Raw genomic sequence first — 57,969 nt, 5'->3', positions numbered from 1 at the left:
TTTCTTTTATTTACAAACAAAAAATACATACAGCTAAATTAAAAAGAAATGTTAGAGTTGCATTGTGATAAATTAGTTTTTGTGCTAGATTTTACCGTTTTACAATATTGTCTTGCACTGGATACGGTATTAATCATGTATATTTATATATGATATAAAGTAAATACATCTAGAATTGTCAAGGACATTTATTTTCAGGACTGAAACACATTAGCTGATTTACTAAGTGTTTATTGTTTTAACTTTCATTGTTTGTATTTTTTAGGAAGAAGAGCTTTGATTTAAAACACCATCCCATCCATCTTCATTAAGACTGTGAATCCTTACAATGATTGTGTGATCATAAACCAAGCTAAAATGACATCACATCGTCATTGCTACTTGCATCGAGCCCTTCTTCCTTCACGCTGGATATCAGATGGGGCACTGAGTGGTATAGCAGAAATAACTTCCTTTCTATACCTTGGCCGTGGTAGTGTGGCTTCAAATAGGACTCTTTTACTGGCCAAAGGTGTAACTTGCATAGTAAATGCTACAATTGAAATTCCAAATTTTAACTGGCCCCATTTTGAATATGTGAAGGTACCCCTGTCTGACATGCCACATGCACCAATATCTTTATATTTTGATAGCGTGGCGGATAAAATCCACAGCGTAGCTAGGAAGCATGGTGCCACTTTGGTGCATTGTGCTGCAGGAGTGAGCCGATCCGCATCACTGTGCATTGCTTACCTAATGAAATACCACAAAGTGTCCCTTCTAGAGGCTTACAACTGGGTCAAAACAAGACGCCCTGTGATACGGCCCAACGTTGGCTTCTGGAAGCAATTGATCGAGTATGAACGGAAACTGTTTGGGAAATGCACGGTGAAGTTGCTGCCGACACCGTGTGGTGTGATTCCAGATGTATATGCAAAAGAAAGGCGGCATCTGATGCCTTACTGGAGGATCTAATAGCATTGTGAAGATCAAGAAATGGAAGTTTAACCTGCCATTAATTTACCTGTTGATTTGTTGAATATGTTAATTTTCAACCCACAAGCTGTATTTGTGGACCTAAAGTATAAATTAAGCTAGGTAATTGAAATATTATTGTAGCTTAGTCAAAGAACTTAGGACATCTTTGGTTTTCTCTTTATTTGATAATTTTCAATTTTTTTTCTTTTTTTTTTTTCTTTCTTTCTTGAAACTGGTGTTCTATTAAGAAACCCTTTGCTGTCATTTGTCTGAGGGGCCTCTGGAAAGTCTGTATTAAAGGCAATTAAATGTCTTCAAAATGTGTCTACAGTAGTGTCAAAAATTAATATTAACCCAATTACCTTTAATGATGGAACTGGCAGTTATGAAAAGCTAATGCATGGGTGGTAGAAGCTTGGTGGAACTTCAATATATACATGTTCTACAGATAATTGCAGCTGGATATAAAAAAAAAAATATTTTCTTTTACCACATTTGATTGTTTTGTTTTTTTCCTCCAAGAAGAGTGAATTATGTTTTCTTTGGCAGTGTCTGTACTGATGACAAAGTGAGGGACGGTGAAGCTGCTGTTGCTTCCTGACAACATATATTAATTGAAGTGTATGAAGCCTGCTACATTTCAAATGTCTATATAATCTCCAGAAACAATTTATATACAACTGTGACCACCCGGGTTCCATTGCACTCTTTTAAGCACATTAGAGGTATAATTCAAACGGTGCTGCTTCTTACCCATTCGCTACTTATGTGGTGATCTGTTGACTTGAGTGCAGTCAGTGTTTGTACAGCATCAAAAATAGTCATATATGGTTCTGAAGGCACAGTTTTCATTGTGCCATTGAACTCACAAAAGGTTTGCACTCCAGTACTTAAGAGGTTAAATAGACAGTTTGCGCTTCAGCATACAAATGGGCTGAAAGGTAGAGAAGTTATTACTTAGCTGTGCAGGGAGATTTACTTATAATGTAGCGAATATTTTGTATATGCTGGGAGGGAAGCCTGCCTGCTCTGCCCCAGTTAGGAAGACAAGACCATTAAAACACAGCTTCTTCCGGGGGAAAAAAACAGAAACTCTCTATAGCATTGATGGCAAACATTTTGGGGCCCGAGTGCCCAATTTTCTGCATCAAACCAAGTTGCAGACCTCAAAGTGCCAACACTGCATATTAAACATGTAGAGGAAGCTTTTTCTGTACAAAATTACTATATATACACACACAACAGTGAGCAACAATTTGCCCATTTAAATCATTAATTCTCTTATTCATTTACACATATTCATGAATACAATTTCAAAAATAATTCACAATTCACCCATGCATTAATTCATTCTCACTCAGTTTACTGTACATTCATTTCCTCGTTCATCCAAACCGTTCCCTCAGTCAATATTTTTATTACCCCCCCCTTCTCACAATCTACTCCCCCTCCTTTATAGTTTACCCTACTGAAGTCCTGCGGCGGGAGTATCACTCTCCTCCCATACACCCCAAAGGCCGGCCCTGTGCTTCAGCAACCTGGCCACTTGCCACAACTGAAGGCTTTGCGTGCCATAGGTTTGCCATCACTGCTCTATAGGGTCCCCCAGAGTATCCAACCAGTAACCCTAATTGTGGGACTCCATCAAGTATGTGAATGTGTACATGGGTTGTAGGCACAGTTCAAAGCAAAACCTTTAGATTCCCCATTAATTCCAAGTATATAATAAATGAAATACCGTATTTGCTCGATTATAAGACGAGGTTTTTTTTCAGAGCAAATGCTCTGAAAAATACCCCTAGTCTTATAATCGAGGTCGTCTTCTAATCAGACCTCAAAAAAATGTCCGCTGGGCCAGGCTGCTTACCGGTGCTTTGGCCGCGAGCAGCGTCTCTTCTGCTAGCAGCAGAACAGGAAGCTAGCAGAGTGTCACATAATTCTGCCTCCCCCTCCTTCCTCTGGGGCGGGGCCAGAGAAGTTGCTTGCACAGCCGGGCCCCTGCAGAAGTCTTCGAGTGAGAGATCTGCAGTTCATGTAAGGGGGTGGGGGAGGGTTTTTGAGCATTGAGCAAGTATGTGTGATTAATGGAATGAATGAGTATTTAAAGAATATATAGACCACTTACTACAACCTACAGTAGTTTTGCAGAAATCTTACCTGAAAGATACAGGGGACATTTTATGGATTTTGAACGAAATAGAATGGCAATCCAACTACATCCTAGTAACGTGTGACGTAACTAGCTTATATACTATTATAGCTCACACTAAAGGATGCGAAGCAGTCCGAAAGATTTTGGAGAAGTAGTTTGCATTTCAACAAGAACAAATAGATTTTATCATTGATGGGATCAGGTTTGTTCTGGAACATAATTATTTTTGGTTCCAGGATGATTTTTATCTCAAAATTAGAGGGACGGCTATGGGTACCAAATTTGCCCCGAGCTATGCCAATTTATTTATGACAGCTTGGGAAGAGACCTATATGTATGCGGGTAATGAGCTTGGGGCAAATTTGGTGACCTATAAGCGCTATATTGATGACCTGTTTTTTATTTGGAGTGGGACGATTGACGAATTAAATATTTTTTTGGCCAGACTAAATGACAATCAATATGGGGTTCAATTGTCCTCTACATATAGCAAAGAGAAGGTGGACTTTTAAGATTTGAGCATTTATGTAGAGAATTTTAGATTGAAAACTAGAACATTTTTTAAACAAGTAGATGTTAATAGCTACATTTTTTCAGATAGCTGTCACTACACCCCTTGGCTTAAGAATATCCCTAAAAGTCAATTTAGAAGAATAAGAAGGAACTGTACAGATCAAGAACAATACATTACACAAGCCACAATAGTTAGGGATTCTTTTATTGAGAAGAAATATGATCCACAACATCTGAATCATGTAATGAATACCCCACATATAAAAGGAAAAGCCAACAAATGTCAAATAAGGTGCCTCTTATTTTGGATTATAACGGAGCAGGAGGGAAATTAAAGAAAATCATCAAACAACATTGGAACCTGCTACAAAAAGATCATGATTTAAGAGGTATAATAGAGGAACACCCTAATATAGTATTCAGGGGAGCACCTAAAATAAAGGATAAATTGGTGAAGAGTTACTTTAAGGAGAAAAAACAAATAGTTAATAAAGATAATTTTTTAACTAGCACTAATGGTTTTTTCAAATGTGGACTTTGGCCTGCAGAACTGCAAAGAAGGGCAACAATAAGATAACCGAGTTTAAATCAAATAGCACAAACTATAAATATAATATTAAAAAACAAATTACTTGTCACTCTAAAAACGTGATATATTTACTGAGTTGTCCCTGTGGGCTACAATATGTGGGGCGTACGACGAGAGCCCTACACACTAGAGTAGAAGAACATCAGAAACATCAGAAATGGATACGATAAACATAGTGTTCCTATTCACTTTTTAACCCACAATAACCAAGATCCAAAAGATCTTGAATTTATTGGCATAACACAGGTTGGCAAATTTTGGAGAGGGGAGATGGAATGGATGTTTAGACTTAAGACCTTGACTCCTAATGGGTTAAACGGTGATTTTGAATTGTGTAATTTTTTGTAATATGTATTCTTATCTATTTATTTATGTTTATTCAGAACATTGTGGCGTTGAGAGGTGGAATTTTTGAATATCGATAGTCGGATTTCTATATGTATTTTTAAATATTTTATATTTTAGAAACATAAGTATACTTGTATCTATTTTATATTTATTTTATGATTCCTGAAAACCCTGTATATATAACTATATGGATTAACCTATGTGGGGGTTTCATATGCATTTATTGTATGTAATTTTTATATATATTTTTAAAGAGAATTTGTATATGCATACAGGACATATACATAGGGGTTAAATTAAACGAACCATAGTGAATACTCACCTGAAACAAATTATTGGCATCAGCTGTTTGATTTCCTCAGCGGCCTTACACCAATTAGGATAGACCGGCTGCTTTCTAAACCAGTAGGCAGAGCGTCAAGCGCATGCACCAGATGAAGCGATAAGCGAAACGCGTAGTGCGTGTTGACGACATTGGGAGGAGGAGTAGCATTACGGAAGTGGATCAGAGGACTAAGACGGCGTCTCTTTGTGGTAGCGCTGCTACGAAGTTTGAAGCCTGGACTCTGTAACATCCGAAACGGAGGACAACAAGTTTGCCTTTCTTTTATACATTAAAATTATCGTTTTTACCTACTCCCCTCCGCTGCCTACCTTCTTTATCTACAAGTACCAGTGTGGGATAAAGAAACTCCTAAGGAGACCATTACACTCTATGTATGGGCATATTTATGCCCTTTAAATTGTAAGGGTCCGATTTGCTTAATAACGTTTTTTTAAGACGAACTTTGATATACTACACCATAATTTTTTTTCTTTCTTTTTTCTCTTCCTTTTATATATGAACCTTTTGGATACTGTGTGTGGGAACTCTCGCTGGAAGGGTATCTTTGTACATATTATTTTTGTGTTGCACATATAATTTACTCACTTATAATTTGGGTGCGCAGACACTTTTGTTGTTTTGATTGTATTTAATTTGGAACATTTTGGGGAGTTTGTTCCTGTGTTTTTGCAGCACCACTTCACCAGAAGGTGTAATACTTATATTTAATTAGAATATTGCACTTCACTGTGTATTGTATTTTGTGAATGAGTGTGTGTGTGTGTGTGTGTGTGATAGCATGGATGTGTAAGGGGGGTGGTGGTGGTAGCATGGCATAGGGAGGCTGTACTCACACTCCTATCATCTCCAGGTTCCAGCATGTACTGGCTGCCTTGGCTTGATAGGAGTGTGATTGCTGTTAGCAGTTATATATATATACCTCCAGAAATGCCTTTTAACCCCCTATATGCCACTCCGCCCCATGATATGCCTTTTAACGGTTAAAAGGCACATCATGGGGCAGAGTGGCAAATAGGGGATATAAGGAATTTCTGGGGGCAGAGTGGCAACCCTGGGGCAGATGTGCATAACGGGGGGGGGGGGGGCAGGTTGGCAAATAAAAGGAAATAAAAAAATATATATTTTCCTCAATCATAGCTTTTATTAAATATGAAAAAAGTTTACATGAATTAATATTTACTAGTAAAACTTTTTTCCTATAGGGTAGTCTTATATTCAGGCTTTTTGTTTTTTTCCTAAATTAATATTTAGATTTTGGGGGGTCTTATAATCAGGGTCGTCCTGTAATCGAGCAAATACGGTAATAAAAGTAGGTAAAAACTGAATATTTAACTCCCTTTAATATATGTAATCAAATATGTGGTTAATACATAGATTGTACAGGATTCCCATGTAGGAGGCCGTATTTAACAGATTGTAGGGTAGGCACAAATAGTTAAATGCTATAATTGCACTCCCCAGCCCTCTGTGCTGTAGTTTCTGTGGCCAATTGTATTAGGTACACTTATCTAGTTATTACCAGATATGGAGTAACCATTGAAATGTTTCCAGACTGCATAAAAAAGTCTTCATCATTTTCCTTAACCCATGTACTGGTGCACATGACTTACTTAGATTTTTTGTGGCTAGTATTGTTTTTGACTTGATAAAAGGGAAGTGGATCATTTTGAATGCTCATCAACAAAATGGAATGCTGATCCAACAAAAAAAGAAGATATTATTCTATATTTGTTTTACATCTATCACAAAACAGAATGGAGGAGGGAGCAGGTTTGTGTGTAGTTGTGTGCTGCAGAGGATTTTTACTCATTTAATATTAACAAGAGGCATGTACTACCAATTTCTACACATAATTTCTGAAAAGGATTTGAATGAACTAAAAAATCAATAAAAACTCATAACTAGCTTGTTCAGAAGTATAATCTTTATTAAAACAACAAACAGATATAATTCCTCTAGTCTACCAACAGAAAAGACAATTAACACAGCAAGCATCATGAATATAAATTACCAGTACCCCCACAGTTTAATATATATAGCTAATCATAAAGAAACAAAAACACCATTTTAAAACAGACCAACCAAAAACTAAACCGCAATTTTTACGCACGTCACACGTTGTCAAAAAAATGTCGACCTTCCAGCAATGGACAAAGATGTAATATGTTTAATGTGGAGAAGAAACAAAGCGAATATATACATGAATGAATGATTATAATTAAAGATGTTCAGTATTGGTACTCCAAATCGTACTATACTAAATTCTTTTAATTTGCATTGGAGTTTACTGCAAATTTGAAGGCAATGAACTGTGATTGCATGTATATAAGGGAATGTATGTATGTTTTCTTTAAATAATTTAAAACATTATGAACATACTAAACTACAAAACCAACAATGCCTATATACACGTGTGTGTGTGCGTGTATGTATGCATATATATATATATTCAGAACTGTGTATTTAAAGAGTTGTTCACCTATGCTATTGCTTTTAAAGTCATTGTAACCATGCCTATGATCAACATTCAACCCTACGGTCAGCATTTTTCTATGTACGTGATGGATACAACATTTAACATTTTTAAAAGCAGTAGTAGGGGTTCTTTATTAGTACAATAAAAATGATGGTTGCATTACTATGGTACCAGACTTGAAATACATTACTGGGACTTCATAAAATGGAGGGTAGGTGAAACCACCCTCAAAAGAAATGTTGCTTAAGAAAAACATTATTTCGGCTTGGGATACTAGTAAAACAACATCATTAAAATAAATTAAATTGCCAGTCAAAAGTAGGTGCCCGATTCAAGAGTCACTGAATAGAACTAATGTGTAAATGTATTCACACCGGTTTATATAAAGCAATTAAAATATTGCACATATTCAGTGGTAAAGTGCAAATTAAACAAACCTGCTAAAAATGTGATGTAGTTGCCAATTTATAGGTGTTGCACAATTTATTTTAAAAATAAGTTTTGATAGGTTTCTTAAATTTGTTTTTAACTTAATAAAAAAAAAAAAAAACAACTGTACTATTGGTCCCCAATATTAACAGGGAGCATTAGTAGCACTATTTGCAACGTATCATGTTGGCCTGAATAAAAACGGCCTGGAAATATAGGAGAACAATTTTAAATTGGAGTATAAAAAGTACCATTCTTAATAAAATGAATACAGTTAAGATTATAGGTTCAACATGTGTTTGTGGAGATGTAACAATTTTCAAACCACGTCTTATTTCCCTCTTTGCTTTAGTTTTTTCTAGTTCACTCATGCATTATAAAACATTTCCCCCCCCCCTAGTGGAAAGAAACCATTCAAAAGGTGAACAAACATTTGTTAACAGGGATATAACACTGTCTCCGTTCACTAGCAATGGGTTCAGACAGCACTGTCACCTTGGTTACTGTTGCCAAGGACACCTGACTGGCTAGAGGCATAACTGTAGATGAAGCTAAATTAAGTCAGTTATAACTGCTCTGTTACCAGAAAGGCCAGAGGGCCCCCTCCAAGCCACTATACGAACAAATGCTAAATTCAATTCAAATGTTAAATTAAAAATCACACTTTTTGTAGGAGGTTCTTTTGATTTAAAATACATATAGTGTGAATATTTAGCAACAACAACGTTGACCTTTTTATCTTAAACACGTTAATTGAACTAGTAGATTTATTATAATTGTGTCCTTCATTTATTTCGTTTTTGGCAGTTTGTGACTTAAAACACCCATGAATTTGCCATGCAAAACAATTGAAACCTGAAGCAACAGGATGGTGAAAAAGACATGGCTCAAACACACCCAAAGTGTATTAAATCATGAATAAATACTACATTTTAAACAGTAAAGTGGTACGAAATATCTTGCTCCAATGTAATGTACTGTGGGGCTGCAATTGGAATTTGCGAGGCTCAGAATAATTTGTGGAGCTCTTTTCCCCTTAAGGTGGCTTTAGAGAGACCACTAGTGAGGGAGAGTGGCAAGCAATGCAGGACCAGGCTTACCCCAGTGACAAGAATGTGTAACTAGAACCCATATTTCCAAAAATACTTAAAGATGTTGGTATCAGAAGGTGGCGTAAGGACTTTTCTTAGTAATTTGCGTGTATAAGGTCAACATTGGAATAGGTCCGTAAAGGCAGAAGTATACCAAAGTACTTGCTTAATGTTCTACTCACTCGCAAAATATGAGGTTTTTTTTTTTTTCAAATAAATGTATTCACCTAATGCAGTTTACAATAGCAGAGACTTTCGGCAGGATAGGTAAAATAAATCAGCACTGGCAGTGATGACGACTAGTGGCTCTCTTGATGTTGTAAGCTTTCACACTGCAATATCATGCCCAGAGACGTTCATGTGGAGTATCTACTAAGCGACTGCTACTTCAGCTTCATTTGAAAGTTACTATCATAGTAAATCTGGAAGGAAAAGGCCAGGCGGTTTAGGCTCCACGCAGTTAATCCAGAAATTTGCACAGCTTGCGTGATACTGGTGTCCTCCGTAGGAGAGCTTGAAATTGTCCGTTTCAGAATTAAAAGCCTGTGGAAACATAACATCAATAATAACGCAAATACAAAAAACTGACAATGGCGTCTTTGTTAGATCACCGGCTGAAAATAATTCTGTAACTTTGTTAACTGTAACAAACACTCTGCACAAAGTATACTTGATTTTCTTCCCTTGCAGCTATACCTTGCAAACACCTACCCATTTTTTATTTTTTTTCCCAAAGTGATCGAAAATGGTAACTTGTAATGGTCAATTTTATACAGGATGCTTAAAAGCTCATAACGCTTCATCTAACATTGAAGAATCATGCCCAAGTGTAGTAAGTCTGAACTGTTTAAGTGCATGTTTTCAGTAGGCTGAGTTTATTGCCAACATGCTTTTGTGTTTATTTTGTGTTATGTCGTTGTGCCCCTTTTAATGTTTTAGTCTCTATATAATTATGCAACATGTTTATCCCTATTACCTTCAATATTCTATATAATCGCATATGACTACAATTGCCTTGCAAACATTATACTTGTTACATCTCTCTCTTTTGCTGGTCCCAGCACAATAGTTTCATTTCCATACAGACAGCGTGGATGGGGCCTGGCTTGATGCATTGCATTGCAGAGCATAGAGCCTTAAGGATCTCCCCCAAAAAAGTAATATAATTACTTATAATTTAGTTATCTATTACAACCTCAACAGTTTACCAAATGTTAGTTTTTTTTCTTCCCCAATGAATGCAGCCAATAATGAAATAATTTCCATAGTAGAGACTGGAGCCCTGCGCTGGATTTTTTTAAATCCCGCTCCCGATTTTTTTAATCCCATTACCGCCTGCTCCCACAACGAGTGTGTTCCACCCCCCCCCGCAACGTGTCCAATCCCGCCCACCCCCTTACCTGATCTGCAGACTTCCTGCGCATTCCCGCAAGGCTGCCTTCGCGTTGCTCCCACACAGCGTCTCTTCTCTTGTTCCGCCCAGGAACCCAGCAGAGTCACATGAATTTACGTCACTTCACGTGACGCCTCTGGGTTCCTGGGTGAAACAAGAGAAGAGACGCTGTGTAGGAGCAACGCGAAGGCAGCCTTGCGGGAGTGCGCGGGATTACTGGGACCCGCAGGTACAGTGTATGACCACCCCCTCCCACCCGCAACACCCGAAAAACCGCCTGCAAGTTGATTTTTTATGGGTCCCACGGGACCCGCATCCCAATGCAGTCCTCCAGTATAGACTGAAGGTGACCCAGAGATCTTTGATGACCCTACTCTGTGGGCTGATCAAATAAATCATGATCTGTCATACAGGTTTCTCCCCCTGTAAATAAATATTTTTAAGGAGATATTTTAAGTCTTACTACATTGCGTGACACCAATATTAGATTAAAACATACTGTGCTGTTTTAGATTTTTTTAAAAGTTCTAGTTTTTGCAAAAAAAAAAAAACCCAAGCAGCTGCAGAATAGTAACTTGTGTTCTAACTCTCTTATCGTAACCAATCTACTATACAGACTCTTAATCCTTATCATACGCCATAACGCCCAAAACTCCTACCACTGTTCAGTGCTTGCGTGGTAGTTGGGGGCATATGCTGGTTGAGGAGGTCTTGTTACCTCCCTTGACTAGCACAATGATGTGAAAAATCAGTGAGATCTCCATTTAAGCTAGCACAAAGCCTTCCATGTGTCTATTTGAAAACGGTGGGTGGGTGACCACATTACCTGTCCACATCTTGGACAGACTCACCCAGTTTTTGGGATGCCCCTCCCTGACCTTTACCACACCTGTCAACAGAGGTGTCCCAACTTTGGTACCTGAAATGGTGGGTTTTATACTGCCTGTGATAAAAAGCATAGTATATCCTGAAGATCACAGACACAGCTCAGTGTGGAGTTTGAGCAAGAAAAGTCACTCAAATACCGCATAGGTTATGACAATGGTAGCCACCTGGCTTGCAGATAAAGGTCATTTTTTGGAACAAAATACTGTACATACTGCAGGGTATAGAGACTTCAAAAAAGGAGCTTTGGAAATATTTTCTCTATTAAGTAAAATAAGTCAAAATATACAAAGAAAAAAAAAAAAGAAAAGGGGAATGTCCACCGGGGCAATATAGAAAAAGTATAGTATTTAAGGGAGCACATAAAACCACAAAAAGCGGAAGTTATGGTTAAACATATCCTGTTAAAGTGTTAAAGTTGAAAAAAATGGCTGATCTTTAGAGTCTAAAATACTCCTGGCCATGAAGGGGTTAAATGTGCTGTTTCACTTACTCTGCTAAACTGCACCCTTCCTGAACATTTTAAACTAAATTTGACATAGCAGACACAGTTACCAGTACTGTTGAGTGTCCAAACCCTAGTCACAACGAATTGTGGGTCTTTATTTGTGCCACAGATATTTATGTCATGTGTCACAAAAGGAGGCACTGAAAGGCTGTAGCCAACGAAACTAAAATGGCTTCTTCTGTACTGTTATGTGATTACATATTCATTGAAAACTACAGACTTACCAAGCTTTATTTGCGTAGCATACTAGAGTTTGTTAAGAGAAACAGCACCTTTAAGACTGATTGAAATACATAGAAAAACAGTGACCATGTAACTTTAGTACAATAACTGAAAAGTTAATGTACTAGACACAGCTGAACAGGGAAACCTGGCACACCAACACAAAGCAACAGCAAGAATGGATTACGTATTAGACCCAAGATTTTACATGCCAGACAGACAACACCAACACAAAAACAGTTATATACTAGATGATTAGAGATTAAATGTTACATAGATGAAAACAGAATGACGCATCTGTGATCAGTTAAAAACAGAATGAAAAGCTGAAGAAAGCTCTAAAAGTCCTCTTTATGCAGACCACCACATTTTTAGAACAAATACTTAAGAAAAACCATTGCATAGATTCATACTTTTCTATGTTGCTCCACTGCAGGACTCTCTTCTTTCTGAAATAATGTTCAAAAATCAAATGGTAAATAAGAACATTACAAGAAAAAAGAAAAATGGTAATTGATGCCTCTAATGTATTTTTGCAACAAAAATATGAACAAAAAAATTGTACACTACGGTAAATTAGAAGATTAAAGATTTTTGTCTCCATTTACTTGCCGGAGTGATAATGCTAAAAAATGACTGACAGAGTAACTGTCAAAATGGATACCTTAACATTAGTGAACTGGGCTTAAAAGGAATCTATGTTTAAATATTTTTTGTATTGCATTTACATTATATTTTATCTATTTAAATAATCTTAATTGATGGGGAAATCAAGATTTAGAGGATGTGACATTCGGAAGAGTTTCCTAATATTTTGGTAATAGGATAATAAGAGGATTAAATAAAAGCTTATAGTATAAAAGGGGTCATTTATTTTAAACTTTGGTAAATAAATATTTAAAACAGATTTACAACTAAGCTAAACAATACTTCATATGCTTCGGAAACACTAATATCATGTACATGTAATGTGCTAAAAACTACACTAATTTTTTTTGTTTAATAGTTAAAAATGTTTATTATAAAAAAGTGCATATTGAAAAAAAACAGTAGGGCAAGAAAATGTATAATGGGACAAAAGTTATCTATTTATCTATATAGGTTATCTTACACTTTATGAATATTTTTATTTTCACTCTTATTTTAAGGGTGTTATATAAGTTAGGTGTTCATAAGTTATAAATATGTAAATATTGCTAGGAGTCGATAAATTCTTCTATTAACTATTATTTTTATGGAAATATATAGACAAAAATATCAAAATAATTTTGATCCTAATCTCCATAACATGACGCAGATCAAGTGGCAGCACAGACACACGCAAGCATTTTATATGACGTCTTCTCTACCAGTTAGGCCGGTCCAAATTAATTTACAAAAGGCTGGTCTAACCTGGACCGGCACTTTGTGAACAATCTTGGATCTGCTCGGGGAGACAGCAATGCAGCAGGGTCACATAAAGCGAGGTTACGTGACCTCACAGTAAAAGCAATAATGCTTGCACAGAGTGCATGAATGTCTGTTAATTAGAAAGAGAGTGTATGTGTAAGTGTGTGTGAGCGTTAATGTGTGCGAGAGCAAGAATGCGTAAGTGTAAGTGTGTGGGAGGGAGTGTTTGTTAGCCAAGGCTGTGTTACACAAAAGTAATTCATCTAGGTATATAAATACCACACTAATCTGTAGTGAACCTTTCCATCTCCATTTGTGGAAGACGGCAAAAAAATACACAGACACACAAAAGCACCAATAGTCAGCGTACAGGTAGGAGATCATGATTTTTATGTCAGTATGCTTATTTTAAGAGCTCTCTGCTCAGAGGTTATTGCTTATAGTATTCTTGCAAACAGAAAGTACATACATGTTTAAATGGCACATGTATCCACTTGGTGACTGTATCTGCCCTAATGCCCTGTTCTGTATGACCATGGCTGGCAGGTTAGAGAAGCTAAGAAAAATAAAAAACATGTTCTGTTCTCCTTTGCCCTTGAAGTTCTTCATTTACTCTGCCCTCTCTCATTCTTTGGACTCATCTCTTCCTGTACGGATCTACTTTTAGGTGTCTCGCTATTTTCTGCATCATTTTATTTTTTTTTTCTCTATGACCACTTACTCTATCCTTTATAATAATTTTGCAGTTTCTCTCAAGCCCGTCGCTGAGGATTGTTGTAACCAGATACCACGGGGATTGTTATAAACAGCAGCACATGTATGCAAACAGTTTATAATGTACCGTATTGGCTCGAATATAGGCCGCACTTTTTCCCCCCACTTTTTTGCGGCCTATATTCGGGGTCTCGGGCAGGCAGCGGGGTTTGGATACAGATCCCCCGCAGCGGTGCAGGGGACCTGCATCCTAATCCCCGATACGCTCAGACAGCCTCCCCTGCCAGCACTTCCCACGGGGGGGGGGGGGGGGTGCGCCGGCACGGGAGGTTGTCTAAGTGCATCGTGCGGACCGTCCGCACGATGCGTTTTACCTCTGCCCCCCCCGACTTACCGGAGCAGACTCCCGGGTGTCTTGCAGGGCCGGCGGGGGACATCTACGCAATACGCGTATACAACATCCAGTGCCGGCACCGGAAGTTGTATACGCGTATTGCGTAGATGTCCCCCGCCGGCCCCGCAAGACACCCGGGAGTCTGCTCCGGTAAGTGAGGAGGACAGTGGTAGCATATCTCGGGCAGGGAGGAGGACAGTGGTAGCATATATCGGGGAGGGAGGACAGTGGCAGCATATCTCGGGCAGGGAGGAGGACAGTGGTAGCATATCTCGGGGAGGGAGGACAGTGGTAGCATATATCGGGGAGGGAGGACAGTGGTAGCATATCTCGGGGAGGGAGGACAGTGGTAGCATATCTCGGGGAGGGAGGACAGTGGTAGCATATATCGGGGAGGGAGGACAGTGGTAGCATATATCGGGGAGGGAGGACAGTGGTAGCATATCTCGGGGAGGGAGGACAGTGGTAGCATATCTCGGGGAGGGAGGACAGTGGTAGCATATATCGGGGAGGGAGGACAGTGGTAGCATATCTCAGGGAGGGAGGACAGTGGTAGCATATCTCGGGGAGGGAGGACAGTGGTAGCATATCTCGGGGAGGGAGGACAGTGGTAGCATATCTCGGGGAGGGAGGACAGTGGCAGCATATCTCGGGGGGGGGGGACAGAGTGGCAGCATGTTTTTTTGGTGCTTTTTTAAAGCACCAAACTTTTAGGGTGCGGCCTATATACGGGGGCAGCCTATATCCGAGCCAATACGGTATATCTTTTTCCTATTAGAGTGATTCACTACCATCAGGTACCAAATACCTGTGTACCGGTTGTAAAATAATGTAAAATAATGAACATGATGAACTGCCTGAAAGAGGTCCTCAGCTTGCAAAGAAAGTACTAGAACATATTTTTGGTTGCTTGTGCCACTTTTAATCAATTTATACATTGGGGTTATGTAACAAAAAGTTGATAATGTATGTTTTATATCACTTGTGATTTAATGTAATCAGGGCTTCCCAAACCATATGCAAGGGGTACGCTGGAGGGAAAACTCTATAAAGCCAAGCCACTTCCTAAGGGTATCATCACTAAAATATAATGTTGCTTAAGATATTCATATATCTGAGCCAGTCGTGAACGTATCAATACTTAACTATACAAACTGGTGATGTTTAGTCATATAAGAAAAATACAGTGAAATACAGAGTATCTAAACATGCAAAGACCATACAAAAGCTGATGTTTTTACAGTAAAAAAAAATGAAACTAGATGGACCGAAAAAATAAATCAATTAAGTCATCATTATCTACTTACCTTACTACGTGAATCTACATTTAGTAAACACACTCCACATGCTAGTTCTTGAGCATTTTTTATTCCTGGTCGTAACACACAAGAAGTAAAATCGAGTGCACTTTCATCAGGCTGTGAAAAAATTATCAACAAGCAAACAATTACATTTCTTACATCTCTGCTACAGATCACAAAATCGTTAACTACAAACTAACTTAAATGCGAACCGACTATAATAATCCACACACTGAACCTCAATATATATATTTTTTTAATATATTTTATAGCTTTGTATAAGGCTCTACAAACAGTGCAAACTAACATCCTGAATATAAGACTGCTGTCAAATTCTATTTTCTATGAAAACAGAGCATATTTTATATAGAAAAGGTTGGCTGACGTTAAAAAAAAAAAAAAAAAAAAAAAAAGGTTTGTGAAAACATCTTAATACACAATATAGACAGGGAATAAAGTCAGGATGGAGGCTTCCGTTCAGTCTCCAGCAACGACTTACCATGAGTGCTGCTAATGACATAAAGCTTATCAGGTTGTTCCACACTTTGTCAGTCTCTTTCAACAAATGCTGCAGTTTCTCACTACACACAGCTGTGGCCTTTATTCCCAGTTCCACTCTTTTGGTAACCCTGTAGACCTCCACCACACCTATTTAAAATCAGATAGGCGACACAACATTATAACTTCTTTCCAACACAGCCCACATTGACCCTTATATAAAAGTACAAAGCAGTACTGCATTAACTATTTCAGTGTTTGATAGGCAAAAGCATTTCTGGTTCTCAAGGGGCACAAGAGTTTCTTTATGCTAACCGATCTGTGTTCGACATCAAAGATCTCATAACTGGAATATTTCCCAGGCTTATCTTGACCTCATCAACAAGCCTAGCCAGGTCAATTGCAGGTGCTGGTTTTGTAGTCTGGGAATTATGTTACAACTCCGTGAACAAATAGGATTGCATGAATAACCCCTGAAAGGTGCTGTTCCACTTGGAAAATTTAACATGAAAACACAACAGAAACCCAACAGAACTACAGTTTGTAATGTTCCATTTAGTTACAAAAGTGATAAATCAGCATCATTAAAGGCTTAGTAATGTCTTTTTTTTTTCAGGGAACTCTGAAGTATACTATGAGTTAAGTATCATCGAGTTATAGCTATACATACAGAGTTCAGCTGCATTTTCTTGCCAAAAAAAAAAGACTGCATAAATTCCAGATAAAGCAAGCGAAGACATACCAAGCAGATATTCCATGCCCTGAGCAGACTGAATGACTTCCGTACACACAGATGAACTGCTAATTCCATTAAGTGTATCATTGGCTTTTTTAATCACCTAAAAGTAAACAAAGGTGATATATTAAAAATTGCAGAAACATAATACTATCAAATACAGACTATTACACACTATACATCTGACTGTCCCTCACTTCACAGGTGAGGGGTAACAGAAAGGAAAAGCATAATGATACCCTGAAAAGGGAAGATGACTGCTCACATGCTATATAAAAATATATATATTACTTATTTTGTAACACCATTTGCTTTTAAGCCAAACTGTTGTCTGGGACTGATAGGAAAGAACTCTGCAAGTACCGTATTTGCTCGATTATAAGACGAGGTTTTTTTCAGAGCAAATGCTCTGAAAAATACCCCTCGTCTTCTAATCGGGGTCGTCTTCTAATCAGACCTCAAATAGAGTCTGATTAGGAGACTAAGATCCAGATCCCCCGCACCGCTGCAGGGGACCTGGATCCTCCTGTCTCACCCCCCCCCCCCCCATCATACACACTTACCGGTGCTTCCTGCTGTATTGCCGGGGCAGCGGGTTGACGTCTACGCGATGCGCGTAGACAACGTCCGCTGCAGCCGGAAGGAGGTGTGGCTAGCAGCGGGGGTTGTCTGCGTCCGTCGCGTAGACCTTCCCCGACTGTCAGAGATCTCTGATCTCTGACAGCCGGGGAAAGTATACGCGACGGACGCATACAAACCCCCGCTGCCAACTCCACCTCCTTCCGGCTGCAGCAGAAGGCGACGTCAACCCGCTGCCCCGGCTGGAAGCACCGGTAAGAGAGGGCTGAGAGGGGAGAGAGGAGAGGGGAGGGGAGGGGAGGGGGGGGAGAGAGTGTGTGTGTGTGTGTTAGTTAAATGGGGGCATAGGGCATTTCTGGAGTGGCGTTAAGGGGGCATTTAATAGAGCACTCTGGCTCCTGAAATGCCTTATACCTCCCTATATGCCACTCTGCCCCATAATATGCCTTTTAACCCCCTAAATGCCAGAGTGGCATATAGGGGTATAAGGCATTTCTGGAGGCAGAGTGCTCTATACAATGCCTTTTAACTCCCTTAATGCCACTCTGCCTCCTGAAATGCCTTATACCTCCCTATATGCCACTCTGCCCCATAATATGCATTTTAACCCCCTAAATGCCAGAATGGGATATAGGGGTATAAGGCATTTCTGGAGGCAGAGTGGCATATAGGGGGTCAAAAGGCATACCATGGGGCACAGTGGCATATAGAGGGTTAAAAGGCATATCATGGGCCACAGTGCCATATTGGTGTGGCAAGCCTGGGGGCAGATGTGCGTAACTGGGGGACAGGCTGGAAAATACAAGAAATAAAAACAAAAAAAATATTTTTCTCAATCATAGCTTTTATTAAAAAAAATAGTTTACATGAATTAACATTTACTGGTAAAACTTTTTTCCTTTAGGGTCGTCTTATATTCAGGCTTTTTCTTTTTTCCTAAGTTAATATTCAGATTTTGGGGGGTCGTCTTATAATCAGGGTCGTCTTATAATCGAGCAAATACGGTAACTTGTGTATTTCACTTTCAGGATGTCTTGCAATTTTTAGGCTGATCACTTCTCATGTCCCAGCTCTTTTGTGATCAAATGACCTTTGCTCGCTGGTCTTTGTTGAAGAGGCATCTCAATTTCAGGCACTTGTCTAGTAAGGATAACTGCAGAATAACTGAGGTGAATGAAAACGCCAAAATTCTCTTGCCTTTTATTTTTTTTGTTATTGAAATGTTATAAAATAATTGAAATACAGCACTGTGCAAATGCTTTTGGTAAGTATGAAAAAATGCTGTAAAGTAAAAAAAAACGTTAAAAAATAGACACTTCAACCCCTAAAGGACAATGGGCGGTCCCTAAACCCATCGAAAACAATGCATTTTGACGTGACTGAACATAAGAAAAATCTAAATCAAATCATTATTTGGTGTGACCACCCTTTGGCTTACTAAAAATAGTAAAGAAGACAACTGATTTTTCAAAGCACTGTGCATTGCATGCAGTACAAAACGTTGATACTTCATCCTCTGTAAAAGTGAACCGAGCAGTCTACTGTAGAACATTTCTCTGTAGTGCCATATTTTTCAGAATTTAGCAAACTGTGCCTATCTAAAGGGGATTTGCCACATATTTCTTAAGGAAATTCAGGGAAAATATACTTTAATCCTTCTCATAAAGAATACTCATCAAAGCAGCTCCTAATCATGTCTATTAATGCACTGAAATGAGAACTGCAAGTAAAATTTAAATTTATTCATATGAATAGCCTTACCTGAAGGGCACTTTCTAAACATCGCTGCCATTCGTATGCATACCTCTCGCTTTCCTTTAGGAGATTTAAACAAATAGAAATACTCATTTAATATACAAAATATCGATAAACGGGTCCAGAAAAATATTTAATGAACATATGATACAAAGAAGCAAAGCTTCCTGTCAAACCCCAAATTAATATTATTAAAACACTTTGTTTGTATACCACAGATCTCAACATGACAAATTGCTATAGGAACCAAAGAATAATGCTAAATAATTGTTCTGCAATGCCTTCTATGCATGTTTTGTTACGCAAATACATTGTACAACAGGATCAATAAATAACATGGACACTGAAGTATGAAATTGGTAGCATTGGGTATTTGGTACCTGAATAATCCCTCGGGAAAGATACTTGAAATAACGGAACTTTTATGCAAACCTTTGTACAGTTATACATACTGAAACAGAATAATTACACACAAGCATCAAGCAGAAGTCTTTTGCCAGAGAATGGAAGAGTATATAGTTATTACCTCCACCTCCCCTGTAAGATCTTTGTACTTATCCCGTATCACTGGTAAAACCGGCTTTTCACTTAGCGTGTTAGAACGGTCTCTAAAAGGTTGGTCTGGAGCAGGGGAGCATCGGCTGATTTCTTTATCTCCAAGGCTTAAACTTCGTTTATGGGATCCTAAGAACAATATAAGGAAATCAGATCAAATCATCTGCTTTAAAAGGTTCAGTTATGTCCATTTGATTTTGAGTGATCGGGAAAAATAAAACAAAACAAAAACCCCTGCCCTACTGTTAGCTGCTAGTCTCCTGTATGTTACTGTGCATACAGAAGCATGAATTCACGAATTTCCAATACGCTCTCCATGGAAGTTAGGGTTTTTTTTTAGGCTTTTATGTAGTCTAACTTTGTTTCACTGACACCACCCTATGGTAATTGCCAGAAAAGGTTATATACGTGGTATATTCCATTTGTGCTATGTGCTATGGGTAACCCAAACTTCTAAATTCATTTAAAAAAAATACCAAGGTACAGCAGCAACCCTACTTAGCAGTCCCCACTTCTTATTTAGAATAATGTATACAAGAAAGGGGCACTCATACAAAGAAGAAAAAAAGGAAACAATAATAGTGTAGAATGTCCAATAAATTTTAATCTAAGAGAAAAATAAAAAAGTACACCAATGGCACATCATTTTCAAAATCTCCCACAGTGTTCTGGGACGTTCTTTCAGTGTGCTACTAGTAATTACACACTTTTTTATTGGATATTCCATATTATTATTTCTTACTTTTTCCCCTTTGTATGAACGCCTCTTTGTGTATAGCAAATAGGAAAAAACAAAGCCGGGTATGTTGGTTAACTCAGAAGACGGAAGGATATAGAGCAGGGGTGGGCAATTAATTTTCCCATGGGGCCACATGAGAAATTGGAATGGTTTTAGAGGGCCAGACCTCTACAAACTACAAACTCCGAAGCCTTGTCCATTTTGTTAACTTATGTGCTGTTTAATAAAGTTATTCAAGCCTACGTCATTGGTAGAGGTGCTTGAATAAGTAAGGCCTGAATAACTATTAGCACAGCACAGAAGTGAACAAAATGAACAAGGCTTCGGAGTGCATACCGTATTTTTCGCTCTATAAGACGCACCTGCTGATAAGACGCACCTAGATTTTAGAGGAGAAAAAAAAGGAAAAAATATTTTGAGCTAAAAAATGGGCTAAAATATTTATTACAATAACTGAATAAGCTATGAACACAGTAAGACACACGCAGTAAGACACACACAGACACAGTAAGACACACACAGACACAGTAAGACACACACAGACACAGTAAGACACACACAGACACAGTGAGACACACACAGACACAGTAAGACACACACAGACACAGTAAGACACACACAGACAGTGAGACACACACAGACACAGTAAGACACACACAGACACAGTAAGACACACACAGACACAGTGAGACACACACAGACACAGTGAGACACACACAGACACAGTAAGACACAGACACAGTAAGACACAGACACAGTGAGACACACACAGACACAGTAAGATACACACACACACAGTAAGACACACACACACAGTAAGACCTCCCTCCCTAACCCCCCTTCTCAGTATCTCCCCTCTAACTCCCTAACCCCCCCTTCTCAGTATCTCCCCTCTAACTCCCTAACCCCCCCTTCTCAGGATCTCCCCCCCCGCCCCGGTCACTTACCTTAAACTCCTGTGTTGGAAGCGTGAGGCGTTTGTCTCGGGTGCCGGCGCTTCACTGCTGATCGCCGGCGTCTGACGTCATATGCCGGCGCCCAGCGTAAAGCGCCGGCACCCGAGACAAACGCTTCCAACACAGGAGTTTAAGGTAAGTGACCGGGGCGGGGGGGGACACCGGACTCATTGGTGAGTCACCAGGACACTCTTTGCGGGCCGGTCCGAGCTATTCAGCGGGCCGGATGTGGCCCGCGGGCCGTGCTTTGCCCAGGTCTGATATAGAGAGATGTATGTCTTATTCATTATGTAAATTTAAAAAATCCTAAAAAAAAACAAAACAAACAAACAAAACAAAACCAAAGCAGGATTAAATGGAAGGCAGGTTCGCCTTTTTAATTTTTAAACCTGAAAAGGATTTGTATTTAAGGAAATAAAGTGGTTTTTTTTGTTTTTTTTTAAATAAAAAAGTCGTTGACACAATGTAATCAAGGATTTCAATACCTGTTGTATAAAATGCAAGGAGGATTCCAATAATTTATTTAATCACAATACTGGTTTTAACCATGAACCACACAATAGGTTTTTAAATCTCCTGAGTTTCAATTGTGAGAGCTTATATCACAAATTGGAACTTACATTAAGGATACTAGGATGTGCAATTCCTAATGCAAGTTTTATCAGAAAGAACCGATTTGTACTAGGAATTAACTGAGGACCCTTTCCATACATTCGTTCCTCCAGAGGAGAGTGTTGATATTTTGCGGCTTCTCCTTGTCAACAAGCAGTACTATACGGAAAGCTGGACTTTATATACCTTTATTTTCTGTGGTTTTTAAATGGGCATTAAGAGAAGCACATGCTGGTTCTTTCATACTACATGTAAAGGCAGCCCTCGGTGGGAAATGTATGAGGAAATATTGAATTATGTTCATGCACACACACACACACATACTTACCTTGGGAACATAAATCTAAAGTTGCAAGCTCGCTTTTAATCATCTCTTCACTAGATTTCACTTTGCCTTGTGCCGTGGCCATTAGAAAATCAAATTTACTTGTTTTGGGCTTTTCTCTCTGGAACTCCCCAAAGTCATCTGTACTTTTTATACCAGTAGCACAGGAACTTTTTTCTGGATCTACAGAGCCATGTTCCAAATCAGCAGAACCGTTCTCCAGACCATTCCCGAGAATGTCACTACTTGGGTCCTCAGCAAACAATCTGGTGCTTGTTGTACTACCTGGCATTTTGATCTCCTGAAGATAGTCTTCATTTGAGAAAGTAGTTACTTTTGAAACGGTCGTCATAGTGATATTTTCAGAACTACCGAACGAAGTCTCTTTCTTTTGGAAGATCAAAGTAGAGGCGCCCATAGCACTACTGTCTGAGCCAAGGAAGATGTCCGATTGCTTTTTGTTCTGGTTTATTATGTTGTCTTTCTCCGACCAATCGTAGCTTGTCAGGATGTTTAATGCAGAGTCGTTACGGTCATTCACGCTTTTGAAATCATCTAAAATGACAAACGAAATATGAAATACAGGAAATCTCTCACAGATGTTCAAAGTCTTACCATTTTGCAGTAACCGTTTACCAATGACACTTCCACATAGAGGGATTCAGAAGCAGACTTTTTTTTTGGTAGGAGGTATTTCATTACTGTATTATTCAAAATTAGATTTACAGTATATCCAGGAATTGGAATTTAAATTTGTTTTGGGTGAAAATTATAACGCACGTGAATGAATTTCATTGCAGGAGGCAAAGTAGTGATTATTAGTTTTCAAACAGCATTGTCTATCCAAGCAACAATTTTGTGATATCTTACCTTAAAGGTATTTTAAAAAAATATATTTATAGGTGAAGATAAACAGTGTGACAGGACCCTGAGAGCCAGCCTCCTCCCGACAATAGGCCCTGGCTTTGTAAAGACTTCTGTGTCTAACCCCAGAATTATATCATCCCATCACTTGTTGAGGGGATTATCTCTGGCAGACAACCAGGATCTGCAACCAGGGAGTGACCGCCATTGTTTTAGTTTAATGTTTTATAAGTCAGCCCCCCCCAGTTCCAGCACTATAGACATTTACCCTGGGCCAAACCTTGGAACAGATTTCTGCAAGTAATAGATAGTGGAGGTTGGGACCCCATTGTATTGTTAATCCCTTTACTGACCCTGTTGTCTCTGGGAGGCAGATTAAGAGTGTGTTATCCCAGGCTAAGGGAGCACAAGTCAGCGGAGGTAGTCGGACTATCCAGCTCGGTGACATACGGTATTCCTGGCCTGTTTGTGGTCCTTGAGGCCTGTAGTTGAAACTTACTGTCTAGTGGTTAAGCATAGATATATGAGTTCCCATACATAACAGTAATCACTGCAGGGCATGTGGGATATGGGATAGAAATACTGTCCGCCATTTCATTAAAAAGCTCATCCTTTAAAGTATTTACAAAATGACTAACCAGAACGAGTGCGCTCATACTACAAACAATGGAGCATAAGATAAATAACGAGGGTTATCTATCCAAGAACAGACTAAAATCATTTTAGTGACCCTTTAGCCATCTCTAGCACATGTAAGCACAAGACAAAGTATGCTATGGCCAAACGGCTATACTTTTAAACCCCTTAAAGTGTCCTCTATTTAAAAACCGTGAAGCCTACATTTCTTCTGGCATAGATGCCAATATTTTATCAAGCATTTTTCTGCTATTTAAAACATGAGCAAAACAGACAAACACTGATCAGACAATTGACTAATGTTAAAATATTTTAAGACTGAAGCCATCTGGACATTTGCAAATGAGCCTTGAAGATTGTTTTCAGGACAACGCAGCCAGTGAAGATAAAGCTAAACAGACATTATGGTGTCTATTCGCTATATAGAGAGTTAACAGGATAATTGTGTTTCAGTTCCTTGACTTAGTAGAAGTATTATTAAACACTCATCTACAGACACCAGACAAGCCAGAAGGTTTGTTTTTCCCTCAGAAATCTCATGGTGCTTCCACAACCACAAGGGATTCTGGGTAGGCGCATGCAAATAAGGTTAACAATTATCACCCCAAGCCTCAACTATTAAGCCAGTATCACAACCTCATGCTGACGAGTCCCATGAAGGACGAAACAGCTGTCCATGAGTGGTGATCTGGATATTGTACCTCTTCCCGAGTTTTGTCTAAAGGCTGTCCTGTACAGCAGGCAATTACTTTCAAGGGATCCATGTATAAAGTGGATATAGAGGCAAAGGTGATAATTGTTAACCTTATTTGCATGTGCCTACCCAGAATCCCTTGTGGTTGTGGAAGCACCATGAGATTTCTGAGGGAAAAACAAGCCTTCTGGCTTGTCTGGTGTTTGTAGATGAGTGTTTAATAATACTTCTACTACCCCTTAAATTTAAGTGGAAGGGTTTCCATCACCTTTTACCCACCATAACTTATGTAATGGTAGTTCCTTGACTTCAAACATTATCAAGGTCCATCCTCAGTGAACTTCTGCTGCAGGCATAGCTTGGCCGGCCATGCATGAAGTATTGTCAAATCAAGGAGAGTCAGTCTCCTCACCTATTGAACTATGCATTATACAGGGCTATTTAAGGCCACACACATCTATGCCATCCTTCAGTTTGCATGTTGAATTATTTATGACCCTTCCCACAAATGGAACCTGCATACAGTAAATACAACAAATTACATATTATGGCAGGAATGCTTGGTTCAATTAGATTTGGAACACTTACCTCATAAACGCCTAGAAAGCTTTTAGAACAGATTATTATAGTTTGGTTTTCAATAAGATTGTGCTGACCAGAAAAAAAAACCTCTTACCACCAGGTTAAGAAAATAGGCAAGATCACAAGACTCTGAACTTTGATTTTACCTAGTTCACAATCTAAACTGTGTAGACATGTTTGGACATTAAGATGGAAAGGATAACCCAAGCTCATGATTGGTTGGATTATACGATGCAGACAAAGCATTAAATCCTATTGGAGGGGTGATGTAGTATACAAACGTGACAGGACAGATAGCATTCCAAATACTAATGTAACTAAACCTTAAAAGGTGGAAATGTAAATGTCTATGAGTAACCCAAGGTAAAGTTGGCCATTGTACCAATAAATTCAAGATTCAGGTAAACCCCCCAAAAAAACCCATAAAAAAAAAACATACATTTTTAAGCGTACACAAAAATCTATTTTATGAACTGCAGAGCACTTTTAGCTGTTAGTTTAGTGAAAGAAACCAAAGTAGTTGTAAGACAGCAACACAATAAATTGCACTTTTTCATGGCATCGTAAATTGAGCTGTCAGACCAAAATACTTTTGCACTTAGATGTAACTGGATTGCCAGTTCTTTGAGCTATCTTGACCTGTATGCCCTTAAGTCCATCTGTTTGTAAAACAATTGTAAGTTCCGTGGGCCGTCTCAAACCTCCATGTGAATTTATTTTACATAAGTCGGTGTTTCCCTTGGCATGACAGTCACTTGGCTCCGTAAAAAAAATAATAAACCAAGCTCAGTTTGTTTCAGTTTACAACGTTTCATGCCAACATCAAGCAGCCGTTGCAAAGCTGACATTGCTATTTCACATTTAAAGTACCTGACAGTATAAAAAGTACAATATTACACAAATATCATATAAATATGACCCAGACTCTCAGGGTTTTTGACTAAAGTCTCAGAGTCAAGGGGCAGTTTCTCAGAGTCATAAAGTCTGGAGCAAACTCCTTCGTATTCTAAACTGCTGTGGTCATATGTATGACCCCCAGTTGGCACTTTTGCCCCATGTATCTTTAAATAATGTAAAAGTTTCCATGATGACCCATATCAGAGCCATTTGGTGAGTCACCACATAGAATCTTCATGATTGGCTACTAAAGGATCAAAATTTAAAGAGTCAGCTCATTTAGAAAGTTCCCACATGAGAGATCACATAGACTTTCTATGGACATAGGTGGAAAGGCACACAAGTTGAACTGATGATAATATTTCAGCCGAGTTGTGATCTAGTAAAAACGCCCCATCGTGTTTAGATGTAGTTCCCATAAAAGATTGCTTTGCTCATGTCCCTTGCTTATAAGAAAAAATACACACAGCCCCAAAGCTTTCAGAATGTGCCAAGATAAGATTTATTAATACAACAGAACGTACAGATAACAAAGGATAGTGACAGAGAGCTTATAAAGAAGTAATATAAAGTGTGAAGCATGCAGAATCATAGTTGCTGAACATGTGAACAAGGCAAATATCATAGAAGGCAGTCACACAAGGAAAAGGTTAATTAAATGGATAGAAAATATATATATATCAAAAGAGAGGCATACAGAGAATTTAGCAAGAGTTTTACTAGCAGAGACAGCACTAACATTTGTTTGAGTTCATAAATGTAGGAAAGGAACGTACACGGTGGTGAACGGGTTAATGCGTACAGATAGATATTAAGCAAAAGTAAAAATCATCTGTACTTCTTGCACTTTGCAGGCACAAACTAGACCTTAGAAATGTAATGTTAAGTCAAAAATACCCCAAACTGCTTTAAAAGAGAGTGACCTAAAGGAAGAAAAATAAAACCTCAAATCTAGTGTGTATACAGTAAAGTAGTGTACCAATGAAGAGCGCCGTCTGCACATCAGGAGACCGCCATTGTTTGCGCTTGTGTGAATTTTAGTTACGTTTCAAGCTCACACCATCCTCAATGTATTGTTCACTTGCACTTTACTACATACGATAGGCGCGTAGCCTCTTTAAATGTTGATGGTGTTTCCCATGCCAATGCATAGGCATTTGCCGCACCACCACTCCCCACTATTTTTCATACAGAAAATGTGTTCAGCCAAACGCATCGCTCTGTACATCGCATACTAACCTCCAGTCAGCACCAGTCCTTGCTCGACAAGCACTGAGGAAAGGGTGCGCATGAGAGGCAAGAGCTCCCTTGATTTCAATGGGAGTGCTTGCCTGCCACCGATTGGCTGCTTCAAGGCCAACAAAGGGAGAAGGGCAGCTGCTGGGCTGCATCTTCTACGTCAGGTAAGTTTGGGTTTTATTTTTCCATAAAGTACTTTAACATGCATTCTTCTTTAGTGTGGTGTCAGGGGCAGAAAACTCTCCTCTTTGATTAGCCAGAGGGTCCATCTGGGTGATTAAGATGGAAACCATTGTTGTTTACAAAAACCCAAGTGTAAAAACACTACCTTCCTTTCAGGGCATGCTTTCCTCTTAACCATGTATGATATTCACTAAACCTGTACAAACTTTTACTGATTTACCTTCAATAAATCTTGTGTTTTATAACCAGTAAGGAGGAGTCTATAAAACAAAGTATCCCAAATATGAAACTTTTATTTTCCCAAGTAGCCCTTTATGGAACCTATTGCTATAAAAATACAACTAACCTCCTAAAGCTAAAGTGGCTTAACCATTGGCCTTATAAAGTATTTATCGCTGATCAGAATATCTAATTACGCCATTTAAGTGAACTTCCAACCCTATTTCACTTTAAAGGCACTTTTAATCCACAAAGAAACAATCCATACCTTTCCTGCAAAGGGTTACAAAAACCAGCAATAAAAAAATCTGCATTTTTAAAATTTTGCAAAAGAAACAAAAAATGTATTTTTGAATAAAAAAGTTTTATCAAGACTGTATGTTTCACTTTAGAATAAATAACCTGCCTATAATAGAGATTCCAAGTATCCCAAACAGTTTAGACAAACTATATAACTACATTTTCAGCTTATGCTATGTAGCGATTGACAGCCGATGTTAGCGTGAGTCTTGGTCAATCAGCTAAGGCCAGCATGGTGAAGGAGCGACCTTCCCTCACTGCAGGGATCAGTCTTGTTGGCTCCCAACCTGACAGACCTCTTTTGTGAACCACAGACCATTAACATACCCACCCATGTTGGTGGTGTCCAAATTGTGAAATTAACATTTGGAAGTGCGTCAAGAGGTTGACAAGGGCCGATAAATAAAAGAGAGCTAAACTAGAGGAATGGCCATTCTCTCACCTTACCCAAAGAGCCATCTTGTGGCGCTCAGCTGTAGTGTTGCAAACTGGCCATACGGAAGCTGCAACAGCAGAGTCCTCCACTGCTTCTTACAGCTGCCTTGGCACTTACTGGCCAATGACCCTCACTGACCCCAAAATTTGGACTGCTACCTGGGTCAGTGCCAAAAAAAATGGGCAGAACAGATGGGCCAAATTTTTAATCTGCAATTCAATTCTATGTTTCCAAATTGGGACTATACGGTTGGAAAGCATGAATAAACCGCCAAGCTCTGGCTGTTGGGGGAACAAGAGGCGTTGCTGTGGTCTCCCAAGGACAAGGTGGCTCTTTCATCCAATGTTAAAAAGACCTCGGGACAAGCTCATTCTGGAGCTTATAAAAGAGAGGGAGTTTAAGGGAACAAAGCAGAAAAGCTCTATGTACATACAAAACTCTAGTACAATAAATACTATGTGATAATTAGGCGAGTTGAAAGCATTACAAACAATTCAACACACCAAGTTGAATACATATAATGAAAGTCCAATACCTGTGTTTTTTTCCCCCCATAATTCCTTATAAAATCAATATCTTAAAATTACTTTTCATTTGGCATGGGATCTTCATAGATTTGGTCTCAATACATAGCTGGTGAGCTATAATGTTTTACCTATCCTCGTTTCACAGCCTAAGAAACAAAGCCAATACATTTCTACCAATTTCCAAATCTTTCCCAAAAATTATTAAAACTATAGAACATTGAGAGAGAAATGGCCCTACAGCAATCTAAAAAGGTACCACACTTTCCTAGCCAGAAGTCTTCACATAATATTAACAAAAATATTCGTGTTTTTGGCAACAATAAACCCAATTACTTTACAGATTATGGTCAGATTTGTTAGTTTTACCTTAGATGAACAACAAAAAAGTTAAAGCAAAAGGACATCCAGAGATTTTTTTATTTTAAATACGCTTAGCCAAGACTTTAAAAATAATCTTAGGATATAAAGCAAAATATCTTTAAAATAATATATAACAACCACCGACAGGAATGTAAATTTATGCAGAAAAAGTATTAGAAAAAACTGTCAATCGTGTCATTTTAAGAATATATATCAGCAAAACCTTTGAAGACAAAAATATCATACAAATGTATAGTTGCCAGCACAAAGAAATGGCACAATAGGTGCGGTCAACCTCCGGAGAACAGGCACTAAAGTTTGACAAACATTAGCAATAACGAATAAAAAAAGGACAACACTGTCAAAAAGTACACCAATCACAACGCAGTAACCGAAAAAGCGGCCTTGTAACATGAAAACCATGTTAAATTGTAAAATTACAATATAAACACTGTATAAAAATAGAACAAAAATGCCATATATTGTAACAGTCCCGTACACCAAGCGTCTTGTTGGCAGACAGCAGGGGGATAACATAGTTCACAACTAGAACCAAAACATAGAATTTGGTGGCAGAGTACAACTCGTCTCACCTGGTCTACCCATCTTTCCTAAATCGTAAAAGCCAATAACTTTTAAATATAAATTGCTGTTCTATGCCATTCAATGAAGATAGTGAAAATGTACCCAAAACTTCATAAAGAATTACTGTAATTGCTTTGGATATTTTTGGTTGAATCCATCCAGTAGGTCAACTAGGCTCAAGCTTAGGGCGGCAGAGGTCCAGGAGGGCGGCAGTCCCCCTAATGGTGTCCTGTTGCTCAATGGGCCAGATCTTTGGACTGCGGAGGGGGCAGCTGGGGGCACTGTCTAGTGCAGCACGTGGAAGAAGGGACAAATGTGTATGAGGGGACTCTGCAGAATCCCCCCATGCTTTTGCAAGAGGGACACATTATACATTACGAAGGGTTATATCTGGCAAGAAGTATGTCTAGTTCATGCGTTAAAGAATCCTCACTGAGTGAACTATAGAGTGCCAGCCAAGGCCTTTGTAAGGTCTGGTAATTCATAATGTATAGTGATATTGGTACTCAAACAGCAGAACTCATTCATTCTCTCCTGCCAGCCGCCGCTTTAGTGAATAACCCACACTGTCTCAGACATTCTATATTGTTCACAAGCAAATTTGTAACACGGGCATACTGTTAACAAGAACCCATTTCCCCATCACTCTATTCTTTATGCTGTTCTAAGAAAGTAGGCATCCTAAAAATTATTTAAATGATTAGGCTTTTTTTTGCTTACTCCATGGAATGTATCATTTTATGCCCACTATTTTAAAGAAAACAACAACTTCTCACTGAAAATGTGCATTACATCTACATTCTACTTAATGTAGCCCATGAACATAAACAAAATACGGTATGTGTTTCACCTCCTAGCTATCGCTCTACAGATACGCTGAAGCTCCCAAGAGTGGTGCTCCCTTTGCTTTCTGCACCAATATATCTTGCTGCCAACTTTGTATGTTGGCAATTTTAACAATATTACATTTTCACACTGCCCCCAACTGTAAAAGCCCTATAGGATCTACTCTATACATAAATGAAGTTTATGTATCCTAGTCTGCGGCAGATTTCTCCCCACCACACCCCGGTGTCCTGATGCTCGATGTGTAGGATTCAGGGGAGATAATTAACATCAATGAATTCAAGTAAAAAGTGGGTCCTAAGAGTGTGGTCTTATGATTTTAAACATTTGGTTTTTTACAAGAAGGTATGGGAAGGACAAAACAACTTTATAGCGAGAAAGAAAAACCGTAACACTGTACATATTGCATGCCATTATAAGTGTATGTATATTATTGTTTAGGCAGCATGTGGTCAATAAAATATCAGACTATGAATTGGTGCCATGTTGACGTTAAATATAGTATTATGAATACAGTCAGGACCATAAGCCGCGTACCTATATATATATGTTGCAGATATTTGAATACATTGTGTGCATTCATTTAAAATTTTGTATTGATTTGTGACTCAATCAGAAGATAAAAAGAAATGGCTACTGAATGTTTTTTTTGGTTATCCAAAGGTTACTTGCACTGTCAATAAGACCAAATACTTCTTAACATGGTTGCACAAAGATATAAAAAAACCCATATATATATATATATATATATATATATATATATATATGTATGTATAAATATTGGTATGTATTTAGGGCAGCTTGGCAAACCTGAAAGATATACTTGATGGGAATACGTCCTAACAATACAATAGGATAAATTAATTGTTTTACAATATTTAGATAACAGAACAGAACCATGTATGGTAACAGATATGGTTTCCACTAGGACTGCAAACGTTCTTACTGGTGCACAAAGCTGCAGATCCTATGGAACTATAATAGTGTGAGATTAACGTAGAAAGAGTGCAAAAGTCAAAGGAACGTGCAAAATCCATGTTTTGTTTGTCATTGGAATAATACTGTTTGGTATAACACTGTTATACTTCACATCAAAGTAATACTGAGAATGTTGTAACAGGGAAAGCTCTATAGATATCTGTTTTGTTGTAAGTCTTTTTTCACTAACATGGTCTCATCACCGACAGAGGGTGATCAAGAAAGACCTAAATGGTGATTATATTTGAGTTTATATGCCAAGCACTTCCTGATTTCTGATCTCAGGTGTTCTGACAGGGCTTTCAAAGGGCTTTGTCCTTGGTATGTGATCAGCACACTCCAAGTATTAGCTGTCACATTAGTCAGCAAAAGTATTGGAGATGCTCAAAGTGCTCTTTAGTTGGACCAGACAAACATAATACTGAAAACTCAACGTTCATTGCTGCCAGGCAAAGCCCCTCTGCTGTAGTTGAAATTTCTGAACTTGCAACAAACCATTGCCAATTCCTATAAAGTTCAGATAATCCAAGCAGCAACTCACAATTAACTTTGTACCGTGCGCTAAATAGTAGAAATTTGACATCTGAGATTCACAAGCAAGTGAAAATTCAGCTTCAAAGTGTGGACGATGCCAACAGCCTGGGCAAAATATAATTAGCAAAACAAAAATCAAATTACATGTAATAACGTTTCACAGCGGTGAGTGAGAAAAGAGTATATACCGGTAGACTAATGTTTTACGTACAGAGATTGCATTGAAAGTAGCTTTTTTTTAACCAAAAGCCACAAGCAATCTATCAACCTCAGTCATTCAGCTGTTGAATTAATTATCCTTACAGAGTATTTTTCACAACCAAAAAATTATCCTAGATGTCTATGGACGTTTTATAAATACCTTTCACATTTAGTTAGTACAGTGAGAGAGAGAATAAATATTTTATAAAGCACAACATTGTTTTCTAAGCTTGCTCTTCAATTATAATATATATAATTTTTGTTTTCACCAGAGCAATCTAACCAATTCCTCACCTGCTGCGGGCGGATGCTGACTACTAACTGACGGCAAATCCAAAGAACTATCAGACATGACGTGCTTCAGGTCTCCACCCACGTCTGCCAGTTTCATGTCAAACTGGATTGAGAGCGCATCTTCAGAGTCTTCTTTCCCAACGCTACTGCCACCGATAGAGGGAAGATCAAGGGACTTCACAGAAGCAGAGTCCTCTTTGGCCTGTTTGAATGAAGCAATTTTATCCACAAAAGATTTCTCAGAGCTTGACTCTGCTACTGTGAACTTGTCAGATTGGAAATCAGCAAAGTCATCATCATTTTTCATGGAAGGAATTGTGTATTTACTTTCATCATATGCAAGGCCAGAGTTTTCCAAAGACAGCTGCTTGAATATGTCGTACTTGTCTGCAGCTGAAGAAGCAGGTTGTATTGCCTGGGTAGTATGAGCGGTAAACGTTTGTGGGCCCAACGGACTGGGTTCTAGTTTAATCGCTTTAGGTTTATCTTCTTTTTTTTGTTCTGAAGAGCTAGTGTCACTGTTGAAAGCCATGAAGTCTGCAAAGTCATTTTGACTGCCGGTGGATCCGGCATTTGCAGACCCTCCAAAAAGACTGAAATCTCCAAAATCGTCAGGCACGGAAGAGGTTTTAAAGGAAGATGCTGTCAGAGATGAAGATGATGAAGGAAGGGGTGGTACAGAGGATGATGAAGTAGTCGAGGGGAATGCGGCTGTAAAGGGAAATGAATTAACGGTTGATGAAACAGTCACAGAAGAAAAAGGGTCAAGCTCCGCAACATTAAATGATTTTTGTGTTGGTGATTTGTGTTGAACAGTGGTAAATGGTGAAGGGAGATGAGAATCTTTTGCTGAAGGATCTAGTGGAGATATGCTGTCTGCGGTTTTAAAGTCTGTGAATCCATCGTCTGCTCCAGATTTAATGTCTGCAAAGCCATCCCCTACGAAAAATTAAAACAAAGACAATATTTAATACAAATTGCATGAGCATGTTTCTTCAATAAGAATTTCTAACAAAATAAGGTGACGCTTCTATCGTTATACGTAGTACACTGTACAAAAGAAAAAAAAGCCACTTAAAACATTATGGGAGTCTCTAAGACACTTCACATGAAGGCTGCCAGATTTATGGGGTCTGTGGCTTTAGTGATATGCAAATAAAATAACTATTGGGAGGTCTGACCAATTTTTGTGTCGTGGTGCATTTATCGTGGAGCATTTTAAAGAGAAACGGTGCTCAGTTATTACGCCAATGGACCAGTAAGGGATGAATCTGTGTGCGTGTAATAACATGTTCCCAATGGTTTTTTTTTTTCTTGATAGTTGGGTTTAGGACTGAATCGATGTCAATACCATGTCAGGCAGACTAGGGCTCTATCATACACAACACTATAAATAATAAAATTAAAAAAGGGAAAAAGGGACAAAGGACAGCATAGGGATTTAAAATGAAACAAGTGAACTTTTAGCATCTATTCTGATGTCACATATGCTCAGTAAAGAAAATACAATCTTATACAAGGCGCAAAAAAGTTTGAGGGAAAATAAATAAAAAAAATAAAAATAACCTGTAATACTTGCCAATATGAGAGGGCGGCTCATTTTGCTGGTAACACACCGCATATTTTTGAGGAGATTTGGGACGGCTGGCTTACGTTCTATCAAAATCAATTTGGTCATACCCCTTCGGGCTTCATATTGGGGTCACTCCGTACACCTTGGTTTCTCAAAGCTACTGCGGCTTCATAGTTCAGGCGTATCCACGTTTGGTTGCAGCCTAGTTCTTGGTATCCTATCCTTGTCCCCCCTTCTTTGTCTCTCCCTTGGTGTGCTTTTCCCTTTTGTGTGTCCTTGTCTCTGTTTTATGTGTTGTCTTTTTTTTTTTTTTTTTTTTTTTTTTTGTTTGTCTCTCTGTGCCTTCCATTATATGTTGTTCTTCTTTTTCTTTTCACATGTCATATGTTATGATACGTGGATGTATTGAGAGTTTTTGGGACCCTCGGTCCCGTGTATTTTGGTTCTCATTGTTATATTTCTGATCTATGTACATTTGCTGATTTTGTCTTGGCATGTTCTATTGTAAAACCAATAAACTTTAAGTGTTAAAAAAAAAAATAACCTGTAATGACTGTTTTTTTTATATGACACCATGGGCAGCTCCTACAAAAACGGATATTACCAAATGACGAAACTGCCTAAAAACACATGCTTTATACAAAATGATGAAATAGTGTGAATAAAACATTTCACATGGCAGCTACATGGCCTAGATAAAGTCTACATAGATTTTAGTAGTAATTAGATGTATTAACAAGGAAACAGATAAGGTTCGAAGGATAGTATTTATCTGTATGCACAGGAAGTCCTTCCTACTAATGGGGTGCCTCTGGCAGTGGCGGAACTACCGGGGTCGTGACTGCGACCGGGCCCTGGAGTTCTGCCAGTCAGGGGGGCCCAAGGTGTGCCGAGCGGTTGCTGAAAACGACTGCTCGGCACCTCTTGGGCCCCCCTGACTGACAGAAATCCAGGACTCCTCTGCTCCCCGCCGCTGCTGCTGCCGCCGCCGCCTGCCTCAGCGCTGCCTCAGCGCTGCCCAGAGTGCAGTGTTGGGAGCGTGAGGCGTTTGTCTCGTGTGCTGGCGCTTCACGCTGAGCACCGGAGCTCACCAGTGAAGCGCCGGCACCCGAGACAAACGCCTCACACTCCCAACACAGGAGTTGACGGTAAGTAACCTACAAAGGGGGGTAGGGAGCGAGTGGGTAGATCGTGAGAAGGGAGGTAGGGAGGGAGGGAGAGGGGAGATAGTGAGAAAGGGATAGATGGGTTGGGGGGCCCTTAACAGATTCTCGCACTAGGGCCCTGAGGTTTCTAGTTACGCCCCTGGCCTCTGGTATCTGTAATATTTCAATTTAGTTAAAAAACATGAAAGAATAAGCCAAATGAATACTAGAGGGATGAATTAGAGTGATATAACACTAGTTTAACATTGATTGTTAATGTAATCTTAAAAGACGGCCTAAAAGTCCCAATTTCTGTCTAGTGTTTTAGAGACTCCCATCCCCAGAAGCTTATAAAATAACCTAAAGAACTTACAAAGAAGCCACATAAAATAAAAAAATACAGTAATAGATTAACCAATAAAGCCTAAAGGATCTAAAATGTAACAATTGGTCACAATCCATTTCTAAAGTATAACAGGTATAGAGGCTTTTAAAGATTTTAAGAAGAGATTAGTAGGAGAGCCTTCTAGAAGAACGTAATCATGCCTGGCATAAGATATGGCAAAGAACCGGAAAGGTGACAAAAGATGGTAGTAACGGTTGTTACATTAAATTTCAGCTATAAAAAAGAAAAACCACACCAATTTCACAAACTGTATTCTGTGGCACTAATAATAATAATAAAGATAATGAGAAAATGAAACGATTTTTTGTAAACAAAAACCTACAAAAAAGATCCTGCATTTTAGGATGGGATATTTTTTTTTTCATATGGATGCAGGTTTAATCTGGAAAGAAACATGAATGTATTATTAACCCCTTCATTACCAAGGGTTTGTAGTACCCTAAATGCCAAATTTGTTTTGCCATTTTACCATATGCTGTTTTAATCAAAGATTTCCGTTTTCTGTGTTTAATGGAGCAAAACAAATGAAACTTTTTTTTTTTTTTAAATGCTTTCTTTTGAAACCATTGAAGCACACAAAACTAAATTAACCTATACCAAAACCAAAAAAAAACAACGCAATTCCACTTAGGAATTCTTCTACACAGTAGGTGTCACTGGTGAACAAATTACAGTAATACCCCATATACATACATTTCTTATGTTCTACAGGGCCATGTCCATAACTTGCATATTAGCCTATACTCATACCTGGGAACTCTCTGGGTTTAGCACAGAGAATTCTGGGAGAAGCACCGCTTGAACACTTGAATCACTCCAGATCGCAGGAGCAGGACCTTGACAGGCCCCACTCCCCGTCCATTTCCCCCTTGTTTTTCCCGCGATGTCAGCTGGAACGCTCACGTCGTCAGTGGGAAGCCCTGGCCGTGTCCCACGAGGGCAGGCTTTGGGCAGCTGAAGCCCACAAGATCCCAGAAATGCCTATACCGTGTCATTCTTAATATTGCTGCCCAAAAGGGTTTTTTTGTTGGTTTTTTTACTGCATAGAGCTGCATTGCTGATGTGTGTGATCCACCAGCAGGTGAAAGAATCAGAAATTGCAGCAGGGTATGGACAGGCTTTGCTGGGTCTCTTCTCTCCTAAAAAGTCCTTTCAGCAGGTGTCAGCATTGACCACTGCAAGAAGGGATAACAGTGTATCGGCGTCTGTTACGCTCCCTTTAAATAAAATCAGGATTTTTTAAGCTAAATTCTGAGTTCCTAAAAGGGCCAGATTAATACAGTAAATAGAATACAATTTGTGAAATTTAACAGGACATGCAAAACAAAAAGCAAAACACTTACTGACAAAATGCATGGATTCCCATTATAATTTGAAGCTAGTGAAATGAGGACACATTAAACATGCAAGCAACTCTTATTAAACAATTTGTTTAGTTATTTATTTTTTATATATTGTGTACTTTATTATGATTGATTATATACAAACTTTGCATAACAGCAAATCTTCAGTCAATTAAGGTAGGGTAAGGTAAAAGTTAAAAGTAGTTAAGATAGACACCCAGTATTTGATAACAATCCTTGTGTGAACAGATCATCGAATTGTAAAAAGAGAAACAGTTAGCAAATTTGAGATAATGTTCACAGTTTGTGATGTTTGCTAGGGCATGATGAAGTAAATCTGGTATCTTGGGTTTTTCTCTTTATGCTAGGACTGCCCAAGCAAAACCCTAAACACGGCACCATGTAAAAAAAAACATTGAAACAATCAATGGAAATGTTTTCTTTGAGTCCCGGCAAGGGAGATTGTTAAAGCACATCTTGCAGACGTGCCGGCAGCGGAGGTTCTTTGTGGGGGGGGGACATCTTGGCAGCATATCTCGGAGGGGGGGTAGAGTGGCAGCATATCTCGGGGGGGGCAGAAACTTTTTACCCCACCACAGCCCCTATCCATCAACACAGTCCTTGCCCCCCAACCACAGCCCCTATGCACCATCTCAGCCCCAGTTACCCTCACACCACAACCCCTGCCCCCCACCACAGCCACTATGAACCATCTCAGCCCCAGTTACCCAGACACCACCCTTGGAATTGATTTGGAAAACGTCATGTTGCCAAGCAACAAAGGGCATGTAGAGCTTTCATGCGATCAGATGCTAAATTGTTTTTTTACTGAGATAACCTTCTCAACAGTTTTGGTGTAATGTTATGGCTGAATATCCTTCCATCTCTCAACCCATGCCATCAAAGTTTTACTACCATTCAGCACAACTTATCTTTGTGAGAGTGGCTTCTCAACTCTGGTTCTGTTAAAGACAAAGCATAGAAACAGAATGGACATTGAACATGACCTCAGAGTTGCTTTGTCTACCATCACCCCAGACTTTGAGATACTCCTCAAAAGCAAAAAGCATCCCCAGTTTTCCAATGAGTTCTACCTCACATATTTCAATGACTGTTTGTATATTTATTTATTTATTGGGTTTTTGCCTCAATGGCACTTTCATTTCACTAGCCCTGTGATTATTATTGCACAATTAATTTTCACTAGCGCTGTGATTACTGCATTATTCATTGTGCAAAGTATCCATTTGTTTACCGTTTAAAAAGTGCATATATATATATATATATAAACAGAAGCCATCCGGGGGCTTATCATTGGGGATATCAGGAGGGGATGGGCTTTATTTGGAGTCCTGCCCAATCTCAGGTACGGAGGAGGAGACTATGTGTAGTGCTTACCAAGCCACTACAGCGGATATTTGTCCCCCAGTGTAAAGGCGTTTTGCGTTTGATAGGACATGCAGACTGGACCTTTTTATCCCTACCACTCTCTCTACCCTTCCAATCCGAAACATCCACATTGCGTTTTTACACGCAAAAAGAACTTATATTTATTGACATGGTTAACAAGAACACTCATTATAAATTACAACATACTATGGTTTCCAGCTGATGCAAATGTATACCACAGCAGATTTTAATCCATAGATATCGAATATATGAATGGTGATAAGTAAACACTCTTAATATAATAACAAGGAGTATATGCATTAAATGGGATTCCTAAAAGGCCCTCTTCCTGTGAAATCCCCTAACCTCCCAGGCGCTTCAATGCAGAACTCCCAGATCCTTTCACCCCTACTTATAACTCAAATGCCATCTATCAGATGACAAGATTTTCCTAGTGCCTTTTGTAAGAAATGAATGGTGCCTTTAAAATGGGACATTACATTTTTGGGGAAGATTTGGGTTTCAGTAAGATGAGATATCTGGTTTTACAATGTAAGGTCATTTGCATAGTAATGCATTACAAAAGGTTTGGAACAAAGGCTCAACAGAGGTGGGATACCCCACAGGGGGTCAGACAACTGAAGCCGATGTATTTTAACATAACTGTGTATTTTTGCATAGACTATCTGTCTCCTCCATAATTGGGTCATACAGGAAATCTCTGGAAAGGGGGGTTGGGTGAACCATTTTCAAGGAGGTAGAAAGGAATTCTGGGACGACTAGTTCGGGGCTGTAATAGTCAGAAGAGGGGCTGCAATAGTCAAAAGAGTCTAAGAGAAAGAAGAGTCTAGGGGAAAGAAGAGTCTAGGGGAAAGAAGAGTCTAGGGGAAAGAAGAGTCTAGGGGAAAGAAGAGTCTAGGGGAAAGAAGAGTCTAGGGGAAAGAAGAGTCTAGGGGAAAGAAGAGTCTAGGGGAAAGAAGAGTCTAGGGGAAAGAAGAGCGCAGTGAACAGAAGTGTTCTGGGTCAGGAGACCCAGAACGAAGCTGTGCTAGATGGCGTTCGGGAGAAGCCTGTGAGCTGAGAGAGGTTTCCCAAGAATGTGCTTAAGTATCTCTTTTGTTTTGTATTATTATCAAATGTTTTCTGTATGTTATATGTTTTATCACCTGTAACATTGACCTAATTCAATATCAATATACATTTTTCTATACGCTTGTATTTGTGCTTTATTTGTCACACATTGCCTAAAAGAATATCCCTGTAAGAGGGTCATAATTTCTTACACTTTTAGTGGACTGTTGTGGGCCCTAGGCAGCTGTGTATCTTATAACTTGAAGATGGCCCCGACTATAACCATTGGGGAAATCAAAACTTTAATTAACATTATTGGCACTAAAAGTATTAAAGCCTACTACCAAAGCACCACACTTCAGCTGCAAAGTAGCTAGTTTCCAGCGTAGGGGGCTGCCTTGGTTGGGAACATGTGATTACAAACCACTTACAATGCTCAGTCATAGACATTACTGTCAATAAAGAACACCTTTGATCCTTCAATCTGCTCCATCCCACATTAGTTACAGTAAAAGTTATTTTACTATAAATATTGCATCTCAAAATATACTATTTGTATTATGGCAAAATATACTTTCAAAGGGCATAACAAAGGATCATCCCAACATACATCTATTAGAGTCATAAATGGACAGATGCATTTTACATAATAAAATAGCCTAATATTTTCTTTAAATCAGTCTTACCAAATGACTTGTTTTCTGGTGGCTTCTCCAGCTCTCTGAAGGCATGGTACTTGTCTTCAAAGTCTGAAAAAAGTCAAGTAAGACTCAAAAAAACGATGGCACTGCTAAATTTGTTTTATTCAAATATTTAAATAGGATCGGAAACTAAACAGCTGCACATGTTATCTGAGACAAATCAAATTCTTGATGCCTCTTAATCTCTCAATAACTAATGTTAAGCAGGATAACTAGGCCTGGAGTGGCACACAGTTGGACAACCACCACTCTTTGTGCCCTTCACGAGGTTCGGGAGATCTGTGGTCCTCAGCATAATTCCCAATGATTTGCACCCTTGCATATGTGCACAAAACAGTGCTCTAGGATAATATTACAGAGCATGGAGCATAAGCTTCCTTTAAAAACATTTATTATGTCACACAAAATGACTTCAAGTTTGTCAAGTTCTGTCATTTATTTTTCAGCTTAAGTTTAATCACAGAAAAAAAGCCTTTTTCAGTCTCAGTGCCTGGCTTTGCAGCACACGAGGCCTCCAGGCAAAATTGTGAATGAGGAACAATTTATAAAATAAATTTTAGGGTAGGGTTTAGACATTAAAAACACTAAGAATTAAATCTCTAAACGCAGCATTGCAAATTGTTACATTCAAACACGTTTTTCATCAGCTTACCTGCAAACGTAGATGGGTTTTCAGAAGATTTATCCATGTTGATAGATTTAAAGACTGCATACTTATCAGAGGAAGAAGACGCAGTTTCTGCTGTTCCCGACATGGGTATAAGCATTGGAGGAGCACTAGAAAACAAAGCAAAGTATGCTTATCCAGGTGAAGCAGTGAAAAACCGAATTTTACCATTCACAGAGAGAGGGTGGAGGGAATAGAGATATGTGTAGAAAAGTACGTGCAGCAAACACTGAACAGGTATCACTCACCTTATGCCAGATTGAGAAGTGGTTGGTTTCACTGAAATATCACTCTGGAAATCAGAGAAGGAAATATCAATGGGTCCAGATTTAGAGGCATCTTGGAAATCCTGAAAATCATCATCTTCTGATTTACCACACTACATAAGAAAGACACAATCATTTTTTTTATGAAAAATACATATTTTAAATACAGTAACCGAAACGTGTTTGGAACATACATGACTATAATACTGGTAACACAAAAGTAGCAACTACAGGGTCGAAAGCTATAAAAGCTATAAATTAACTGCAAAATATTGTTTTCAAAACCTGGTCACATTAAGTACACATAATAACAGTTTACCTCTGTACCTAAAATACACCATCATGCGATTCTTGGTATTGCTAAATGCCAAAACTCCTGCCAGAAATAATTAAGTGAAATTTGGCTCATTGGTCGGGAACACTTATGTTACGTGAGACAAAAGCAGGCACAAATATGTTGTTGCGGTAGAAACAAAAAAGGCTTCTTTAAAACTGTTATTCTTACGCAATCACGCTTCTATGTTAAAAAATATGACAGATTTGATAATATTTATTTGCTTAACATATAGACTAAAATTAATTTAAAAGAACCCAAGCCCCTCCAACCAAGCAGATTTATATTTTCTTGAATACTACTACTACTACTAATTATTATTATTAACGTGAATAATCTGCAAATTAGAACAAACATCGTTATCAGACTTAAGAAAATAAGATATATTTTGGAAAAAATAATTCACAGCTTGGCCGGACCTGTACAATTCATAGGACAATTAGTGAAATTTCTTAAAAGTCTCCTCACACATCCAACTATGCATTAAGCAGTAAGCTCAGCCCTTCTGGCTAGGAAAACTATAGGGCTATATATAGGCCAGATGTGGAGGAACAAATATCTCCCTTGTAACCTCTCCATTTAAAAACTTGCCCATGTCTAGCCACAGCCATATATATTAGTGGGAATGCATATAGTCATAGATATCTTTGTCCTTACCTGCTGGGTAGGAAGTGGATGCATCATAGTGTTTTGAGGCGCAACTACCCCTGAAGTTGGTCTGTTCAATGAGATCACTGGTGGGGCAATATTAACAGGCCTAGGTGCCGCAGAACTTGTCGGTGCTATATGTAGTTGATTTACTGTGGATGAGAGACTCATGGGGAATCCACTCAAAGTTGGTACAGGGGCAGAGGAAAACTGGTTCAGTACATCAGTGCTTAGGACTGGGCCACCTCTCTGGTCACACAAAGGAATACAATGATTAGTGTGTATAAAAAAAATCAAACCAATCAAATCATTTATTAAACAAAAAAAAAAAACTTCATATATGATGAATATGGCAATGGACAGGTCCAAATTCTCTGGCTTAGACAATCTCACTAACTATGTCAGGGAACACCCTACACAAGTGCTTAATTTCACTAGGGCCTTAGTCTATTATGGTGTGTTAGCACATCCAAGACTGAAGTAGGGAATTAGAGGTTGCCAGATGAAGAAGTGAATTAGAGTTGCCTAATCACAAAGTGTGTGTTTGGCTATTCCGAGTGTTCACAAGGACCTAGATTATTCTACAGTACAAAAATAAAAACAGACATAAAATGAAGTACCTGAGTAATAGCTATCATAGCAAGAACAGTGTAAAGTTCTTCTTTTATCAGTTTCCCAGGAGTTGTTCGATTTGCTAATGCCCAGATCTGCCCCAAAGTCTCCCTGGGAAGTCCTGAAGACATTAGAATAGGATACAGTTTGGCTGTATCTATCCCAGTAGGTGTCATGCTTGAATCTAAAACAACCTTATAAAGTTCTGTGGAAACATAAAAAGGTGTTGTTAGTCTTTATTAGACTCATGCATTTGTAGTTGGGTGAACATGAAAACGAACAGGAAGGGTGCGTTTCCGTTGTTCAGCTCAAATACCGAAGAAATGAACATGGCGGCGGCTAAACGTATACGAAGACGAAGACACAAAACACGCGGAATCTTCGTGTTCGTTTACTAGTCTCCCTGGTCCCTTCCCCATCTAGCCTACCTTATCTACGCAGCATCGCAGGGGTTAACGGGAGCTGAAATCCGTAGGTTGATGCTAGAAGACTGCCGATGACCAATAGAGTCGCTCGCTAACTCCTGAAGTGGGGAGACCAATGGTCTCTCCAGGAGGATTTTCACCTTCAGGAGTTAAAGGTCTATATGAGCGACTCTATTGGTTGCTCACACAGACCTTTAGTTCCTGGAGCAGGGAGACCAGCGGTCTCAGCAGGGGGCTCGTCTGACAACCAATGAAGAGCAGCTGCTCTTCATTGGTTGATAGCAGAGGAGGCCCCTACCAACGACCAATAGCGTTGCTCGTATAGAAAGATGGAGATGACCTTTTTTAATTGTATTACATTTTATATTCATGCTTTTTAATTAATTTGTATGTTGATTGTATGACCATTTTTAATTGTGCGTATTTCACGATGCACTGGTTTTAAAGACAAAAATAGGTTTGTGAACATATATATGTATAATTCTATCAAATTCACAATGCTGAACAATAGCCTTTAATATATATAGGAAAGCTAATATATACACAATAAATCTATCAAAATAGTTTAAGCTCTTAGCTAGAAAAAAACTTTTTTAATCCTTTTTCTGATTTAGCCGAATTGCTAATAAATTTATGTAAAGAAGAAGATTTGTTTGTACAGATCAATGTCATAGCCCAAAACATTTAACCTCTTAACAACATAAAAAAACACCAAAAGTGTACACTGCGTCAGAGCCGTAGCTAGCCTCTTTTTGTGCCCTAGGAAAGAATGGAAAATTGTGCACCCCAGCTATTTTTTTTGTTAGAGAGCCCTTACACACACCTGTCACACACTGCCCTTACACACACCTGTCCATAAACACACAGATACATGCTGCCTTTACACACACCTGCCCATTAACACACATATACACATACACTGCCCTTACACACACACACACACACACACACATTGCCCTTACACAAGTCTGTCCATAAACACACACACATTGCCCTTACACAAGTCTGTCCATACACACACCAGCTTACAAACACACAAATACCTACACTGCTCTTACACATACACTGCCCATAAACACACACTGCCCTTACAAACACTAGCTTACAAACACACAAATATACACAGCCCTTATACCCCTTTCTCCCCTTCTCTTACTTTTCTCATCTTCCATAATCCATTCTGTGGTGGGAGCGCGAGGTCTGTCACTTCAGGCCTCTGCTTTAGTGCTCCTTCATCACTATGAGCCAGCTATTGATGGAGAGCGCCGAGGTTGACGTCATATCCTGGCGCTCGTCATCGATTGCCGGCGCGTAGTAATGAGGGAGCACGGAAGCCGAGGTCTGAAGTGACAGACCCAGCGCTCCTTAATGTTGGGCCGGTTAGAGGGGGATTGTGATCTCCCATACCAGCCCTGCTCATCGGACAACTCCTCCCCAGACCAGCGCTGATGGTGCCTGGGTGCGCACTGCCAACGGGGCGCCGGATGAGCATGGCTCCTCTGCTCGCCCCCCTCCCCTATAGATACTCCACCATCTCCCCAACCAGTCCTGGAGGCTGCAGGTGTTGATCGGGCAGCTGTGCACCCCCTTCGCAGATTCGCCCGATGCGAGTGCCTCTTTCGCCTCACACTTCCTACGCCCCTGCACTGCGTCCTTGGAATAACAGACACTGATTATTAATACGTGTACCTGGGATAAGACTATCATTATAAATCCATGAGGGTAACATCTGCTGTACGGGATCTGTTGTGGGGAAGATTCCAACACCAACTGCAATATACAAATTAAAATTAATATATTCCATATATTCCAAGGACCTGATATTACATGCATTCTGATTCTGAAAAAATTGCAGTGTTGAGGAAAAGCATGTTTCAGCCTGGAAAAAAAAACAATCATGCATGTAAGAGCAATTAGATTTTTTACATATAAAAATAATGCAAGAAAGTTAGGAAGTCACGTGAACTTATTTACCAAAAGTTGGGGAATTATTTTATTCAAGAATAATGATTTAATATAAAATAGTATATGACATTTACAAACATATATAAAATATCAAAAAAAAAGGAAATGAGGATTATTACAATTAGATGTGAGTTTAGCTAAAGTTCTCCAATGTAGACATCAAACATGGATTGCCGATTGGAGGATATGAAATGCTTAAGAGAAGTAGCAAAAGAGACCTAACCTTTAGCAATAATCCCAAATGTTAGTATACAGGCAAGGGTTAGCTAACCACGAAAGTAGTCATCTCAATGGCTCACCGCTGTCATCCATTGCTGCTCCGTGCTCTGATTCTGTATTTACTTGTGAATGGACAGGCTCATTTAAATACCCTCCTACAGTAATCTGCTTATTAGTTAATAAACTTGGGGTGACGTGGCTTGTTCCTATCATTGGGGCGCACCGCTCTGGACATGTCATGACATCAGGACTTTTATCTTTTTTATTTTATTGGGGCTAATATCACAAAATGCTAATATACCCTGCCAATGACCCTGTTTACTTTAAAACATTAAACTAGAGAGACTGCTCTTTTATCATGGGCCAAGAAGTTAACTTGACTCTGGTATGGCATAATTTAACTCCTTTTCCACTTTGCTTTGAAAAGGTCAATGAGGTTCCTTATCTTACTGAATCAATTTAAATTTAGCCACAAACTATTTTTGTAAAAGTAAACTCTAAATGTAAAACTGAATATTATCTGCACTTTCAGAAATTACCTCTTTTTTGTGCAGAAAACTTAGTTGTAGAGGTGGACTGGACTGTAAGTGTTTCATTGGTACCATGTGAAGATGTAGACCCTTGTGATCTTACAGGAGAACGCTGTGATACAGTTACAGCCTGCTCTGACAGCATCTGGCCAACAGGGCCAGAAACACAAGAGGGCATAGAAGGGACTGAAGGAACTTTGACAGGCCCTTGGACAAAATCACTGAATTCTTCATCAGCACCAAGAAGAGTAGCATGTGAGGATACAGATACAGAAGAATGGGGTGATGAGGGAAAATCTGCAAAATGGAAAATGAGCAGTAATGATGAGACAAAATGAACAGGAGGATAATGAAAAGAAATAATGTTCTGAATATGGTCTACCTATAGACGTTATTGACAAAAACTAATGATAACAAACATGTCGAACATTACTCCTCAAACACACTAGGATGATACAAAGCACTGGTGTTCAAGGATTGCGTATGTTTGTATATGCTATATTATTGCTATGAGGTTTTTTACCTTTGTGTAAGGGTTAAGATGCGTTGATAATTTGTTACTATATACTTTACTATTACACCACTTACATGTTAACATATGGGTTCTTTTATCATTCTATCAATGTAAGAAAGATACACCAATATTGTGAATTAGTTTTACTAATGTCATAGTATACTGTATGGGGCCCAAAAGTGTTCCTACTCCACTATATAAACATGCATTTATTTACCTGTTTTCTTTGTATGCAATACAGGAGTTGGGTGCATTTTGGCATCTCTGGAAAAACCATCTAAATTTCCTTTGATTGCTTCCAATGCATCATCTCTACTTTTTTCACAAGTCTAAAAAGAAACAAATATAGCATATTCAGTCATTAAATATTATTAGGAGGATGATGAACATGTATTCCATCATCAGTATGACCAACTAACATCATTCTTGGACATTGGGTAATAAAAGGTTAATCATAACTTTCACTCTTTGTACAGAAAAAAAAATGGCCCTCAGCACGCCATGAGTAGCTGGTTGTAATTGACTCACTGATCAGTATGAGCCAGTATCAGTAGCCAAATGCTGAAAATGAGAGATTACCATAGGACTATTTATGACAATAATGAATATGCAGTGCATGATTTACCTTTGGCTTAACACTGCTTAACAGCCTTAATTTCTGTTTCTGTTCTTCAAACTGCCGCCGCTTTCTTTCTTCCTCTAACATTTTTTGTTGCTGTTCAAACCTTTTCCTTAAGACAAAGAAACAAAGTAAAAATGTGTAGCAGCACCCCTGAGCCTGTTTTGGATTAGAAAGTCACTGGTCCTTTTGTTACAGTAACAACTAACAGCATTGACAGGTCACAACATCTTAAATTAATCTAAAGAATTTTTTTTGTTTTTCATTTCCTTTTATTTGCCAACCTGCCCTCCAGTTATGCACATCTGCCCCCAAAAATGCCTTATACCCCCTATATGCCACTCTGCCTCCCTGATATGCTTTTTAACCCCTATATATGCCAGAGTGGTTAAAAGGCATATCATGGGGCAGAGTGGCATCTAGGGGGTTAAAAGGCATATCATGGGGCACTCTGCCTCTAGAAAAGCCTTATGCCCCCCATATAACCCCCCCCCCCAAAATTACCAGTGCTTCTGACTCCCTGGTGTCTAGTGGGGCAACGGGTGGGCTAATTCTAGCAGGGCTAATCAGCTGACAACCAGGCGGTCATGTGACGCCAGTGCTCCATCACAGAAACCATGGCAGAAGTGCCAGCAGCGGGGGTTGTCTGCGTCCATCACGCAGACGTTAGCCAAAGAGGAGAATACCCCGCAGCGCTGCAGGGAATTCTCCTCTCTGGCAGCCGGGGAAGGCCTGCACGATGCGCGTAGACAACCTCCGTAGCTGCCGGCACTTTCACCGGCGCTCGGTAATAGAACCCCCAGGTGGAAGTGCCAGCAGCAGTGGAGGTTACCAGACAGGATCTTAATCTCGTAGTCAGAACTATATTTGAGTCTGATTAGAAGACGACCTTGATTATAAGATGAGGGGTATTTTTCAGACGATAAAAACCTTGTCTTATAATCAAGCAAATACGGTATCTCTCTCTCTCTATTGCTGTGGCTAAGTTTACAAGTGAGGCAATGAGACATAACCACTTTTTCTACCAAACAAACATGGGCAGCATCATTCTACAAAAGGGCACAACAGTGTAGCTGCTCCGACTGGAAGCATCAATGCACAAGAGTTAAAGAACACAGTAGTTACAATAATATGGGTCCTTCACAATGACAATGCAACTTGCTGTAGACTGCATTTCAACAAAAGCAATGTCATGATGGGTACCGCAGCCCACAATGGCTGCCCTGACAGCACTCAAACTGTATCATGAAACAATCATATAAAGTCCTAAGAATTTATGTTGCAGTGTTTCTTGTGCAGCAATATTATACCCCTGCCAAGAGATTCTGCACCGTTTATACGCGTCTTCGTGTCCTTACACTGGGGTAGTCGTATGCTGCCTTAAGAACCTTGAAAGGAGGTGCATTTTAATGGCAAAATACATTATTAGAGTAAATTTTACATTCAAAGTAAATTTACGACCAACTTTCACTTACTGTTGCTCTTCTACAAACTGCTTCTGCATGTCAGGGATAAACTGTTGAGTAGGAGTTCGCATTCCCAGAAAGGCAGGCTGCCCCATGAAAGGCATTCCGGTTGCTTGCATTGGTCCCATTGGCATTCCACCCTGACACAAATATATAAATCACATCTTTTTAAAAAAAAACAAAAAAAACTATGATGCTTGTTCACCCTGCATCAGGTACAAATTATATATTTAAATTAGGCTTTTAGACTGCTACTTGTAAAAAATGGTGAACCTACCTGAATTAGGGCTGGCTGGGGAACCTGAGAGCCAAAACCTACTCCCATCATATTTTGCATGCCTGGTTGCATCATTGGTACAATAGGAAACCCATGAGGTTGCTGTTGCACAGGCATCATACCTAATTAAACAGCAGTAAATAGATAAGGATATTAGAAAGATGAGGTAATCAGAATTCCATTGGGTAAAAAAAATATAAACACTGGTAATTATGACCTGAAATCTCCCTTTTTAAACCCATCCCCAGGCAGCGCTCACATAGAAGGCATAGAAATGATATCAATACTCTAAATGGGATTAAAAGCTCAGTCAGGTAACGGAATGTGATTCTGCCATCTCCGGTGTGGAAATTATATGAAATCCTGCTAAGGAATAATATAACACGGGTTTTATGAAGCACACATCATCTCAGACTAAGAGGTGAGCAAAGATATAAACTAGGGTCTTTCAGCAGATTTATTTGAATTTGCCAAAACATTCAATACAGTGCCTCATAAATGTCTCTGGACAAATCAAAATCACTTTCGCCTGTGCTGCAAGGTGGCTTAAAGATAGAGTTCAAAGATATGTGATTAGAGGAAAATTCACAAAATTGGTAAGAGGCGCTCCTGAGGGTTCTGTCCTAGAGCCACTGTTTACTAATGATTCTAACTGGAGCCGAGCAATTTTTTTTACATTTTTTGGAACTAAAGATGGTGACATCAGTGGGATATTTTTTTATTTTTTTTTTATATTTTACTGGGCTCCCTTGACTTGCATGGTTAAATGCAATATCTGTATTCAATCTGAAAAGGGAGCCAGAGTTCTCAAGATGGTCTGGAGAAACCCTCTTGGAAACTTTGGCAACTCCTTTATTTTTTGCGGTGGGTGTTCGGTGTCGCTGAAATGCCTCTATGCCGTTGAAGTTTAGGAGACGATCGTTGAAACAATCTTTTTAAACGGGAGTCCGCTGCCATACAGTCTATGGTGGACGTTCACGCACAAACATCCAGTTAGTGACAATTGATGTGCCAGGAATGTCATGGTGTAAAAAGGGATCTACTTTCGCTTTCTGCACCCAAATGGTGTTGCTGTAATGCCTTGATGTTGAGGCATTCAGCAACACAGAGATTGACATCAGGGACCATGGCTGGCTCCTACCCGTGGCGTCATTTGCCCGGAGTGTCAATTGTTATCAAGGGGGTTAAACAAAAAGGACTTGGGAATAATTATTGACTATAAACTTAGCAACAGTGTTCAACATCATGCAGCTGCTGCAAGGGGCAGTAAGATATTGGCACGTATAAGAGAGGCATTGACTCATGGAAGGAAAATACAATTGTGCTTCTATATAAGTCTATTATAATTATTATGAGTGATATTTCACTTAAAGCAGCGAAAACGGTTCTGTATTGTAAGAACAAAGATGTGGAATTCACTACCTACAGACGTGCTTGAAAATTCGATGGATTACTTTAATTATGGGATACACGATTAAATATAGCTTGTTGATGAAAAGAGAAACAGCAATGTTGAGCAACAGCAATGTTGAACTTGATGGACCTCTGTCTTTTTTCAACCTGAATTACTATGTTATACCTTCTAATACAGATCTCCCCTTTACATATTGTGAAAAAACTTTATCCAAGCGTAAACTAGGAAAAGAAATTTCCAGGAAAGGCATCATGGGTAGCATTTACTAGAGACAGAATATACACATAAGGGGGGGGGGAGACACAACTTTTCAATAGAAGTCACTGTAAAAAGGAAGATCCAGTTTTTAGCTTAACGAGTTCAATCTAAAACAACTGCCCGTTTGTGGGTGGCAGAAAGCACCACAAGTAGCTTCTCCAGAAGTTGCCCACCCTGTCCCATTCCCACCCTGAACTAGTGAATAACAATTAGAGACTCAAAAATTTTAAAAACAGTAATTTTACTCACCGTAAATTCTCTTTTCCCAAGTATAGTGGCAGTACCGTTGGGCTTGCTCTCTTCCCCGGGACAAACACTAAAAAAAATAGAAGGGGTTAAGCTCCACCCCCCCCTTACCCTATAACTGCACGTACCAGCGACCAGCATTCAGTTAATAACAAGAGGACCAAAGGATGGAAAACATTATCTTATAACGAAATTAGGGAGGGAAACCTGTACTGCCACTATACTTGGGAAAAGAGAATTTACGGTGAGTAAAATTACTGTTTTTCCCGGCATATAGTGGCAGTACCGTTGGGATATAGCAAGATCCCCCCCAAAAAGGGAGGGAGTTAAATCTCAACAGCGTGCAGGACTTGACGTCCAAACTCAGCTGCCAAAGCAGAGGAAATGTCCAGTCTGTAATGTTTAATGACAGTGTTCCATGAGGATCACGCTGCTGCTTTACAAATCTCCTCCGGAGAGACTGAAGACCTGGAGGCCCAAGAGACAGAGAAGGATCGTGTGGAGTGAGCCTTAATCGGAGGAGGAATAGTCGCACCACAGGAGTCATATGCCAGCCGGATGGCATGGGAGCCATCTGGCCAGGGTAGATTTAGATACAGCTTGAACTGAAGATCTTTCATGGAACTAAAGGAACAGATGGTCAGCTGAACAAAAGGAAGCGGTCTCTCTTAACATCTAGACAGTGCCAGTCACTTTCTTCTGGTGTCATAGGGTTTGGAGAAAATGTTGGCTGGACTATAGGTTGGCCAATATTAGCTTGAGATAAGACTTTAGGCAGGAATGACGGCCTAGGATACATAACTACTTCGCCTTGATGAAAGATGAGAAAAACGTCGTGCCGATGTGATAGCTACTAAAAATGCTGTCTTCAGGGAGAGGAATTTAAGTGAAACCTCTTGGAGAGGCTCAAACGGAGTCGAGCACAGAGCCTTGAGCAGAACGGTAAGATCTCACGGTGGAAAAAAACGATGTAACAGGAGGTCTCTTAATCGTGATGGCCTTAAAAAATCTCCGAATTAAACGATCCGACGCCAGATAGAGTAGCAGAAAATGACTAAGAGCAGACATCTGCCCTTTTAAATGTCGCAACCTTGAGGCCCGCTTTAAATCCCACGTGTAAAACACGCAGAATGACCGGAATGGGTGGAGGAGAAGACTGCAGGCCTTGAGACTGACACCATTCAAGAAATTTCCTCCAGGTTCTTAGATAAAATCTTGATGTAGATATGACTACTCTCCTCTTGGGGTCAGTAAGTCTAACTGGGTCTATACCTTGATATTTCATGATCAGCCTTGCAGCAACCAAGCCGTCAATCTGAACATTTGAAGGATGTGGAGTGGAATTCCCTTAGTCTCCAAAACGTCTGCGGACAACGGAAGTTCCCCATATGTTACCGAAAGCTGGCGAAGGTGGGAAAACCAGCTCCTGTTTGGCCAGAACAGGATAACTGCCAGTACTCTTGCCTTGTCCATCTTGACTTTGAGCAAGACTCGAGGAATCAGACACCGGAGGAAAGATGTATGCCAGGTTGAATCGCCACTTGATCTCCAGACCATCAAAAAAAGGAGGGAAAAGCATTCTGTATAGAGAGACAAAAAGAGGGACTTTCCGATTCAGTCTTGTCGCCATGAGATCCACTTCCGACAGGTCTACTATTGCCACCAACCCTTGAAAAATAGTCGGATGAAGGGACCATTCTGCTTGAGAACATCTGTTTCTGCCAGTACATTGTTCTGACTTCTGATATGGACCGCCGAGATAGCTTCTAGATTTTCATGTGCCCACAGCATGATTTTGGTGCATAAACTTTGGAGACTGGTTACTCTCCTTGTCTGTCAATTAGTGTTGTGGCGTTGTCGGATTGAATCTTCACTGGGTTGCTCAATATCCATGGTTTGAAGAATACTCGAGCCTTCAAGACGGCATTTAGTTACCTAAAGTTTGTCGATTGACGCGCTTCCTGCACTGACCACTTCCCTTGTGCTGTGTGAAATTGGAAATGAGCTTCCCAACCAGTCTTGGATGCGTCCATGGTAACTATCAGCCACTGCGTGGGCTGGAAGGACAGGCCGCTTGTCAAATTTCTTTTGACCTTCCACCACTCTAGTCGAAGTATGTCCTGAGATATCAGAATGTTCTTGTCTAGGTCCTCGTCGGTCCTGGACCAGTGCGACAGAACATGCCATAGCAGAGGCCTCATTCTTGCCTGTGCCCAGGCTATCGCCGGCATGGTGGAAGTCATAAATCCCAAAATGCTCATTACCCTTCTGATAGAGCAGAGAGGATACGCTTGTAGCTCGGTGACACTTAGCCGAATGCGTATGGCCTTGACTATTGGAAGATAGAGGTGTAAAGATCTTGCGTTTACCTCAAACACCAGAAACTTGATCTCTGTGGTTGAGTTTAAGTGTGAATTGGCCACATTCAGAAGCCAGCCGTGTTCTATGAGAAGAGTGATCATCACTTGAAGTTCTGTAAAAGTTGTGCAGCGGATGAAGCTTTCATCAGCCAGTCATCCAGATATGGAACCACAGCTATTCCTCTCAATCTCAGTTCTGCAGCCAATGGAGTGAGAATCCTGGAGCAATTGATAGGCCTAAGGGTAGCGCCTTGAAGTAAAAATGATGGAAACCTTTGCTTGTCTTCCCTGCAAATTTCAAAAATCTCCTTGACTCTACTGCTATTGGCACCTGCAGGTAAGTATCCTGTAGGTCTAGGGAAGCCACATAATCTCCTCTCTGAATCATTAGAGTAACCGAAGAGATGGTTTCCACGCGGAAGTGTTGATATGGAATATATTGGTTGACGGACTTCAGATCCAGTACAGGATGAAGAGTGCCCCGGCTATGGGACCAAGAACAAGCGAGAGTAAACTCCCTGAAATAGCTGTATCTTTGGAACGTTTCTATAACTCCCTACTTGAGGAGTTTAGATGCTGCCATAATAAGCGCTGCATACTTGTTCAACGCTGGGTAAGAGGATACTAGGAAGCAATTGCGTGGAGACCTTCAAGCTTTTATGGTGTAGCCTTCTGATATAATCTGACGGATCCATGGGTTACTGGTATCTTTATTTTTCTGGAAGGAAGATCTATCCTACGGCGTGGAATATCTCTGCCTTGTAGGCTTGACATCAAGAATTCATTACAAAGCTTCAAATATTCCAAAAGTTGCGAAAAGATCCTTATCTGCATCCTCCAGAACGTGGTCTTCCAATTTCTGGAGCCATAGGCCTTGAGCTCTCGCTACTGCTGCTCCAGCTGATGCTGCTTTGCTTTGATGCCTTGGAAGATTCTTCTATTAGCGGTCTCTTCTCCTATGTCCATAGTAACTTTTAGGCCGGAAACCTCTCCGATTGGCAACGTAGTTTTCTTAGACAACTGAGCAATCTGGACATCAACCTTAGGAAGCTCTTCCCACATGATGTCATCTTAAAGCTTGAAAATATGTTTAAAAGTGTCTAGAAACAAACGCACATTACTTGGATGTTTCCACTCACGCTGTGCAAATTCCATTAGGTGAGGCTTGTCGTGCACCATTGGTTTGGCAGCCTCCTTAAATGCTTGAAATGTTTAAGACAAATTATCCTGGAACCAGGATAGAAAAGACAGCATATCCTTCTGTTTCTCTTTTGCCCGGATATCTGCCAAACACTGCTGGCACATCTTCCTCCTGTAGCCGTCTGGGAGAGGAGTTACATTCAAGGCAATCCAACTGTTTAGACATGAAGCCTTTTAGGGAGGAGCCGAAGGCATTTTATCCTTCTCTGGAGATGAAGGTTAACATATTTTTTGGTGTATCAATAAAAAGATCACCAAAAACCGTGTGGGGGTTCAGACAACACGGAAACCTGTCCTGACACACACTCTTGTGGTCAGACAGGTTTGCACAGCATAAATAGGCAGCCAACTTTTGAATTTGGCGCCAAAATCGGATGATCCGAGCCGCGCATATCTGTAGCACGGTTCACAAGGGGGTTAGTGGCTGTGCTCTCGTGGATGTATATGAGATATATAAAAAAAAAGAAAAAAAAGAAAAACACAATAGTGCAATATGTCTCAAGGCTTGTTTTTGTTTGAAATGAAGGCCACAAAGGGCTACTCACATTTGGTGGGGCTTCTTCAGTTAGCCCCAAAGTATACGCTTGGGCGATATAATCCTCGCCTTAAAGATTTCTTTGGCAGCTTTCTTTAGCCTCAGCCTTTGAAGCAGTCTGTAGTGTCCACAGTTCCTTTTTGGTGAGCAATTATAGAATTGCTCACTCCTCAGCGCTTAAGTGGTAAAATCCCCACACAAGGTGTTGTGTCTTATAAATTAAAAAAAAAAAAAAAAAAAAAAAAGGGGTCCAGGAGCAAGATAAAATAGTTTTTAAAAAAAACTTTTATTTTAAACTTATGGTAATAAAAACCAATAAAAACCAACAAAGGATTAATATAAAATACACAAACGCGTTTCGCCTAGCACAGGCTTCCTCAGAGTGTATAGACTCTGGTTCTGCTGCTACATCATCTACAACAACTTTGTTTTAAAAAGGACTTTTTTTTTTTGTTGTTTTTTTTTTGTTGCTTTTAGCGCTTTTATCCTACCCCTTTTAAGTTTACTCATATCTGTAGCACGGCCGGATCATCAGTGGAACGCATAGCCACCCGGACGTGCGTTCCACTGTACTGCGCATGCTCCTCCCCTGCTTGAAACAAATCACCGCTACAGATTCACTCTGTAACGCGGTGCTGCAAAGATCAGCCGAGCTCCCACGCGGGGAGCGAACGGACTTGCAGGAACCCCCTTTCGCCGGACACAACCCGTGTGCCGGCCGATCCGGATCCAAGCTGCCGAAGCAGAAGAATGGAGCAGAATCCCCTGTGCTCGTCCCTGCGGGACAAAAAAAGAACTGAATGCTGGTCGCTGGTACGTGCAGTTATAGGGTAAGGGGGGTGGTGGAGCTTAACCCCTTCTATCTTTTTTAGTGTTTGTCCCGGGGAAGAGAGCAAGCCCAACGGTACCTCCACTATACGCCGGGAAAATATGGAATAATTCATGCTCAGTTCTAATTTGGATATTCTGCAGATTATTGTCTTGTAATATCTTCCCAAGCAGCCATGTGCTTTCAAAAACAGAAACAGCTCTAGGACTTGTGTTGTTAAAATATTTCCCCCTAATAAAATGTTTCCATTCCCATACAGTTTGCTGTTTAATGTTTGCCAACCTAAGCAAAATATGGTAAGCATTGCTATAACACAACACATACATACCTTGGGATGGTCCAATCCCTGCAGTTACTGGAAACATAAAGCTGAAAGAAGTAAAAGAATTATAAGTCTGTTATAAGAGTGAACATGCTTGAACATCATTGCTATACTATATGGTCAAAAGCATTGCCACACCTGGCCATTACACCAACATGGTCCTTTATGACATGAGATATAAAGACATTAATTTGTAGTTGGTCCCCTCTTTGCCGCTATAACAGCTTCCACTCATGCCGGAAGGCTTTCCACCACATTTTGGAGCGTTTCTGTGGGAATTTTCATCTATTCATCTGGTAGACCATGTGTGAGGTCAGGCACTGGCTCGCAATCTTCATTCCAGTTCATCCAAAAGGTGATCAAGAGGGTTGTGGTTAGGGTCAGCCAGTTTCTTCCACACTAAGCTCATCCAAACCATGTCTTTATTAGCCGTTCCCACATAGTTGGAAGCATAGCATAGACACCATCTTTTGGGCCTAGGTACCATTTTGTGATGATTTGAAGCCCCAGCCAATTCAAGTTACCTTCACAAAAGTATATGTTATTGAACAGTAGACAACCGAGGGTAAATTTGACAACTTCCATGTAACTATTTCATATTAATATTGTTTACAGTGTCAAACTAATTTATGTTAAGCAGTATGCCTCAAATTAATTTAGCTGCCCCTCCTATTAAATAAGGCTCACAAAAAAAAACATTTTTAATTCTAATGAATACCATCAGAAGAGCTCTGTATAGCAGGCAGGAGAATTCTATGGGAAGCCCTGTGACGGCTGACACCTCCGTCATTGGGGGGGCCCACCATACAACGTACTTCCTAGGTGCTGCTCCACCTAGGAGGCTCTTAAAAATTAAATAACCCATCTGTCATTTTCTCCACAATGCTCCCTGTCTCTTAAAAACTATATTTAAAAGGTTATTGAAATCCTACAGTTGCCTAGAAAGAGTCCTGTCATTCATCATAGCAGTCTTACCACCAGCAACCATGCCCACCTGCCCTTTTGCGCGCATGCATGTGAAACAGCAAAGCCTTACAGATCTCAACACACTGTAATGGCCAGTAAAGACCTTTAATATGCATTATTCTTTGTTGACATTGGACGCAACACCGTCTCGTTAGAATATAAGTTACTGTTATTTGTTTTCCACAGAATTAAGCCCATTTTTAAAACTGTGATAATTGTATTATTGTAATGCTTTTTTGCTTATTTAAAAAAATATTTACTACTACTTCAGGTTAAAAATCAAGTACAAATATGAAACAATGAGCATGCACTAAAAGTTTTATTTAACAACAATCTTCCGCAGTTGATGATAAGAGTTCGTGTGACAGTAAGCACAGCTATCAGTCAACTTATATCGATGTTAATATGGCGGACGTTTCTCCTCCTTTCAGCCAGACTCTGGGGGTTATGTCGGAAGACCAGCATGATTGTCGCCAGCGGCTGCTTCTCAACGCCAGCGGCTGCTTCTCCTCAACACCAAAGGGCAAACCGATCACACATAGTCGTCGCTGTCGAGGCTGTCATCATCGTCGACGCTGTCATCATCGTCGACGCTGTCGAGGCTGTCATCATGGTCGACGCTGTCGAGGCTGTCATCATGGTCGACGCTGTCGAGGCTATCATGGTCGACGCTGTCGACGCTGTCATCATGGTCGACGCTGTCGACGCTGTCATCATGGTCGACGCTGTCGACGCTGTCATCATGGTCGACGCTGTCGACGCTGTCATCATGGTCGACGCTGTCATCATCGTCGTCAACGCCATCTTCGACGTCATTCGTTCTTCTTTTACG

The 57,969-nt window shown here is 39.7% G+C and overlaps 2 protein-coding genes across 2 annotated transcripts; one reads left to right on the top strand and one right to left on the bottom strand.

Annotated features, from left to right (window-relative positions):
• Positions 1-357: 357 nt before the first annotated feature.
• Positions 358-954, top strand: LOC149298394 (dual specificity protein phosphatase 14-like). Its single transcript, XM_089487554.1, has one exon. The coding sequence runs from the start codon at positions 358-360 to the stop codon at positions 952-954; it is 597 nt and encodes a 198-aa protein (XP_089343680.1).
• An 8,358-nt stretch (positions 955-9,312) lies between these two features.
• Positions 9,313-57,159, bottom strand: LOC149298393 (synergin gamma-like). The gene is made up of 22 exons (XM_089487567.1): positions 57,104-57,159; positions 56,178-56,218; positions 49,008-49,129; positions 48,740-48,870; positions 47,271-47,376; positions 46,863-46,974; positions 45,107-45,187; positions 43,001-43,197; positions 42,390-42,629; positions 41,381-41,511; positions 41,118-41,242; positions 40,451-40,513; positions 32,813-33,776; positions 26,265-26,283; positions 22,466-22,994; positions 19,802-19,959; positions 19,282-19,335; positions 16,948-17,044; positions 16,207-16,355; positions 15,714-15,824; positions 12,323-12,358; positions 9,313-9,444 (listed from the first exon to the last, which is right to left on the bottom strand). Exons 1-22 carry the CDS (start codon positions 57,157-57,159, stop codon positions 9,313-9,315), a joined length of 3,654 nt encoding a protein of 1,217 aa, XP_089343693.1.
• Positions 57,160-57,969: the final 810 nt, after the last annotated feature.

The sequence above is a fragment of the Sceloporus occidentalis genome, unplaced genomic scaffold (assembly GCF_023333645.1).
Source record: "Sceloporus occidentalis isolate IW3139 unplaced genomic scaffold, rSceOcc1.0.p SCAF_33, whole genome shotgun sequence".
Classification (NCBI taxonomy): Eukaryota; Metazoa; Chordata; class Lepidosauria; order Squamata; family Phrynosomatidae; genus Sceloporus; species Sceloporus occidentalis.
This window is presented reverse-complemented; position numbering and strand designations above follow the sequence as displayed.

Excerpts from the sequence above, each read along its gene's own strand:
- LOC149298394 (XM_089487554.1), top strand. The coding sequence starts at position 358 with ATGACATCACATCGTCATTGCTACTTGCATCGAGCCCTTCTTCCTTCA.
- LOC149298393 (XM_089487567.1), bottom strand. The coding sequence starts at position 57,159 with ATGGTTGCTGGTGGTAAGACTGCTATGATGAATGACAGGACTCTTTCT. Across the intron at positions 41,512-42,389 it reads ATCCACTTCCTACCCAGCAG|TGTGGTAAATCAGAAGATGA; the intron begins GTAAGGACAAAG and ends TTTCTTATGTAG. Across the intron at positions 12,359-15,713 it reads ATGTAGATTCACGTAGTAAG|AAAGAAGAGAGTCCTGCAGT; the intron begins GTAAGTAGATAA and ends ACATTATTTCAG.